Raw genomic sequence first — 67,993 nt, 5'->3', positions numbered from 1 at the left:
CCCAGGCTGGAGTGCAGTGGCCGGATCTCAGCTCACTGCAAGCTCCGCCTCCCGGGTTCACGCCATTCTCCTGCCTCAGCCTCCCGAGTAGCTGGGACTACAGGCGCCCGCCACCTCGCCCAGCTAGTTTTTTGAATTTTTTAGTAGAGACGGGGTTTCACCGGGTTAGCCAGGATGGTCTCGATCTCCTGACCTCGTGATCCGCCCGTCTCGGCCTCCCAAAGTGCTGGGATTACAGGCTTGAGCCACCGCGCCCGGCCAGGATCCTGATTTTCATGTCAGGGCCGGCCAGCTGTGCCTCACCTCTGAAAGGGAAGGTTGTGGCTGTAAACGGCTGTAAAGGTCTGGCTGTTCGCCGCTTAAAAAGAAGCCGCGATGACAAGGGTGGGGTGTGGCAGAAAGAGAGTGAGCTGCTGGGCATGGTGGCTCACACCTGTAATCCCAACACTTTGGGAGGCCAAGGAGGGTGGATCACGAGGTCAGGAGACTGAAACCATCCTGACTAACACGGTGAAACCCCATCTTTACTAAAAATACAAAAAATTAGCCAGGCGTGGTGGCGGGTGCCTGTAGTCCCAGCTACTCAGGAGGCTGAGGCAGGAGAATGATGTGAACCTAGGAGGCAGAGCGTGCAGTGAGCCAAGATCACGTCACTGCACTCCAGCTGGGGCGACAGAGCGAGACTCTGCCTCAAAAAAAAAAAAAAGAAAAAGAAAAAAGAAAGAGAGTGAGTTTTATTCTCCGTGCTAGCAAGGAGGAGATTGACCGGAATTCTTTCCAAAAATGGCCACTCTTCAATTTGTAGAGGGAAGCATAGAGGGGGTCTGGAATGCAGGAGAGGCAGGGGCTAGGAGGTGCCAGGTGACCTGCTCTGATGGCTTCTCTTGCGTTATTGTTCCATCTGTTACACGAGGCAGCTGGTCAGACGTGAGCAGGGCAGGAGAGGGCCCTCCCAACCAGGAATGTCAGGCGACCATCAGGGTTGGTCGGGTGGCTGTTAACTGTCTCTCTAAGATAATAATCAGTCACAGCCAATGCCAGGGAAAGGCAGTCTCCCAACAGACAGAAAAATCCTGAAACTGGTGATCAGCAGCTTCCCCATAAGACCTCCGGCACTGGGTGAGTGGGCTCAAGCATGTGTATTAAAAGGCAAAACTGTGGAGTGTAACTGGCCTATGGCCTCCTAGGGACATTGACAGGTAAGGGAACAACGCCTCAGGTGAGCAGGTGCACAGCTCCAGTAAACACACAGCGCATGCTCCTCCCGAGTGCTGGCAGCCGCCGCACGTGTGGACAGCCCAGCCCAAGGGAAGAATCAGGGGAGAAGGCATGTCAGACCCCGGACACGTGCCAACGTATACACCCAAGTCGAAGATCAAACCACACACTTGTCCTTCAAGTCACCTGCTCGGCCCCCTTCCAAGTGTCCTTTCCTTCCTTCCATTCCTGCTCTGAAGCTTTTTAATAAATGTCACTCCTGCTCTAAAACTTGCTCAGTCTTTCCTTCTGCCTTCTGCTCCTTGGTCGAATGAATTCTTTCTTCTGAGGAGGCAAGAGCTGCGGTTGCCGCAGACCTGTACGGATTTGCCACCGATCACACACTTCAGTGCCGTGTCACTTGGATAACTTCCACCACAAACACATCTGGGGAAGGGGCCGCGCCATCGCAGGTTGCCCCCAGATTACAGATCAATCGCAGTCAATCTTGCAGTGAATCTTTAGCCAGGAGTGAGTTCCAGCCTCGAAGTAACCGGCCTGCTGGGGAGGGAATTCCGGAGGTGCCTAGTTTGTGCCAGGATCTGGCCCCCGAAGCTTCTAAGGAAATAGATGACCAGATAGGTGAGCATGGTGTGCACTTAACCAGCATCCAGATAAACAAATGTGCACAGGGCCCGGGAGCTGCAGGTGGCAGAGGGAGGGCAGTGGGCTGACAGCTCGCTCCCAGGCTGGCTTTCAAGATGAAAGGAAGCACATCTGTAGTTTGCTCAAAGCTACGTCTTGAGACCGGGGAGAAAGGAGGAAAGAAAAGCAGTGTTAAAACGCAGCTCGAGGCTGAGCTGCTCGGGGACATAACGAGGCCTGTGTGGCCACCCGTGAGGTTTTCCAGGCTTCTCTGGGGTGAACATGGCCAAGTGGGGGTCACTTCAGTTGGCTGAGGACTTCGGGTCTTATTTTTGGTTTACACTGGCCTGGGATGGAACCGGGCAATTCTAACGTGACCTGGGTGTGTACTGGTGGCTTCACTCACCCAGGGCAGGCAGGTGCCTGGAACCGGGACTCAGAAAGTGGCAGGAAGGTGGAGTGAGAAGATGGGGCTATTAGGGGCGTGGCAGGGGCAGGTCATCACCCCGAGGCTTCGGGAGCTTCCCGGCCTCTGGAATGGCGGTGTGCTCGCCCTCCCCTGTGCACGGTGTTGATAACAGTGTTATCAGGAGCGGAGTGTCCACTGAGCTGCGGCTTCGCCATGCCATACGAACACTCACAGGCAGCACTGCTGTCAGGAGGATGGAGGCTGGGCTGGGAGGCTTGTTTTCAAGGCCGTGAGTGTCAAACCCACAAACCGCAGAGCAGAACAGACTTGGCCGAGCAGATGAGGAGGGCCTCATCCTCCATCTCCCACCTCCATCCTCTTCCCAACTGAAGTCAGAGGCGGGAGGTGGGAAGCCCTATCAGAGGTGGGAGGTGGGAAGCCCTGTCAGAGGCCGGGCGGGGTGGGGGAGGTGGGAAGCCCTGTCAGAGGCGGGGGGTGGGAAGCCCTGGGCCAGACAGATGATCCAAAGCCCTTGATTTTAGGTACCATCTCTTCAGTGTTTCTTGGCTGAGTAAACCAGCCCAATCTCTTTTTTATAAAGTGAGACCAGAGGTTGGCCTGAGAGTGGAGAGGAGTGAGGAATCTAGCTGTTCTAGGGCCCCGGGCTGTTCAGAATCCATTGCAAACCATTGGAAAGCAGGTTTGTGTATTTATTTAACTGCATCTTGTGGCTGGCCATTGTCTCTGTCTAAGCTGTCACCCAGCCCGGCTGCCTCCCCTGGGTCCCCACCTGACCTGCACACATGCTGAGGACAAAAGCCTGTGTCCCCGACATGCATGGGAGAGCAGTGTCTTCCCAGGCCCTAGAGTGCCCGGCTGTGTGGGCAGCCCCAGGACATAGTCCTCTAAAGAACCTCATTGAGGGTCGGGGGTTGGAGGGGGCAGGGAGGGTGGGGCTCCAGGGTCTACTCCCAACCTTACAGCTTTTACCTCCGGAATCCCCAGGGTTCTGTCAGGAGGGTCCCTGAATGGCTTACAACAAAAACTTTGCCTATCCCTTTACCATTTGGGATGGTGCAGAACACCATCCCAAAATCAAGCAATGTGGATTCCAAGTTTTGCCTTAGGCCACACGGGATGGGGTTGCCCCCGGCTGGTAGACAGGACCTTTATCCCCATTGCCACAGGAGGATTCCCCTCTGTGGCCTCCCCACCGGCTGTGCCCTAAAATGGGTGCCATGTGCACAGCCCAGCAGCGGAGTCCAGGAGAGACTCCAGCAGGCAGGGGGCTGCTGCCCCAGGAGCACATTTCAGCATCTGGAAACTCCTCCCACTGCAGCTGCAGGGGAAGCGCCTGGAAGAGAAGGAAAAGAAAGAGGAGGAGGAGGAAAAGGAGGAAGAGGAGGAGGGTCGTGCCCACGCTCATGGCAAGCGCCACCCTGGAGCTTTCTGTCTCAGTCCAAGCACATCTACCCGCCCTTCCTCACTGCATTCTCCCAGGGGCCCCTGGCCGCACACAGGCGCTACCTGCATTTGCATAGAGGGACTGGGCCCTTGGTGGAGGGCCTGGCCTGCCCCATCTTGGGTCCTGGCCCAGTGCTGTGACTGCCAACCTGCCCTCAGAGCTTCACGGGAACCGAAGGCCCAGGCTCTGAGCGGAGTCCGGGTGGGCCGGGGCAGCCCCTGCCAGAGAGGCTCCTTCCTGATGCGGCCCTGCAGGAGGAGAAAGTGTCAGTTCCTCTTTCAGGCCCTGTAGACAGGTGTCCAGGTAGACAGGAAGTTCCGGGGGTGATTTTAGCTCTAAGTCTGTTGCTTTTCTCCCAGCAGACTGGTTTTACTGTGGTTGTCCCTGTGGCCGTTGGCTGACATTGCTGAAATTCCAGGCCTCCGGAGTGTCCACACATCCACGGCGGGGAAAGCCTGTTGCAGACCAGCCACCACACCCTGCGGCTCAGGACCAAGCTCCTGAAGCCCAGAGGCCTGCCCTGGGAGCAGTCCTCAGCCAGGACTCACTCCTGAGAAGAATGAGAGGGGAAGCACCTCCAGGCCAGGATGCCAGCTAGCAGCGCCCTCCAGTAACGTCCTGGAGGAAGCATCTCATTCGTGCCAAACTCACTAATTCTAATTCGTCATCATGATTCTTCACAATGAAGAAAAACTCCAAGCTAGTGCCTTCCTGGGGCATGGCAGGCCTCCCTCTGGCCTGAGCGGGCAGCTGTGCCCAGACCTGAGCTCTTCCAAAGGCGTGTGACGGTCCTGCACACAGCTGGGTTGTGCTTGAGGCTTCATTTACGGTGGAGGCAGAGGGGTTCCTGGGGTTCCCCCATCATGGATACTCTCATCATCGCTAACTTCATCGTTGATACTTTTTTTTTTTTTGAGATGGAGTCTCGCTCTGTCGCCCAGGCTAGAGTGCAGTGGCCGGATCTCAGCTCACTGCAACCTCCGCTTCCTGGGTTCAAGTGATTCTCCTGCCTCAGCCTCCTGAGTGGCTGGGATTACAGGCACACACCACCATGTCTGGCTAATTTTGTACTTTTAGTAGAGATGGGGTTTCTCCATGTTGGTCAGGCTGGTCTCGAACTCCTGACCTCAGGTGATCTGCCCACCTCAGCCTCCCAAAGTTGGTCAGAGTTTGAAACGAGCCTGACCAACATGGTGAAACCCTGTCTCTACTAAAAATACAAAAATTAGCCGGGCGTGGTGGTGCACACCTGTAATCCCAGCTACTCGGGAGGCTGAGGCAGGAGAATTGCTTGAGCCCAGGAGGCGGAGGTTGCAGTGAGCAGAGATTGCGCTCCAGCCTGGGTGGCAGAGCGAGACTGGCTCAGAAAAACAAAATAATAAAATCTCTTGCCTTTGGAGTCAGGCATGAAATCTTCATCCGTGAGTTTTCCACCGGGGCAAGGCGGGCCACTGACCACCTTCAGCCTGGATGGAGGCTGGCCCCCTGAGGGTCACCAAGCTTTGCCAGTGCTCCCTGGCCTGTGTGGGGCCTGGCTGAGGGCGAGGGTGAGAAGAGTGCACTGTGTCTGGGGCTGAGCAGGACTTGCAGTGCCTGGGCCCTTTGAGCCTGGTGACTCCTGAGTCTGATGCCATCACCTGTGTGGGCCGACGCCAGCACCTTCCACGTTGTGCCCCTGTGTTTGCTGCTGGTTTCCAGGAGTGGCCGCTTCTCCATCAAAGAAAACTCCAGTCTTCAAGCCCATGGCTTCTCCCAGACCCCAGCCTGGCCAGAGAACAAAGGCTCCATTTCCCCTCCCTTGCAGCTGCGGTGGTTGCCACCACATGGAAGGCCCAGAGGAAAGAGATCTAGAGTGGCCTGGAGTTGCGGCCTCCCCAGGCTACGGCCAGGACCTCCAGGAGGAAGCCCCTTGCAGGCTCTAAGGTTAACACCGCCAAACCAAGTCCTGCTCCTGACAGGTTGGGTCAGGATGAGGAGGAGCGGTGGTGTCATGCATGGGCACCTGAGGTCCCTGGCTGCTGCAGCACAGAGAGGCCCCCACAGAAGGACGCCGCAGGTGCTGGAGCTCGCCCCCTGCATGGACAGCTGCAGCCTGGGCAGGGATGTAGGAGCAAAGCTGCAGGCCCGGCCCATCATGGAAACTCAGACCGGCAAGGCATGGAAGGACGTCACCAAGTCCATGTGGGGGATCCTGGGGACAGCATGGGGAGTGGGAGGGGGGACAGGGGGGAGGACGGAGAGCTNGGGGAGGGCGGAGAGCTGGGGGAGCCTGGGGACAGGATGGGGAGTTGCTGGGGGGAGGGGTAAGGTGGAGGGAGGGCAGTGCAGGGAGGACAGTGGAAGAGGGAGGCAGTGGTGACAGTGGAGAGGGAAGACAGTGGGGAGGTAGAAGGGAGGAGGGTAGGACAGTCCAGCCCCTATTTGGCAGGGGCAGCTGGGGAGAGCAGGCCCCGCCTTTGTGTGCCCCAGGGCCTGGGCCTGCCTGGTTAAGAGTCCGCACAATCCCAGAGCTGGAGCTTCTCAATGAGGCTCTTGCAAGGTGAGCCCACACTCCGCTGGGGGCAACGCAGGGGACCCAGTGGTCCCCCCCGGGAAAAGTGTGCTTTGCCCTGCCACAGAATTTGTGGCAGAAGCCCCTCCCTTGAGCTCAGGCCGCACCTCTGGCCACTGAACACAAGGAGATGCAGAGAGGTCTCTGGAGTCTTACCCCCCAATCCCGCACCCCTACAGCAGGGGCAGGGCTTGGCAGCCTTCTTCGAGGCGCCCAGGCCTGGACAGCTATTCCAAAGCCACAGCTGCCCTCCCCAGGGTAGGTCCCTTGGTCTTAGGAGCGTCCAAGCTGCAGAGCCCAGTAGACAGAACCTGGTTCTGGCTGGGCGCGGTGGCTCACGCCTGTAATCCCAGCACTTTGGGAGGCCGAGACGGGCAGATCAGGAGGTCAGGAGATCGAGACCATCCTGGCTAACATGGTGAAACCCCGTCTCTATTAAGAAATACAAAAAACTAGCCGGGCGAGGTGGCGGGCGCCTGTAGTCCCAGCTACTCGGGAGGCTGAGGCTGGAGAATGGCGTGAACCCGGGAGGCGGAGCTTGCAGTGAGCTGAGATCCGGCCACTGCACTCCAGCCTGGGCCACAGAGCGAGACTCCGTCTCAAAAAAAAAAAAAAAAAAAAAAGAACCTGGTTCTAGCGCCTCACTTTATAGGAGGGGAAACTGAGGCACAAGCACAGTGCTACCTGGCTCGGGGGCCAGCAGGCAGCCGTTTCCCTTCTGTCTCCTGCCCTAGGGACGGACCACCCCATCTGCCAGCCTTGACTGGGGCCTCCCTGGTGGCTGTTTACTGCACACCTACTATGTGCAGGGTGGTGCAGCTGGCAAGAGTCCCCTCTCCTCTTCCAGAGACCGGCAAGGTTCCCGAGCCCTGTGGCAGGCAGGACCTTTGGCTGGAGGTGGACGTGCAGGGCAGGGTCTCTGAGGGGAGACCTCAGACTGTGGACCTCCGGGTCGACGCTTCTCTGTGTTGGGGCCTCCTGTGTCCGGTAGGATGTTGAACAGCATCTGGGGCTTCCACCCACTGAAGCCAGGAACAGCCCCTAGCTGTGACAACCCAAAATGCCTCCAGACCTGGCCTCATGCCCCTCGTGGGGGGACAGAACAGCCTGGTGAGGGCAGGGCCCCCCGAGCAGGAGTGGCACCTGTTCCTGCTCAGACCACAGACAGCTGAGCTGGCGGTGCCCAAGACTCCCTGCACCCACCGAAGCCACAGGACACAGGCACCATTTGCATCTTACTCTCTCAAGTCAGGTTACTGGAGATGGCTGTCACAGCACTGGAATTCAGCCTATCTACAGCACAGGAGAACGAGGAAGCTGATGTCTTGGGCTGAGAGGGGCAGGCGTTACAGGGTGGGTCTTACAAATCCCACCATGCAGGGCTTCTGAGGGGGACTTCGGGGACCAGCAGGGAGGCGAGACTCAGGCACTCACCCGCAGAGGGCATGGCCCTGGACGCGCAGTGGTGACAGCAGCCTCCAAGTGTCCCCTGGGCCCCAGGCATGAGAGGTAGAAGCTTCTGGGGCTCCTGCATCTTTCCTGCCTGTCCCCTGGTGAAGGAAAATCACCTCCAATGGGAAAAGCTGGAGCTAGACTCCCTCTCCCTGCAAGGGTGTCACCATCCTGCCCGTGAGGTCCCTGGGCCCAGGGCACCTCCCGGGACACCCGAGTGGTGATGCACCACCCTCAGTCCTGGGGCTTAGGACCTCTGGGTGCTCCCGCAGCTCTGTCCTGGAGTCACTTCACAGTCACCGCAAATGGGCACCACACCCCGCTTTCCAACGCCCCAAATTTCCACACCCAAGCAGCTCCTTGTCCCTGCCAGTCAATGCCCGGTGATGACAACTGTACTTTTACAAACACCACACATCTTCTAATGCTTTCATGTTAAAAGCAGGAGTGGATTCACTTAAAGGCCCAGGTAGGGACTTTTTTCGTAGAAAACCAATTTCTTGTGACAAGTACTAGAACCTCATTGTAATCATGAGCCCTCACTCCTCATTTTGTTGTAGTCTGGGTCTGAGAAGTGCAGGCCTCACACAGCTGTCAGTTCCAAGTGACCAGGGCTGTAACAGGTCCTGGCTGCCCCCAAGAATGTCAGGAACTCTGGGAAGGAAGAAGGAGGGGCGTTTGCCCATAGCCCCGGGGTAGACACGTGTCCCCAGGGCCAGGCCAGGCCATCTACTCCATCTCCCTGGGGCAAGTGCACCCTGGGTCACCTGGTAGTGTCCTTTCCAGCCCTCCTGGAGACAGTCAGCAGCTGATTCATTCCAGGCACTAGCACGGTGCTGGGGCGTGTCAGGACCCAGGGCCACACCCCTCAGCAGTGGGCCACCCTGTCTCCTGCGCCCTTGGGACTGTTAAGCTCCAGGGAGCCTGGTGCTGGGGTCGGATGTCTTCATCAGGACCCTGGGGACCCTCATGGTTGAGTGGGGTGGGGCTGCTGAGGGCAGCGGAGGACGGGGGAGCCACCCCTCACTTTGGGGATCACTGCTGTGGTGACAAGGGGGACCGTGGTCACCAGGTGATGCCCTCTCAACTTCTGCTCAGGACTCTGGGGATCGTGTTGCCAGGCCTGCACCTACTGGACATGGGCATCTCCAGCCCTGCTGGGCTGTGCCCAGGGCTGTATCTTTCTCACTGCAGAGCCAAGAGCCCTGGCAGCCTCTACAGCTGGCCAAACACAGCTGTGGCACAACCTTTCTTCTGGCAAACTCCACCAGCATCTCTTCCAAAGGCAGCTCAGCTTTTCACCAGAACAGCCGAGGGCCACTGTTCCTCCCGGGGAATGTGGCAGAGGACAACGAAGCCCAGTGGGGCCTTCCAGGGGCTCCTTGGTGTGGACGGCTGCCTACACTTGTGGACACGCACATGTGTGGGTCCTGTGGCCTCCGGGCAGGAGGTAGGTTGGGAGCATCCAGGGCAGAAGAGCTCCTGGGACCGTGCCTCCTGCAAACAGCCTCGCACGACCCCAGCAGCACAGAGGCCGTCCTGGAAGAGTGGACACCCAGAGTCTTCTTTTGAAACCAAACACCCTTCAGTCTCAGGGCCCCGCATCCCACGGGAAGACCCACAGTAGGTCTGGGGTACTGGGAAGAGCCTGGCATTGAATCTCGCATGCTCCGGGTGGAAAGAGCCCATCACCAGTCCCTTCCTGTGAGTGACTGGTAGTGACAGTGGGGATTTGCCTTTGGTGTGGATGACGATTTTGAAAGGGCCTCATTCCAGGATCACAGCCAACGCCAGCAGTTTCTTCCTGGGATCCAGCAGTGGTCCTTCTGGGGGCGGCCCCAAGTGCTCCCCTGCAGTCTGGGAGGCACCTGTGCGAGTCCATTCTCAAGCTGCCACCTGGCCTCTCATGGTGGCGTCTCACGGAAGCCATGTCCACGCTCTGGGCGGTGAGCTCCGGTCAAACATGGCCTTGGAAGGGAAGTGAAGAAGAGAGAGGAACATGAAGCACCCCTTTCCATTCTGCAGGCAGATGTCGGTTTTCTCAGGACTCAGCTTGGTGGAAACAAAGGGTTTAGAGCTTCGGAAACAGCCACCTGCACAAGGCGCTTTGGCTCTGGTAGGAACAGGCCGGCCGTGTTTTCAGCAAGCTGTGTTCATGTGTCATCTGGACGGGCTGACCTGGACTTGGAAGTGAGTTTCTGCAGTCAGCCATCCGCTCGCCGGGGTCCACAGGTGACACCACAGCGTGGTGGCTGTGCACACCCTGAGCCCACTGTCCCCGGGGAACCCCTGCTCATGGATGGCAAACGGGGCTCAGAGGGGATCCCAGTCCATGGCGGGGAGCCCAGCTGGCCTGCCTGCGAAGCCAAACGCCCCTTGCAGCCAGAGGCACCTGCCAGGTAGGTGACTGTGTGTGGACATTTTTCCCAAATTGGACAGGAATCCACATCTGTGTTGCTCCTGGGACTGAGGGGCACACCTCCACTGGGAGACAGGGAGCCGCCCGAGAGCTGCAGGAGTGGCTGCTGCAGAGAGAAGCCGGCAGTGCCTGGACCCACTCTGGACATCCTGGTAGGGATGGGTGCAAGTGCCTGGACCCCCTCTGAACACCCCGTAGGGGCTGGGTACCAGTGCCTGGACCTGCTCTGAACATCCCGTGGGGGTGGGCGCCAGTGCCTGGACCTGCTCTGGACACCCCGGTGGGAGCTGGGCGCCAGTGCCTGGACCTGCTCTGGACACCCCGGTGGGGGCTGGGCGCCGGGGAACACAGGGGTCCAGCACTCATCTCTCTGCTTCTGTGCGTGTTGGGAAAATCCCATTGCAGTGTGAGAAAGTGCACACCAGGATGCCATCCCATGCCAAGGGGAGGCTGCAGGAAATGCCGTGTGTGCCATCGAGGGCTTCACTGCGTCTCTGGGAGCAACAGTTGTTCAAAGCAAAGGACTTTTGCCTTTTGAAAGTTTTTTGACAATCTGAAAGACAGCTGCCAGCCAAGCCTCCCTCAGGCAACCCAGAACCTGCTGCTTCCCATGGCAAACTCACCAGCGAGCTCTGGCTCCGGCCTCACAGCCCAGACACCTGGGGGACAAACGAAAATGGTCAGGGCAGCAGCGGTGGGGGTGTCCCTAAAGCCCCTGGTGCTCCTGAGCTCTCAGCAGCCCCCTAAACGCCCTGCTTGGAAGTCTCCCCGAGGCTCCCAACTCCAGGCGGGGAAAGCACTCATAGAGGAGGGGCTCCCCAGGCCGCACGGCTTTTCAGGAAGATCCTCTTAAAGGAGTAAGTGCCTGGGAAGCACTTAAAATGCTGCGGCCTGGCCAGCCAGCAGTGGCATCACGGCCACGGAAGATGTTTCTGGGATGACTGAGATTGGCCACAAATGGGAGAGCCAGGGGCAGCCCACAGGAGCTGCCCCTACTCCGTGGCCACTGTGCCTGCACCCCATTGACTGCCACCCTTGGGGGGTTCTGGGACGAGTCCCCCTGTCCCCGTCATCAGGACCATCACCGCAGCCAACGTTTGGGGTTTCCTGCACTACTGCGTTCTGCTGCTGTGTCTTACGTGGCTGAAACACAGACCTCCAGGCTCTGTCGCGGAGCTGGTCGGAGTCACAGACCCACAGCGCGGGTGTGCTCAAGGCAGCCTCAGCGGCTTCCCTGGAAATGACCACCGCCTGGCCTCTACATGCAGAAGCCGCCCTTCCCGCCCAACCTGCAAGGCAGAGTCCGCAGCGCCCTTCGGGCTTGGCAGTGTCAGGAACGTCAGAGATGCTGGGTTTCAAAACCACTCCGTGGGAGAGCTCGGGTTGCTAAGGCTCATGAGTGTTGATGCTACCACAACAGTTTCAAGCTAAATCAGTATCAGTGAGGGAAGTTAAAGCAGGCAAACGTTCACACCAACAGAACAAACATTAACATCCACAATATGGGGCTGTCTACCTGCATAGCTGCGGCGGAGCCATCGGTCCCTGCATACCCAGCCTGTGGCCACCGCCACGGCCACAAGCAGGCACAGGACAGCCAGGACGCTCCACGTGACCTCGGTCTTCTCGCGGGTACTGACTGGATTCTCTGTGATCTTGTCTCTCTCTCCGATGTTGTTTCCTATAAGAAAGAGGTAAATAACCCGACTTAAAGGATCTTAGAGGAAAGGGGTCTTTTTTTTCATCCTTGAGTAGAAAGTATTGCAGGGAAGTATTTATTCCAGAGAACTTTCCTGACATTATTTTGAGGTTTTAAAAACACCAGGCTGATGAGAGGAGGGTTTTCTCCTGCAGAGGGGCTTCATTTCCTGCAGGGATCTTGTTCCTCCCGTCCTACGTGGGAGAGGCGATAACCCCAACCACAGCCAGAGGACCACAGGGCTGGGTGTGACGGGAAGCACAGGTTCTTACTGGATTTTTAAAAATCAAGGTGAGGCCAGGCACAGTGGCTCACTCCTTGTAATCCCAGCACTTTGGGAGGCCAAGGCGGGCGGATCACCTGAGGTCAGGAGTTTGAGACACGCCTGGCCAACATGGAGAAACCCCATCTCTACTAAAAATACAAAATTAGCCAGGCATGGTGGCGAGCGCCTGTAGTCCCAGCTACTCTAGAGGCTGAGGCAGGGGAATCGCTTGAACCCGGGAGGTGGAGGTTGCCATGAGCCAAGATCGGGCCACTGCACTCTAGCCTGGGCTATAAGAGCAAAACTCCATCTCAAAAAAAAAAAAAGAAAAAAAAAGAAAAAATCAAGGTGAAAGTCACATAACATAAAATTAACCATTTCATTTTATTTATCTAGGTTTTGAGACAGGATCTTGCTCTGTTGCCCAGGCTGAAGTGCAGTGGTGTGATCATAAGTCACTGCAGCCTCGACCTCCTGGGCTCAGTCAGTCCTCCCACCTTGGCCTCCCAAGTAGCTAGGGCTACAGGCGTGCACCACCAGGCCTGGCTAATTTTTTTTTTTTTTTTTTTTCTGTAGAGATGAGTTCTCACTATATTGCCCTGGTTGGTCTCAGGGCTCAAGTAATCCTCTTGCCTCAGCCTCCTAAGTAGCTGTAACTACAGGTGTGCACCACCGTGCCCAGCCAAAATGAGCCACTTTAAGCTTTTTTTTTTTTAGACAGAGTCTTGCTCTGTCGCCCAGTCTGAAGTGCAGTGGCGCGGTCTTGGCTCACTGCAGCCTATGCCTCCCAGGTTCCAGCGATTTTCCTGTCTCAGCCCCCCGGGTAGCTGGGATTACAGGCACATGCCACCACATCTGGCTAATTTTTGTATTTTTATTAGAGCCAGGGTTTCACCATGCTGTCTAGGGTGGTCTCAAACTCCTGACCTCAGATGGTCCACCCACCTCGGCCTCCCAACGGGCTGGGATTAAGTGTGAGCCACTGCGCCCGGCCCAAAATGAACCATTTTAAAGTGAACAATTCAGGGTGCCAGTGCAATCATAACCGCTACCTAATTCCAGAACCTGTAACCCTCGAAAGGAAACCGTGTCCATGAGCAGTCACTCCTGCCTCTTTCCCGTCCTCTGCTATCCTGGGCAGTTCATTGGCGAGAATGTCCATTTCACGGACACGTGAGCCCCTGTGCCAGCAGCAAGAAGGACCAGATCCAAATGAGGGGGTCCCGGAACAGCCGGGGCCTCTAATTTTCCTCTTAAATTTTTTTTTTCATTTAGTGCTTTATAGCACTCCCTTAAAATTTCACTTTTAAAACTCTAGTTTGGGTGTGGAGGCTCACACCTGTAATCCCAGCACTTTGAGAGGCTTAGGCAGGAGCCTCGCTCGTGTCCAGCAGTTTGAATCCAGCCTGGGCAACAGAGTGAGGCCCCATCGCTACAAATAATCAAACATCAGCCAGACGAGGTGGCATGTGCCTGTAGTCCCAGATACCCAGGAGGCTGAGGCAGGAGAATTGCTGTCCTCCTGCCCCTGGAAGCCTCTAGTTTGCTTTCTGTCTCGGTGGCTCACCCTATTCTGGACACTTTGCATAAACAGAGTCCCACAGGCTTGTCCTCAGGTGTCTGGCTCCGTCACTTGCATAATGGCCTTGAGTTCTCCATGCCACAGCGTGCACCAGGACAGCTGCTTCCTTCCTTTTTCAGGCTAATTCTCCCCTGCACGCATGGATCACTTTTGGTGCATCGGTCCACCCACGAGGGACACTTGGGTGGTTCCTGCCTTCTGGCTGCCATGAACATTCACGGACAAGCATTTGTTTGAGTCCCTGTTTTGCATCCTCTTGGTGATAACCCTAGGAGAGAACTGCTGGGTCCTACAGTGTTTCCACGCTTAGCTTTTCGAGGAACTGCCACACGGTTCCCCACGGCAGCTGCACCCTTCTGCTCTTCCACCATGATGTACAAAGGCACCAATGCCTCTGTCTCTATGTGCAATGACTTTGCCCCTCTGAGAGCCGTCTGCACTGGCCAACAAGCAGCAGCATCCCCTGGGAGCGTGTTCTGAATGCCTGGCACGTCTCCAAACACACCTGGAGAAACCACCTGGACAGTGCTCAACCTTGAACTTCTGAAGCTTTTAGACACTGTCCTGATGCCAGGTGCCAGCCCAGAGCTTCAGGTCCAATGTGTCTGGGCATGGGGGTTTTCATAGGCTGCCCAGATGACCCCACTGTGTAGCCAGGGTTGAGACGACGGCCCTGGGAGAACCTTCTGCTGCCACCTGGGCTGTTCTGCGGGGAGTGTGCTGGCTGGAAGGCAGCGATCAGAGGCCGCTTTGGGAGCAGCCCCTCACCCTGCTGCACGCAGCTCACAGACTCTGAATGTTGACTCACAAGGGCTGAGCCCTGATTTCAAGGAGAACGTCCGGCTCTGCGGGATCCTGGCGGCCAGGCTGGGCTTCGAGGGTGTGCACCTGTGCAGGCTTCTGGGGTTGAGTTCAGAAAGGCCGGCAGGAGGTGCAATGCTTGTGGTCACTGTCTGGAATTCTTAATGCTTCCAAAACAAGGAGCCCTGCATTCTTGCTCTGTGCGGAACCACACGGTGAGTCCTGCTGGCAGCCGCTTTCCTGTAGCCAGCAGGACCCCAGGACCCCTCCTCGATCATCTCCTGTCTCCACCTTCTGCCTCTTATTCTGACACAGGAGATGGGGACACAAATGGGGAGGGCCTGTGGCCTCTAGGAAGGAGTCCCCGCAGAGGGCACCCCTTCCCCAGGGAGGGGCTGGGCCAGCAGTCATGCCCAGTGGGATTCCCGTGTGTGGGGGCTTCAGTCTTCTCAGGGGACACATGCCCAAGAGGCAGGGAGCTCGGGTGGGGGCTGCACAGGTGTGGGCTTCTGTCCTGGGCTGCGGCTGCCTAGTCCTGCGGCTTCTGAAGTGTTCCCCAGCCTCAGAGTTCAGCCCTCATCTGTAAAGTAGGTTTAACAAAACTGACTCCAGGTGAAGAAAATGGAGCAATGTGCTCCGGGCACGGCGCCCATTCCTGTTCCCGGAGACCGCGGTGGTTCTCACTGTGTGGCGTGTGCCTCCCGCCTCCTCTCCCTTCCAACCACCTTTCGGGTGCTGAGCCGGGTCGAAGGAACGTTTCGTCTCCTGCCTCAGAGGCTCTCCGAAGCCAGCCCTGGCCCCACTGTCTTGGGCTGGGCTCAGCTCAGCACGCAGGCACCGGGACCTTACCTGTTTGGCTGCCGACAGTCAGGTTCTGCCGCAGAAGCACATTCTCTATGCAGCAGCCGATGTTCAAGCTGGGGGTCCACGCGATCCGCAGCACACTGACCACGTCGTACAAGCCCCGCGTGTTCAAGAAGACAGTGTCATTCTGCAGAGCCTGGTCCAGCAGGCTGTTGTCCGTCTTGTTGATCCAGTACACGTTGGGCCTGGGGTAGCCGTTTATGGATGTACACGTGAAGGTGAGCTCATCCTGGGAGGGGCTGTGGGGGGCGCTGACAACAGGCACGCTGAAGTTTGCTGCAGGGGAGGGAAACAGGTCGTGAGAAATGCCAGGTCCTGCTGGTCAAGAAACAGAGGGTACACAGTGCCAAGGCTGGGTCAGAGGGTAGGCGGCCCATTGTGCTCCAACATGGGTGACAGGCCAGGACCAGGGCTGTGGTCTGAGCAGCAGGCTCGGCCCAGTCCTGCCCAAGAGTCATCCCCCAAGCCAGTCCCAGTAGCCAGGGACCGCTGAGCCTGGCAGGCAGTGACTGGCACCCACAGACCCCCCACTCCACGGCCGCTGGCTGTGCCAGGACCCCCTCATTTGCATCTGGTCTTTCTCACTGCTGACGCGAGGGCTCGCAGTCCATCTGAAATGGACACAGCTCTTCTCCCCGATGAACTGCCCAGAGCTCCTTGGTTGCCTCTAATTTTTCTCTTAAATTTCGTTCTCATTTAGTGCTTTATAGCACTCCCTTCAAATTTCACTTTTAAAACTCTAGTTTGGGCGTGGTGGCTCATGTTTGTAATCCCAGCACTTTAGGAGGGTGAGGCAGGAGGATCACTTGTGTCCAGGAATTTGAGACCAGCCTGGGCAACATAGTGAGACCCCATTTCTACAAATAATCGAAAATTAGCCAGGCGAGGTGGCATGTGCCTGTAGTCCCAGACACTCAGGAGGCTGAGGCAGGAGAATTGCTTGAGCTCAGGAAGTCAAGGCTGCAGCATGATCGTGCTACTGCACTCCAGCCTGGGCAACAGTGAGACCCTGTCTCAGAAAACAAACTAACTGGCCAGGCGCGGTGGTTCATGTCTGTAATCCCAGCACTTTGGGAGGCCGAGGCGGGCAGATCACGAGGCCAGGCGTTTGAGACCAGCTTGGCCAACATGGTGAAACCCTGTCTCTACTAAAAATACAAAAATTAGCTGGGTGTGGTGGCGGGCGCCTGTAGTCCCAGCTACTCAGGAGGCTGTGGAGGAGAATTGCTTGAACCCAGGAGGCGGAGGTTGAGGTGAGCCAAGATCGCGCCACTGCACTGCAGCCTGGGTGACAGAGCGCGATTCCATCTCTAAATAAATAAATAAATAAATAAATAAATAAATAAATAAATAAAAATAAAAACAAAAACTAACTCAAAAGAGGCAAAGACAGCCAGGGTAGGAGCTCTTCCGGGAAACCAAGCAGCCGCAGGTCACGCACTAAGGATTTTTCAGCTGTTTAGCTTCCCTCGAAGTTAGACAGAAGCCTAATAACACAGAGGAGAATTTTCTTCACTGGAAGAAACAGTGAATGAGCCAGGGAGGGAGTTTCATGAATACTTTTCCACGATGCAAGGCTGGGATGGACCCAGCTCTCTTCCCCTCGATGGTCCTACCTGCCACATGCAGTGTGACCACAACGCTCAGCACCTCCTGGAATCCCAGGGATTGGCTCAACACCAGGCAGTGAAACTTCTGCTCATCCTGGGGGGTGACGTTGAACAAGCGCAGGGAGAAGTCACCCCGCTGCATGCCGGCCGGTGACATCAGGGCCCGGTTCCGGTAGTGGCTGTCCACGTTGTCCAAGGAGCTGTTCTGCGGGATGTGGTAAGTCACCACGGTTTTCGACTCGCTGGTTTGCCAGTATACGTAAACGTCATTTAAATCAAAACGGCTTCCTTCGGGGCACGCGCAGCTGAGCTCCACGTCGCTGCCCACCATCGCTCTGACTTCCTTCTCCTGAGTATCTGCAATGACCCAACAGGTGTAAAATCTGTTTTTTGAGGCTGATGCCCAGGCCATGAAGCTACTCTATGGGGCAGGCTTTGGGTTTCAAGCCTCAAACACCAACTGTGGCTCAGAATTTATTAACAAGGCACATGTAGGAATGCAGTCAAACTTGAAAAATGCGGACATTTCATGGTGAGGTCCATGTCAGCCTTTGGCTTTGATGACACACTCCCGTTATGTAAGGAGCTGCCTTGGGGAGCAGCGGCTGGATGCAACCCGGCCGCTCAGTGTTATTTGTGTTACTCAGCACAATTTTTACTACTTCTTGGGAGTCTATAATTAATGTAAAATAAAAAGCTCTTTAAAAATCAGGCATTTAAGGGAAAACAATTTCTCAGCAATTACATTATCATGCTGCTCATTCTTGCATCAGGAAAGGTCTCATAAATGTAACAGACACAGGGTGGCTTTACTGTTTGTGCAACCGCGTAAATGCCTGTGGGAAAATCTTTTTTTTTGAGACGGAATTTTGCTCTTGTTGCCCAGGCTGGAGTGCAATGGCACGATTTTGGCTCACTTCAACCCCCAACTCTGGGGTTCAAGCGATTCTCCTGCCTCAGCCTCCCAAGTAGCTGGGATTACAGGTGCCCACCACCACGCCCAGCTAATTTTTTGTATTTTTAGTAGAGATGGGGCTTCACTACGTTGGCCAGGCTGGTCTCGAACTCCTGACCTCAGGCAATCCACCCGCCTCGGCCTCCCAAGGTGCTGGGATTATAGGAATGAGCCACTGCGCCCAGCACCTGCAGGGAAATCTGTGTGTGTCCCCTGCCCCCAAAGCCCTCTGAGCTGGAAGGCCCGGCAAGGTTTCGGGTTTGTGCTGCGGTGCCTCGTCCCTATTCCTGGCTCTTCCAGAGGCTGGTGGCCCTTAGGGCTCAGCAGGGCTGCTGCCTGGGACACGGAGACCAGGGGACCCAGGAAGCTCTGGCTCAGAGGAACTGCATTCTGCCCGCAATAAACACAAAATCAAAAGATAACTCCGGAGTTTGCAGAAGTGTTTCTCTTTAAGGAAACGCTTCTATCCTGTGCAGCAACCTAGGTTTAGGGCCCACCTTTCTCCAAAGGGCCACTTGAGAAGCAAGAAGGAGCCTGGTGAGGCTGCTCCCAGCACCCTGTAGCTGGCAGTCCACACAGTCGGACAGCCTATCTCTGAGCTGGGCGCTCACACCCATGGCAAAGCACCCCCTGAACTTACCGGCTCGAAGGCTGCTGAAGAGCAGGAGGAGCAGTCCAGGACTGGAAAAAACAACCAGAAAGGCAGGTGAGGCGGGGCCGCTGGTGAGTTACCTACATCTTCCAAACAGGAGCAAGCTGGTTCCCACGGGCAGGAGGCAGTTACGCCCATCACAGAAATGTGAAGGCAGAGCCAGGAGCCTGCCTGCTTCTGCTCTCCATGGGAATTCGGGGTCCGGGGCCAGGACCACCACCCCTCGGCTGAAGGCAAAGCCAGGAGCCTGCCTGCCTCTGCTCTCCATGGGAATTCAGGGTCCAGGGCCAGGACCACCATCCCCCTGCCCAGCACAGCAAGTCTGAGGGGCTGGCAGCCTCTCGCCACTGTCTAGTTCTTGTGGTAACAAATCCCCGGAAACACAGTGATGCCGGCGTGAGGATGAAGGGGAGCGAGGGACGCCACCGAGGCTGGTCTAACCTTCCTGGGGACAGATGGCAAGAAATTATAGGAAATCAGAGAGAGAGAAAAAAAAAAGGCTTTCAGGGCACATATAGCATGAGCGTCACTTAAAATGCTGGGGAGACTAAGAACATTGGGCATGCCTGTGACAGGGTCAGGTGAGTGACGGGACAGCCCTGTGGGGAACGCAGATCATTTTGAAACCAAACCTGAGCTCCTCCTGTTTCAGATCCTGCTGCGGCTGGTGCCCCTGCCTTGGGCAGCAAATTCCCCTCAAGACTCCAATGCTCCTGGCCATCTTGGGTCTGGGAGCCTTTGCACCGTGCACACCATAGGCTCACCACCTCCACCTGCCAGCCCCCAGCCCCAGGTGGAGGCCCTTAGTGGTTGGGTTCACTTTGGTAGCCGTGCTTACCCCAGCCCCCAAAACCATCAGTTTCTGTGACCAGTTCCCCACAAAGTGGGAGTCCCCGGAGCAGGGATATCTCCTTCTCTGATGTCCCTGCACCTCCAAGTCTGGGAGACACATGCCTCTTCTCTGTGGCCTCTGCCTGGGAAATCTTGGGGGCTTTGTAAGCCAAAGGCTGGTCTTGTGGGAACCTCCCAGTGGGCTGTCCCTGAGCCCTGGAGCCACAGAAACCCCTGCCCCACCCACGATGACCGTCATCTGAGTCCGCATGGAGGTGTGCCTGTGCCAAGTGAGCACACATGCACCAAAGCCAGCCGCAGGTCACCAGGGGCTCTTGAAGCCTGCAAGCGGCCCTTCCTCTCTCTCCCACTCCTCCTGTGGGGGCCACCATTCTGGCTTGCAAGATGGCTGTGATGGCCTCCAGCAAGCCCCCTGAATCCACCTGGACCTCCCTGCCTCCAACCTCAGCCCCTTCAGTCATCTCCCCAGAGCCACCATCTAAACGACAGCTGTGAGAACCCCTCTGTGCCCCCATTTGTCTCCCACAGGGCCTACGTTCATCACCGGCGCACAAGGCCCATCCTGTCTATGGAGGCCTCCTCAGGACACCTGGGGGCTTCCTGGGCCGGGTGTGCCTGCTCCAGGCTCCTTCTGGCTTGTCCCCTCCCTGGGTGCCGCCTACCCAGCGGCCTCTGTGTCCTCTCCTTGGACCCTCAGCACCCCTGCATCTAACCTACCCCCCACCCCGAGTTTTCATCAAGACCCAGCACAGACAGGGTAGCCTACTTGAAGGTGTGGGTGGCGGAGGGCTAAGACATTTGGGAGGGTTATGACATTCCGGGGATTTTAAATTCTTTATCTCTAGGGCAGGATCATAACTGCATACATTTCTAACGGTGAGGGGTACTGGGGAGTGTGACACCGGTGTGGCCAGGCTCCGGGCTATACGGGAGGCATCCCTGAGGTCAGGGGCCTCACAGGTTCACCCAGGAGAGCCCGGGCTGCGGACCCTACAACGTGGGTTGCCAAGAGCATATTTTCGCAAAAATTCAGGAGGAAGCTGTCACTCCTGGTTCAGGCAGCCCTGCTTTCCTCAGTGCAGATCGGCTGCCGGGCTGCGGGGAATCCCACGTGTGTGGGGGAGGGCGTGTCGCCAGACCGTGGGCACCGGCAGGCCTTGGAGAGAGCTCGGCCGGTCACCTCCCTCCTTCTCCCTTCTAAGAAATCAGCGGTGCCAGGGAGTGGAAGGGGCAGCGCCCGTACCCAGGCGTGCAGGGTGCGCCCGCCTTCCCTCCCTCGTTTCAGCGTTCGCGGTCCCCCTTCCCTGGCAGGGACCCCGCCCCCAAGACCGCCCCCGCACGGCTGCGCGTCCTCCAGTGGATGCCGGTGCCGGGCCCCGCCGCCCGCTGCCGTCCACACCCCGCCGGCAGCCCCGGAGCCTCCGCCGCCCGCTCCTCGGACCCGCACTGCCCGCCCGGCGCCTCCAGGCGAGCCCCGCAGGCCCCGCGTCCGAGCCCAGCTGGGGACGCGCGGGCCGAGCCACCCCGCCCCTGACCGCTGTGCCTCCGCTCCTTCCCCGGCTCACCTGCCCAGCCGCATGGTGCGGGCGGAGACCTCTGGCCGCGGAGACCTCGGGGCGCAGAGAACTTGGGCCGCGGGAGACCTCGGAGAGGAGCAACCTCGGGGCGCGGGAGATCGGCTTTAACTGCGCTCCCGCCGCGCCCGAGACTCTGAGCGCCCAGCGCGCGGCGGGCGGGAGGCAGCCGTGTCCCCGCCCCGTCCCCGCCCCGCCCCCGGCCTGGTTCCTCTGGCGATCGAGACCGCCCCGGGACGCAGGAGGAGGGGTGGGGCGGCTCCGGAAAGTTCAGCTCTGCCCAGGCGAGTGTGCCCGTGGGCCGGAGGAGGGACAGAGGCAGGTCGGCCTGTCTGCCTGGACGCGGACCTGGGCGCCGTAGGTGCCCCGGGAAGCGCAGGGTTGCGGGGTACCCGGGGGGGAGGTGGCCAGGGGTGCTGCGGGGGCCGGTGGCGGGGGAGGGGACCGTGGGAGGCAAGGGCCGTTCCCCGCGCGGCGCAGAATGCGCAGGTCCTGCGGCCCTCCCGAAGGAGTCGTCTGGGGATCCAGGCCCCCACGCTGGGAGAGCGCCGGGACCCTGACCTGCTCCGCTCGGATGATCTTCAGGACTTAGGCGAGAGAGCTCAGCGACTGCTGAGGAATGAATGATTGAAGGAATGAATGCGTGAATGGAAGGAGGGAGGGAAAGTGGGCGGGCTCTACCCTCTGGGCCAGCCCTAGCCCTCCCTGACCTGGCCTAGCTCCCCTAGCCTTCGAGGGGTCTGAAGGGCGCTGGCGCAGCCTATTTGCCTAATACTGGCTCTGAGGAGTCCCCGCCGAGAAACCGAGGCAGCCTTGCGGCCCAGGGCTGGTCAGCCTTGGCAGTGGCGTCTGACCTGGAGTCTCGGGCAGCTGGTCTGGGAAAGGCTGCGCCACGCAACCGAGGGTTGGACCCAGAGCCTCTGCTCCCTTCCCACCGCGCCCTCCCTCCCTGATCCCCGCAAGTCAGGTGGGGCCCAGAGGGGACGTGACTCCGTTTCTGCAGAGGCAGCCCCGGAAGGGCCTGGGTGAGGCTGCTGGACAGGGCAGCGGGGCACTCTCCTCCCGGAGTCCACGCTTCTGGTCTGAGGCTCGGATCCCCACTGCCTCCTGCGCGCGGAGGAGGCGAGAAGCGCCCGGAGACGGGGGCCACAGACGGCACCCCGCAGGCTGCCATTCCTTCAACCAACATGTAGAGAACGCCGTGGACAAAAGCTTTTAAAAAAATTCTGAAACCTCTGCCCGTGGAAGTCAACATTTTTGCGGAGCAGAGAGCCCAGGCACAAAATAAGAAGGCGGAAGAGACGGACTGGGGGGGTAGGGGGACTGCGGCGGGGAAGAGCAGGGAGGGCGGCGGGAGGGCAGGTAGTGCGGCGGCGAGGGCGCAGGAAGCCCTGAAGCCGGGGGGCTTCCCCCTCCCAGGTCAAGCTGAGAGATGGGAGTTGGGGGGATTTAAAATCGCGCGCCTGGCAGGGGCGGGACGGGGGCCACCTGCCCTCCGGCGGGAAGGGCTGGGCAGGGCCCGCGGCGCGCAGGGTGGAGGCACCAACGGTCAGCACACAGGTGAGGTGGGGCGCGTAATCCCATCTGAGCCGGCCTCTTTAGGACAAGTCCCGTCCCTGGAGCCAGAAAACCCGGTCCAGCGCCTGCGTGGACGTGCGCTTCCCGGAACGCGCTCAGGGACGCCTGCTAGGACCGGCGAGGCTGGAGGGGTCGCGATGTTGGGGGCTGAGGTTCCTCTCCACCGGGCGGGCAGCTGCTGGTAGGGGACCGCATCGCCCGGCAGGTGAGGAGGGCGCAGGTGAGCCGGGCGGGCGGGCTGCGGGCAGCGCCACCTCCTTCCGGAGGCCCTCCCTGATGGACCGGCCGGGCTCCGTGCGCCTCTGGACCTGCGGCTGAGCTCCGGGGCTGCGCCGCGCTGATTAGCTGACGCCGGGCCAAGCGCTGCACCCCCGGGCCGGACGCACCTGAATGCCGCCGGACTGCGGGGAGGGGAACGGCCCCCGGATACCGCGTGGAGGCTGTGGGAGGATGGGAATGGGTCCTGGAGGAGCAGAGCCTCCCAAATTAAGGTCTCCCAAGAGCGCGGCCGGTCATCCGCGGCGGCGAAGGGAAGGTGCCCCGTCGGTGGGTCCAGACCCGGCAGCCCCCCAGTGCCGCCCGGGGGCGGTGGGAGAGGGGCCGACACCGCAGGGCCCGCCGTGCTGTGGCCGAGGGGGCAGGTCCAGGCTCTGCTTCCCGGGCAGACGCCAGAGACCCCCAGCAAGCCAAGTGCTGCGGGCAGGTCCCCCGAGAGAGGGGACTCCGCGTGGAGGGCACAGCCAGGCAGGGGGCAGGAATGCAGCTGGGCCAGAAGGGGTGGCCGCGGGGGAGGGCGCCAGGACCAGCCCAGGAACCTCGGAGACAACGGGAGACAACGGTAAGCGGTGGCTGATTCAGATCCCAGCCCCGGAGCTGTGTGACCTCAGCAAGTTCCTTAGCCCCTTGGTACCTGCATCCCCTGACCTGTAACACATACGTGAATGCGGGGTGGTTGTGAGTGAACACACACAGCACACCGGCACATGGGTCACGACACTCAGAGGGGTTTAGATGAAGAAACAGAAAAACCCTTGGGAAGTTTCCTGTAGTCGAAGGAAGGTTTCATTTTCCTCAACCGTGACTTTCTTGGACTGGCAGGATACGCTTTTGTTCTAGGGGTGTGGAGAGAAGGCCCCTTGGCAGTGTCCAGGGCCAACTGGGAACCAAGCAGGAATCGTATTTGTGCAGCCTGGGGTTTGAGGCTCCGGGTACAAGTCATAGTGCTTAAGCAGGAAGTAGCTGCCGGATGCCCCTAGCCCCAGGCCGCCCTGCTCTGCCGTTTGGAGGGCGCGGGGATCTTCTGATCTCTGCCTTGATGCACCTCCAGGCCCCGGTCCCTTTGGGGTCTGGCACAGCAACCTGCGTTTGACAGCATGGGCATCGGCTGATGCTGAGAGCTCCACTCTTGGTCCGAGGAAGATCTTTTCTCTTCGGACAGTCATACGTTCATACGTTTGGTACAGTCATATGTATCAAAAGGATACATTCCTTCTGAGAAATGCGTCCTTAGGTGATTTTGTCCTTGTGTGAACAGAGTGCCTGGTGGCCCAGCCCGCTACACGCTGAGGCTGTATGTCACAGCCTGCTGCTCCCGGGCCACAAGCCTACATGGCAGGTGACTGCGCTGAACAGCGTAGGCAGCTGTGACTCACTGGTATTTGTGTATCTAAAGCCATCTAAACATAGAACAGGTGCAGTAAAAATACCGCGTTGTGATATGGGAGCACTGTGGCATTGCTTGTTGACCAAAAGGTTGTTATGTGGTGCATGACAGTAGGTTCGTTTCCTGTGGGCGCTGGGAGCTAATGACCTCACACTTGCTGGCTCAAAACAACAGCAATCTATTCTCTCGCAGCCCTGGAGGGTGGAAGCCTGCCTGGTGGAGGCGCTAGGGGAGCATCTGACCTGCCTCTCCCAGCTCCGGGTGGCCCAGGCATCCCTGTGCTTTGCTCCAGTCTTTGCCTCAGTGGCCATGTGGCTTCTCTGTGTGGTCAAGCCTCACTTTGCCCCTCTATTATGAGGACCTTTGGGATGACAGATAGAACCCACCTGGATGATCCAGGGAGGCCTCCCACCTCAATTTAATCCCATCAGCAAAGTCCTTTCTTTGCCACATGAGGTAATATTCACAGTATCCGGGAATGGGGACATGGGCATCTTTTGGAGGGTTGTTCAGCTGAGCACGGGATCATGTTGCAGGTCCTGTGTGTAAAATTAAAATACCTGGAGGACCAGGCACAGTGGCTCACATCTTTAATTCCAACACTTAGGGAGGCCAAGGTGGGAGGATCACTTGAGCCCAGGAGTTTGAGACCAGTCTGGGCAACAGAGCAAGACCCCATCTCTACAAATAATTTTTTAAAATTAGCAGGGCATGGTGGCATGCACCTGTAGTCCCAGCTACTCCAGACGCTGATGCTGGAGGATCTCTTGAGACCAGGAGATGGAGGCTGCAGTGAGCTATGGTTTTGCCACTGCACTCCAGCCTGGGAGACGAGCTAGACCCTGTCTCAAAATGTAAAAACTTAAAATAAAATACACAGAGAATCTCAAGGTGGTGTGGACAGTTCTGAGTGTTGGGGAGAGAACAAAAGAAGGAAAGTGCATTTTGGGTGGCAGAAAGGCCCTCCCAGCACCGTGGGCCCCTGCTTTGAAGCAACCCTCACAGAAACTGAGCATGAGTTATGCTGGACCCATGACACTGGTTCCCTGGGTGCACGCAGCCTGAGCCCAGCCCACCCTGTCTGGAGCTCTCACCACCTGCCTGGCCTGTGCTCATGGGCTCACGATGGCTTCAGCTGGAGCTCATGTCAGCTCGAGCACGGCCTCCCCAGAGGGCTCATTTGCACTTGGATGCCCTCACCTGTTCTCCCTCTGTGGCTTCAGGAACCCCGGGGTCATTACAGAGCTGGCTAAATTCATCCCTGGATGTGAGACCTGTGTCGTAGGCATCCAGGACTGTCCCAAGATGGGAGAGGCATCCAGTCATGTTAATTGAAGTAAAAGCTTCTGTTTACTTCCAGATACACATTCTTAACCTTCCTGGGGCCCCATTTTGACCTTTCTTCCACAACGCATTTTACCTACCACTAATAGCCCCAGTGCAGACCCCAAAGTTCCCCTGTAGGATTCATTTCCTGTGATTTGAGCCCAGCCTGAGGCAGAGCTTTCTGCTGGGTTGATCCTCACTCAGACTCAAACTGCAGAGGGCCAGGAGGAGCCCTGCTTTTTGCAATCAATACCACCTGGGGTAGGACCCAAATGTGACATCCTTTGTGTGTGGATCTGGGCTTGGCCTCCGCACTGTCTGTTCAGCAGGTCCCTCCTTTGCCTGCCAAGGCTGAGGTCCTGTACTTTGCAAAGGACCAGGCCGTTTGGTGCAGCTACAATCAGGGTGCGTGGTTTTCTCTATGAAAGCAACAGCGATCTCGTGGGGAAGGCCCCGGCAGAAAGTGCATCATGCAGGACACGACGCAGGCGCTCCAAAGACGCCTCCTGCTCACTTCTGGCCTCCACCCCATGCCCTGCAGGATGACAGGTGGCTGTGCCTATACATAAAACACCAGATGTGACCAATAACTATCTTATAATAAATATACTTGAACTTCTCAACTAGAACACAGAAATGCTTTCGGAAAGTACAACGCGTACCACCATGTGTGGTCCTGTGCACAGCGGCGGGAGCCTCTGCCCCGGGAGCCATCGTGGTGGCGGGGAGAGACCCCGAGTCTCCAGAACCCAACGGAACGTGGGTCTGCAGTGACGACGCAAAAACCGAAGACGAGCAATAAAATAATAATCCGAACAGGAAAGAGATAATGTGAAGAAAGCTGCCTTTGTTCTAGGAAAAGTCTTTTTTTCCTTTTCACAGTATAGTGACTCATTTATAAAGAGGAAGTGAGTTCGGTTGAAAAATACTTGAAATATTCTCTTAGGGGGAGAAAGCAGTTCTTCACCAGCTTGGTGGGCCACTTGGCCGCGAGCTTCGAGCTCTGCCTGTTCTGAGTCAGCAAGGACAATTCTTCTTCCGAAACCAGAGCCCACTGCCTGCTGCTGAGAGGAGGGAGGGAAGGCTGTGAGCAAGTGCAGCACCCACCAGGCGGGCCTGGACATGGGGCTGGGAAGGAATCGCTTCGAGGGGGTGAGGGGAACAGCCTGCCTCTCAGTTGTCCCAGGCGCCTAAGACGCCCTGGAACCCCCACCCGATTCTGGGAGTTTTTCTCACGGAGGTGTACTGAGCAGCAGGAGACCAGACAACTCCCCTGCCTCCGCCTCCCCCCGGCAGGGGGCTGGTCCCCTGGGAAGCAGGCTGGGGGTGACTCTGTGTCAACAGCGAGCTCCAGGGCCATCGCTAGAGGATGTCACCATCCCGGGCAGCACCCCGCAGAGGAAAGGACAGGACTCCAGGCAAAAGTTAGCCAAACCCTTGCAGAGTCAGCAACCATTCCCAGGGAATTGTATCACAAAGGCTGTCCCCTGGGCTCCTGGGGCTGCCTGTGCCGGGAGCCTGAGCCCTGAGCGCAGGAGGGCAGGTGGGGAGAGGAAAAGGTCCTCTGCCAGCCTGCGGTGTGAGGAGCCCTTGGGGAAGATGGGCTTTGCAGACTTGGCACCGACACCCCCTCTCGTGCTCCCAGCCACCCCCCTGGAGGCCAGGAACATTTCTCAGTTTCTTTCAGGGTGAAGGCTGCGAGTGAAGTGCCAGATACAGTGTCCCCCTCCTCCTCGGGCACCGTCCCTAGGGCAGTGGGGACTGTCCTTAACCATCCTGGGGGTGATGGTGGCCACCTCTGTAAAATGATTTCTCTTTCAGTGAGTGGGTGTCTCACGTCACTGTTGAGACACCCGAGACCCTCGGAGGGAAATCTGTGGGAAGGAGCTGCCAGCCTCCTTCTAGGAACCAGGTGACCCCAGGATCACGGCTCAGGTGCATCCCGCCGTGGAAACCCTGTGAGGAGCTCTGTGGGGCCTCGCTCAGAAAGGGGGCCTGGGAAGAAGCAGCTGCCAGCCCATGGCCCAAGCCTACAGGGGCCACAGGTGTGGCCACTGGAGTGGAGGGAGGTGCCTTTGGTGGAGGAGCCTTGCAACCCTGGGTCTGGCTGCACCTGCCACATAAGAACCCTGCTGGGGTGCTGTTCTCTCACTGCTGCGTGGATGCATGGAGCCTCTGGGAACAGGCAGCAGGTGAGGCATGGCCTGTAATGCACACAGGTGTTGCTGGGTCTGCCCCCACCTTCAGCCCCGCTCACCCAGCCCCACAGAGCCTGGTACGGCCTCCAGGGAAGTGACACGGGGGGAGCAGGCTTAGGGTGAGGGGGAGGTTGTGGGAAGTCTGGCATGCAGGTGAGAGGGCTTCTGAAGAGAAAGCATCTGGCAAAGTGCTTCAGCTCAGCCCCTCCCAAACTCAAATCCAGGGGAGGCCAGGCCAGCAGGACCTGCGGGCACCACGCCTTGGCAGGTGCCAGGCAACAGGATCGTGCCATGGCGGTGACATGGGAGAATGCAGGAACCTGAGAGGTGAGAGGGAATAAGTTTCCAGAACTCACTCTCAGGCAGGAGACATGACTCAGCTGAGCCAGAAAGCGCTCGTTCCACTCGAATGCACGTATGAGCAAAGCACGCCAGGTGAGTGTGGGAGTGAGGGGATGGGCAGGCGGTCGGCTGGAGGGTGAGGTCTGGGCTGCCTGGGAAGGCTGTCGAGGGGCGGGGGCAGCTGGGAGAGGCCGTGGGGGCAGCAGGAGGGGGTGCTCAGCCGCAGAGGGCACGTGGGGCGGGGCCGTGTGTTCAAGGCCCCAAAAGGTGGGGAGGGCAGCCCAGGAGTGCACCATGGGGGTGCAAGCATGTGGGTGGGTGTGAGACTGATGCGTGTGTGCCTGTGATTGTGAGCACATGTGACATGCACATGCTAGTCATGAGTGTGCTTGTGTGAGCATGTGACTGACGGTGCATGCGGGCATGTGGATGAGCGTGGCCTTGGGAATGACTGTGTGTGTGCACATGAGTACACAGGCGTGTGGATGAGTGTGACCGTGGGAATGACTGTGTGTGTGCACATGAGTACACAGGCGTGTGGATGAGCGTGGCTGTGGGAATGACTGTGTGTGTGCACATGAATACACAGGCGTGTGGATGAGTGTGACCGTGGGAACGACTGTGTGTGGATGAGTGTGACCGCGGGACTGACTGTATGTGTGCGCACATGAGCACACAGGTGTGTGGATGAGCGTGCAAGTGAGTCATGTGAGAGTGGCTGAGTGTGAGCACACATGAGCTTATGGGTGTGCAAGGGAAGTGGGGAGACCACATGGAGTGAAAGCCTGGGGGCTGCAGCCAGTCCAGGGCGCCGTGGCGCATATGGGTGTCCAGGGGCTGGACCCCGAGAAGCTGAGAGCCAGTGCTGGAGAAGGTCCCCAAGGGGAAAGGGGCGTCCTTGGGCTTCGGTGCCTTCAGGGTCTCAGGGTGGCCCTGGAGGCCGACCGCAGTCCCACTGGGGCACAGAGGCTGCTCTGGGTTTGGCTCTGCTAGGCAGACCCCATTTCCTCAGTGAACTCCGCTCTGGGTCCACGTCCCCCTTGACCCTGAACGCTTTTGGCTGCCCGGGAAATACCTCCTTATGGCCGGAATGTTGCTCCACACGCGGACAGCATTCTGTAGGGATCCGCCGCGGACATCTGGGATGGTGGTGGGCTCCATCTGGGGGTGGGAGGGTCGGCCGTGGGTCAGGGGTAAGCACCCCCCATGGGCCCCCTGGCCTCAGCTGCCAATGGCCCTGAGTGGTCAACGGACTTTCTAGCCCGACTCTGTTCCCTGTGTCCCTTTTTCTTATAACTCACCTTTGGAGAAAAAGCTGACGAATTATTTTAAACCGACAGACTCTGTGGCAATAAGATATCAAATTACAAACAGGCCCTCAGGCCACAGCAGGCAAGGGTCGAGCCACGTACCCTACACTGAGAGGACGGACTCTGCCCTCACGCCACAGCTGCTTTTTCTCCAGCAGCGAAACACACACTGGCCCGGCCATGAGCAAGATTCAAATGACTGCAGCTCATCCACCCGCAGACGCCAACTGACCACGTTCCACAGCCATGACCACAGCTCTGACTGGGCAGAAGCCTGACTTCAGGAACCTCCTCCTGATAAGGGACCCCCGACCGTGGACCGGCTCCGGCCGATTTACAGAGGCTCCGCCTTGAGTGCCTTTGTGTTCGAGACGACCTCTGAGGTTTAGGGCCTCATTGCGACACTGACGTGTTAGACTCCACCCCAGAGTGAACACAGGTCGTATGTTACATGCATGTTTGTTCAGTACGTGTGCAGCAGGACCCCCTTCATGAATAACCTGCCGCACAGGTTTAGCCAACCTGGTCAGCACAGAGCTCCTGCCCCGGCCACCCCTCCCCTTCGAAGTGCCTCCTCCTGGCTCCTCTGGTCTTGGCAGAGGCCGTGCTTCCCAGCCTGGGGGACAGGGCCTTGCAGGCTGTGTCCCTTTACAGAAACAAAGTCTCCTGTTCTAAAAGCACAGATCTTGTGATTTTCAGTTCATGGCATTTGCTCCCCTTCCCAATGGCTGGGTTTGCATTCCAGCCACTCCACGAGATTCCAGCACCAAGGGAACCTCGACCCCGCCTGGACCCCCAGCAAAGGCTCCAGCCCACAGGTGCTGCCCACTCGGTGGGTGGGGCCCCCGCTGGCTGTGGCCCCTCCATGGAACCTGAGAGCATGAGGAACCTCCCCTTCCCGAACCTCTCCCGCCTGTCTCCTGTGGCTGAGGTGTGGCCGTCCCTCCCCAACCCTGACCCGGCCCGTCAGACCCAGAGGGGACCCGTCAACTGAGCCCAAAAGTGGCTGCTCTGACAATCAGGATTCAGACGTGTGGAGAGAAGGCTGTGTGTGCGTGTGTGGGGGGAGTATGCGTGCACGTAGCGTGCCTGCGTGTGGTAAGTGTGTCCCTGTGTGTGGCGCATGTGTACAGTGACTGTGTGCACATGTGCACTGTGGTGGGTGTTTCACCTGTGTGTGTGATGTGCACGTGTGTGTGTGTGTGGAGACTGAGGGGGCGGCGGCAGGAGGTGAGCCCCCAAGGCCGTGTTCTGTGAGCACAGGAGTAGTGTGAGGTGGGACTGCCCTCTAAGGCTGTCCTCGAAGGGGCTTCATGTCCCAGGCACCACAGTCCCTGCCTGGACTGCACAGCAGCTCTCCTGGGCCCTGTGCACACCTGGAAACCAGGGACCACAGGGTTCCAGGCCTGGAGCCTGGGGTGTAGACTGAGTGCCACCCGAAGAGCCCCTCCCTCACGTGGGCAGGGGTAGAGGGAGGCCCATGTGGCCCCGCACACACCTCCAGGAAGCGAGACGCGACGTCCTGGTCTTCTTTGTTCAGTACCAGATTGTCCACGAACATCCAGAAGAAGGGTCTGGGGCTGCCTGGCCCGGGCCGCGCATACTGCAGGAGCCGGTGGAACTGGAACAGGTACCAGCCTGGAGCGCGTGAGGGGGCAGGGCTGAGGGGGGTCCGGAGGCAAGGGCTGGTAGTGGCGGGGTGCTGTTCAGGTGCATCTAGGCAGGGGCCCAAGGAAACTGTGGCATGAGAGCAGCACCGAGGGGGTCTATGGGATGCACCAGCCTGGGTCTGAGGGGTCCCCTGCCCCTGTTCCTCCAGCAGCAATGGAGCCCTGCCCAGTGCCGGGGCCACAGAGGTGCGAGGACCCCTCCTCCCCCAGGCAGGCCCAGAGTTGGGAAGAGACAGACAGGCAGCCCCGAGGGAGGCGTGGACGCAGAGCGCGTGCCGTGGCACAAATACCGCCTTTTAGAGGAAGCTCCAGAGGATACGTGAGCTGCAGTGACGTGGGCACACTAGGGACTGCACGGGGTCAGGGAAGCCTAAGTGACGGGGACACTTACTCTGTTGCTCATGATGAGGCGTGCATGGGTGTGGAGCTAGCTCAGTGCCTCCTCCTTTATTGAGGCACCACTGACACACAGTAAGTTGCACACATTCAGTTGGACACACTGTGTGTCAGTGGAGCCTCGATAAAGCTGCTTTTGAAAAATGCTGACAATTTGCAGTTTCTGCCCTGGCATGGAGGGGTGGGGAGAGAGGAGAGGAGACAGGGGTGGTGGGGACAGGGTGTCAGGACTGAAGCGTCACTCACTGGGAGGATGGTCGCAGGTGTGGCCCAGGGGAGGTGTGGCGCCGTACAGGAGATCGAAGGGCCCCCACTCCTCCACCTGCAGGACAGACGGGCGTGGGCACCGAGAGGCAGCAGCAGTGGGCAAGGTCATGTACGGTAGCACGAGATGTCCCCAGGGCCGACCCTGCTCAGCTCGCAGGGCCCACAGGCCAGGGCAAGCTGAGATGTGGAGCCCACTAGGGCAGAGCCATCCCCAGCCACCACCAGCCTCAGGGGCTGCCTGCCTGGAGCCCAGAGGAGAACGCTCCGAATCTGAGGTGAAGACTCTGTGCCACGCGTTTGGGGACTGAACTCTGCCTTTATCTTTTCTTGCTCAAATTCCTTTCTAAGGAGCGTGGGGGAATCACGGCTTACAAACCACAAAAGCTTGTGGAATGGGTGTTTTTGAGCCGGTATATTATGGCTCTGCCATGGCGTCACACGACAGACAGCAGACCTTATTTTAACTCAAGCATTCCTTTCTACTGACTCCGAGTTTTCAGGCAAAGCTTAACTCTTTCATCCAAATCCCTAATGTAAGCTTCAAGATATCCCGCCTTCTGGGGCTGAACCAATGCACACCTATGTATTGATTGATTGAATTTTTTGAGATGGGGTCTCACTCTGTCACCCAGGCTGTAGTGCAATGGTGAGATCTCGGCTCACTGCAACCTCCACCTCCTGGGCTCAAAGTGCTGGGATTACAGGCGTGAGCCACCATGCCTGGCCCGTGTACTGATTTCTGATTCTACCTGCAGTTCCCATCTCCCTGAAATGTATAAAACCAAAACTGTTACTGACCGCCTTGGGTGCACTTCCTCGGGACCTCTTAAGACTGTGTTTCCCAGGCCATGGTCACTCTTACTGACTCAGAATAAACCTATTTAAATACTTTGGCAGAATTTGGTTTTTCTGTCTGTCATCCCATTGCCCTTGGAGAACCAGTCCTGGGAGGCCCAACCCAATGCACAGACTGTCATCCGTGAACACGGCAGGCGCCGTCCACAGCCCTCCAGGAGCTAATGTCAAGGGCAGAGCCTTCCCTGCTGAACAGAAACAGCCCCGCAGAGCACCAGTGACCAGGCTGCTCCATGGCCAAGCTGGAAGAAGACAAAACACAGCCACCCAACAATCTTGCCTGAACACAGACACGGCAAGGGTGCCCCTTAGTCCCAAAAAGTGACCAAGGGGAGGCTGTGAGCAATGCTGGCTTCATTAACAGTGATGGCCCTCACTCTGTCATTCTTCTTAAATAAAAATTAATGGCTAGGCACGGTGGCTAATGCCTATAATCCCAGCACTTTAGGAGGCCAAGGCGGGTGGATCATCTGACGTCAGGAGTTCAAGACCAGCCTGACCAACATGGTGAAACCCCGGCTCTACTAAAAAATACAAAAAATTAGCTGGGCGTGGTGGCGGGTGCCTGTAATCCCAGCCGAGAGGCCCCCGTGTGTTCGGGACTCCTCCCAGCGCCTGCCGCCGCCTCCTTGCCCACCTCATCCTTGACATTTCCTCTGAGGAAGCTCGCACCCCTGCTCCCAGTGCAGCGTCTGAGAGTGCGCCGCGGTACTCACATCCTTCCTCACTGTGTCTGTGACATCATCCAGATGCTTCAGCTGTCCCGGGTCAGAACCGCTTTCCAAAAAGCCCAAACTCGTCAGCTCTGGATGGGGAGAGACCAGAAGGGCCCAGAGTGTGAGCGTGGATTGTGCCTCTACAGGGACTTGAAAAGGCTGACGGCTGATCGAAGGACCCTCCTACCATTAAGGAGCCAACTCTATATTTTTGTTGTTGTTTTTGAGGTGGAGCCTCACTCTGTCGCCCAGGCTGGAGTGCAATGGTGCAATCTTGGCTCACTGCAACCTTCGCCTCCCAGGTTCAAGCGATTCCCCTGCCTCAGCCTCCTGAGTAGCTGGGACTACAGGTGTGCGCCACCACGCCCAGCTAATTTTTTTGTATTTTTAGTAGAGACGGGTTTTCACCATTTTGGCCAGGCTGGTCTCCAACTCCTGACCTCAAATGATCCACCCACCTCAGCCTCCCAAAGTGTTGGGATTACAGGCGTGAGCCACTGCACCCCACCCAACTTTATCTTTTTAATGACGTGGCAGGAGGATTAAGGATGGAGGTTTTTGTCTCGTAACAAGCTAAACAAGCAAACATCGCCACGTATTGATTTAGGAACGTCAAGCACGGCCAGGCACAGAGGCTCAAGCCTGTAATTCCAGCATTTTGGGATTCCAAGGCGGATGGATTAGCTGAGGTCAAGAGTTCTAGACCAGCGTGGCCAACATAGTGAAACCCCATCTCTACTAAAAATACAAAAATTAGCTGGGCGTGGTGGCAGGCACCTGTCATCCCAGCTACTCGGGAGGCTGAGGCAGGAGAATCACTTGAACCCGAGGGGTGGAGGCTGCAGTGAGCAGATCGTGCCATTGCACTCCAGCCTGAGCAACAGAGTGAGACTTTGTCTCAAACAAAACAAAACAAAAAGGATGTCAAGCACTGTGTTACAGCGCCAGGCATTTCTGGGATGCGACGTCACCTCTGGCTAGGAAATCCACAGAGCGGTGGAGTCCACTCCACTCTGCAGCTGGTGTGAGCTGCAGAGCCCTGGAACGGCCTTGGAGGAGGCTCCGGCTTCCTCAGCCCCGCCCGGGCAGCAAGGCCTTGGGCAGGCTGTGCGGGCGCTGTGGGATCAGGCTGCTGGTCAGCTGCCCAGGGCAGATACGTGCTCCTGCACAAGGCTGCTCTGAGACACTGTGGGCATTAGTGGGTGTCCCGGGGGGACCCATCCCTTACGGACACGGCCAGAGGAGAGAGAGTGTCTTCATGGATTCGGCTGTGCCTGCGAGGCCCAGAAGACAGTGGGATTTCCAAAGGCCCCAGTGCGGGGTCAGCATGGGCCCAGCGTGGGGAGGGGTGCAGGACACCAGCAGCTGGCCGGCCTCGGGGAGGGTGTGGGGAGCCCAGGGGGGTGGCCTGAGGGGCAGTCAGGTGTGTGGAGGCATCCTTCCATGTGTGTCTTTGGGAGATCCCTGACTTACCTTTCTTGATGTCTTCAAAAAGAGACAGCACCCGGACCGGCTCTCTCCTCCACACAGGCACGGTTTCAAACATCTCAAGGGGACTCTCCTATTTATTAGAAAACCCCCAGCTACTTGGTTACAGAGCCCTCGAGATGCAATGAAAATTCTTCCCTGGATGGACACTCAACGTGAGACTCACCAGAGACACACCTAAGATGCACCTGCCGAGGCCTGACTGGGCCTGTCCTGACCAGCACTGCCCCCGAAGAAGGCCAGCTCCACCCCCTGCCCCAGCCTTGGTCTCCCGCTCTGACCTCCAGCTGTCTCCAGCCAACACACAGTAGGTGTGGAGGGGTTTGCTGATTTATTTTTATTTATTTTTATTTTTATTTTTGAGATGGAGTCTTGCTGTGTCACCCAGGCTGGAGTAAGGTGGTGCAATCTCAGCTCACTGAAACCTCCACCTCCCGGGTTCAAGCGATTCCCCTGCCTCAGCCTCCCAAGTAGCTGGGACTACAGGCACACGCCACCACGCCCAGCTAATTTTTGTATTTTTAGTAGAGATGGGGTTTCACCATGTTGGCCAGGATGGTCTTGCTCGCCCAGGCAGCTTCCAGAACGTCGGAGAAGAGAGCCCCAAGGCCAGAGATACCGGGGAGAGGTGAGCCTCGGGGACAGGTGAGGCCCTGTGGGTTGCCCTGCACTTGCCAACCTGATGGACCAGGCGGGCAGCCAACTCTGGCCTCACGTGCTCCCTGTTAAAGGGCCAGCCCCCCAGGGCCCAAAACTCAGGGACCTCAGCCTTCAGAGCGCTAGGCTCTGTTCCTAGAAAACACCATCCCATCTGACCCTTTCCTTCGAATCGGAGCAGGCTGAAGCTTGCTAGGCAGGGAGAGATGACTTGGTTCAACCTTAACAAATGTGAGCTGGAGGCCAGTGCGGTTTCATGCTCAGCTCAGGGGTCCCTTGCTCCACGCTGGCTGCCTCACCGGGGGCCACACCCCTTCCGTAGGAGCTTCCCATGGCTGGCCTGCAAATTGAAATAGACTGGAGGGGCTGGACCCCGTGGCTTATGCCTGTCATCCCAGCACTTTGGAGGCCGAGGTAGGTGGATCACTTGAGGCCAGGAGTCGGAGACCAGCCTGGCCAACATGGTGAAACCCCATCTCTACTAAAAGTACAGAATTAGCCAGGTATGGTGGCGGGTGCCTGTAATCCCAGGTACTTGGGAAGCAGGAAGGAGAATCGCTTGAACCCGGGAGGCTGAGGTTGCAGTGAGCCAAGATGGTGCTACTGCACTCCAGGCTGGGTAACAAGAGCGAAACACTATCTCAAAAATAAAAAAATAAAAAACAGACCAGGGGACTTAGCACAGCAGAAATTATTCTCTCACAGCTCAGGAGGCCAGAGGTTTTGAAGTGAAGGTGTGCCGGCAGGCATGCCTCCCTCAGAAGGTGCCAGGCGAGGACATGCCAGGCCTTTCCCTCAGCTCCTGGGGCTGCTGGCACCCGTGGCTGGTGGATGCCTCACTCCAGTCTCTGCTTCCATCATCACGTGGCTGTCTTCCCTGTCTCCATTTCCTAAATCTCTTACAGGGACACTAGCCGCTGCACTGAGGGCCCACCCTAGACCTGGAATGATCTCATCTCGCGACTCTTAACATCTGCAAAAACCCTATTTCCCAATAAGATCACATTCACAGGTACGGGGCTGGGGACTTGGGTGTACCTCTCAGAGGGACACAATTCCACCTTCTCCGCCTTTGTCTGCGGTTCCTGCCAGGCCCCCCCTGGCTTCTCAGCTGGACTCCCAAAAGGGCCCACCCCTGGCCAGCATAGGCCCAGGCGTTTGCTCCTGAGGACTGGACTTTGAGACGTGCTGAGGACTTGCCAGCCACCCTCTCCTGGCCCCTCTCCTACTGCTACCAGGGCCTCGTTCCTAGGCTTGGAAGCAACAAAACTGCCATGTCAGAGCAGTTTACCCAAAGCCACCATCGAGTGGAAGCCGCTATCGGAGAGGAAGCCAGGAAAAAGTGTTTGCTCCCAAGCCTGCAGCTGTGGTGCCCATCGGCGTGCCTGCATTCTGCAGCAGGAACCAAGGGAAGGCCGTAAGCCAGGGCCTGCTGCCGCCGGGTCCTGCCCCTCCACGGGCTCCTTACCGACTCTCGGTCGTAGAAGGCCTTGAGCTGACTGCGCCACTTCCTCCGGCGTTGCAGCAGCCCGCTTCGGGAGAAGGGCAGGCACAGGAAGCACACCCAGTTGCTCATGGCATGCACCTTCCCCGAGGTCCCGGGGCCGACCAGGCTATCCACACACTCAAAGCAGTAGCATCTAGGGTCGAACAGAAAACCACAGCAGCGGACATGACAGCCCGCCTATGCCGAGGATGGCGGAGGTAGGGCTGAGCCCTGTTTTGGAGGGAAAAGTCACACTGGAGCTCCCTTTGGGAAGACCAGGTGGTGGACTGGGAAGAGGAACACGGTCCTTCCTAGGGACACAGAGTGACAGGAGCCTAGCCAGGTGCAAAACACAGGGAGGTGGATTCGCAGGCAATGACAGATCCAAGGAAGCCCCTAAGGCACCTGTCTGCCCCCAAACTCGAGCCTGCAGAAACAGGGTGGGACTCCCAGCAAAACCAAATGTAGTAACACCAGCTGGAGGAGAGAACTTGAGGCGGGGGGAGCTGTAAATACGAGGATGGCCCAGAAGGACTGAGGGGAGGAGCCCACGGAGGGAGTCGAGGCAGAGGAGTAACGAATGAGGGGTGAACATGCCCCTTGTCACCCCGGTCATGACTGGCAGCCTGGGGTGTGGGGTTTCCATCACTCCCCTGCATAGTGATGTGGCAATACCAATACTGAAAACAAAAATCACAATTGCCAACCGCAGACACCCGCCTCCCATTGCTGAGGGCTCTATGCCAAATGACACATTTGAGACAGAAATCAGAAGCTCTCAGGGAAATCATCCATTTGGGAGGAAAATCCACCCACACTCCAGAATGAGTAGTTGAAAGGACGGGTGTGTCCTCAGCCCCTTCACCGCCCTGGGCAGGCCCCTCGCCTCACCGGGTGCAATCGGGGTTTCCGCAGATGAGCAGCGTCTCTCCGGAGCAGCAGATGGAGCAGTAGGATTGGTACCCGTCATCGTCGTACAGGAAGAGGGCATCCAGGAACTTGTCCTTGGAAGGAGCAAAGCAAGGCTGGCTTGTGTCATCCCTGCTCTGAGGCCACGAGGGAGTCACACCCATTCCCCTTGCCTACCTTACACGGGGCGCATATCCCTCCCTCAAACAGAGGGTGCTTCGTGTGAACCTGGAGACTTCCGCAGCAGAGACAGATGTCTAAAGGAAACATTCAAAACACGTGTTTTCCCAGTGCTGTCAAATGCAGCGGATGACTTAGGAATAAATTCAGCCAAACAAGTATGAGGCTTACACACTGCAAACTGCAAAGCATTGTTGAAAGAGGTTAAGGAAGATGGAACAAAATGGAAAGATATCCCATGTTCATGGATCAGAAGACTTAATATTGGCTGGGTATGGTGGCTCATGCTTGTAATCCCACCACTTTGGGAGGCTGAGGCAGGCAGATCACCTGAGGTCAGGAGTTCAAGACCAGCCTGGCCAACATGGTGAAACCCCGTCTCTACTGAAAACACAAAAGTTAGCTGGGCATGGTGATGGGTGCCTGTATTCCCAGCTACTTGGGAGGCTGAGGCAGGAGAATTGCTTGAACCTGGTAGATAGAGGTTGCTATGAGCCAAGATCATGCCTCTGCACTCCAGCCTGGGGGACAGAGTGAGACTCTGTCTCAAAAAAAAAAAACAAACTAATATTGCTAACATAGCATGAGTCCCCAAATGGATCTGCAGACCCTTCTCAAAATCCCAGCTGGCTTTTTGGCAGGAGTTGACCGGCTGATCCTAATTCATATGGAAATGCAAGGGATCCAGAAAAGGCAAACCCATGTTGAAAGAAAGTCGAGGAGTGGTTGCCTAGAGTTAAAAGAAGGGAAGCAAGAAGGGGGAATTCAGAGTGACTGTTACTAGATATGGGTTTTCTTTTAGGGGTGATGAAAATCTTCTAAAATTAGATGGTGATGATGGTTGCTGACTCTGTAAATAAAATACATTGAACTGTATGCTTTAAACAAAGCTACAGGGGCCTTGGGAGGGGGAGAAGGGATACATGTGGCACAGTGGCGTCCACTGCCTTCTTCCAGGATCTCACTGTCACCCAGGCTGGAGTGCGTGGTGTTATCATAGCTCATTGCAGCCTCGACCTCCCCAGCTCAAGCAATCCTCCCACCTCAGCCTCCTGAGTAGCTGGGACTACAGGTGCACACCACCATGCCTGGTTAATTTTAATTTTTATTTTTTTGTAGAGACAGAGTCTCACTATGCTGCCTAGGCTGGTCTCAAACTCCTGGGCTCTAATGCTCCTCCCACCTTGTTCTCCCAAAGTGCTGGGATTATAGGTGTGAACCACTGTGCCCCACCTCTTTTGCCTGGTGGGGGCAAGCATGCAAATACTCACCTTCTATATTTCGCTGGTTAACCTTGACTTCATATGCAATCAGATCTGGAAAAGAAGATAAGAAGTAGCCCCTTTCTTCTTCCTCTGATCTCTTCATTTAAAATCGGCCCAGAAGTGAGCATCACACATTCATTTTCCAAAGTCACAGGAGCCTGAGGTCCCCTGCCATCCCGCCCTCCCACCTGATCTTGGTGTGTTTAAATGACTATGCCTGGGGAAGGCTGTGGTGGGGAATCTCCTGCCCCAGTCTGGGTGTCTGAATAATGCATGAATACTACAGAAGCCTGGGACTCCAGACCCCGTCCAGGCCTGGGGTCATCATCCTAAGTGACTGGTCCAATAAGCAGATATGCCCTCACCTCTGCCTTCCCCGGGTGAAACGGGGCTTGAGAGCTCACTGGATCCCACCAAGATCACGTCCATGCTGGGCTCGGCCTCCGGGTCCAGGGCTGGGATGGCCGCCATGGGGATGTCGCATCAGGACACAGGACACGCGGACACAGGTGTGAGAAACCCGTCAGCCCCTGCTCAGATCCCCGACGCACCCCAGCACGGGAAGCAGCTTGCTGAGCAGACCCTGCCTAGCTCAGGCCACCTGCACCCCTACAGTGACACCCACCTGCCCAACCCAGGGATGACGGGCAGGACAGCCAAAGCCAGTACCAGCCCTGAGAGGGGCTCGAGGGTCCCCTGAGGCGTGCCCCCAACCTGCCTGGCCCTGCTGCAACATGGAAGACAGGTGGTTCAATTCACCCCAGAAAGGGGAGGGCAGGGGCCTCATGAGGACGGGGGGCCAATGGCCGCTGCAGCCCCTGCTTGCCTCTGGGCCCAGTGTTCGACCCCCTCAGAGATCCCCATGCTCCAGCCACCCACAGTGTCCCCCAGGCTCAGCAGGGACCCCTGGGGATGGTCTTGGCCAGCCGCACCCTTGAAGGCAGGACGATCAGGGAGTGGAAGAGAGACTCACAGGTTTCACAGGGCTGCTGCCACGGCTCCGGGTACAGGCAGCTGGTGGGCTCGAGGTTCCAGCGGTCCAGGGCCTCCAGGCTCAGGGTCCCCGGGGAGGACTGGGCCATGGAACAAGGGACAGCACAGGCAAAGAATGAGCTGGAAGGATCCAGGCCCACCTGGGACAGCGGGAGGCCAGAGGGCACCAGGCCGTGGGGGCGAAGAATCTGGGCGTGTCCCGCGGGGGCGGGAGGGGTGGGGGCGGGGCAGCCCTTTAGTGCCGGTGTGCAGTGGGAGGGGCGAGGAGCTGCTGGGGGTCACTTGGGGTGGCGAGCTAGGAAGCTGGGGGAGGGGCAGGGAAAGGGAATCCTCAGGTGGGGTGGGTTAAGAGCTCAGTGGGGCTGGGGGATTGGGGTGCAGAGGATGGGGCCCTCAGGGTGGAGTGAGGGGTGGGGTTTAGGGACCTCAGTGGGGACGGGGTTCAGGGGAGGGGTGGAGATGGGAGGACTGGGGATGGAGCGGATGAGGGGGGTTTCAGTAGAGGGGGGCCCTTGGGGTGGGGTGGAGGATAGGGGTGGCTGTGGGGTTGGGGCAGGGCGCTCAGAGGTAGGGCTTAGGAAGGTCATGGGGTGGGCTTCGGGGCAGGGGTGGGGAAAGGGATGAGGGTGGAGGGGTGGAGGGGTGGAGTAGGGCAGGGCTGGGGGTTGGGTGGAGTTCGCCCCCTGGGGGGAGGTGGATGAGGATCAAGTGGAGGTGGCCCTCAGGGCAGGGTGGGTGGGTGGAGGGCGGGGCTTAGGGAGATCGGTTGGGGGATTAGGAAGGGAGTGGGGGTGGGGGTAGATGGTGAGTTGGAGATGGGGGCATTCAGGGGAGGTGGTCCTCTGGCGGGATGGGGGTGATGATAGGGTGGGGGTGGGCACTCAGGGGCAGGGCTGGGGGCGGGGGCGGGGTTCAGGGCAAGGGTAGGGACTGAGTGAAAGTAGGAATGGGGATATGAGGCCGAGGATGGGGATTTCAGTGGAAGTGGCCTTTAGGGCAGGATAGGGGTGGAGAATGGGGTGGGGATGGGCCTTCGGGAGCTCAGGGTGGGGCGGGATGTGAGTGGCGGTGGAGGTAGATGGTGAGGAGATGGGGGTGTTCAGGGGAGGTGGCCCTCTTGGCGGGATAGAGGGAGGGACGTTCAGGAGACGGGCTTGGGAGCTCAGTCTGGAGCCCCAGGTTTGGGGGGCAGCTGTGGGGGAGAGAAGGAAACCTGAGGGGTGGGGTAAGGGGTGTTGGGTGGGGAATGTCAGGGCAGGTCGGGGGCTGGGGATCTGGGTGGGGGTGGAAGGTGGGAGCAGGAAGATGGGGAGGGCAGAGAGGCACTGTGGGAGGTACAGGGTGGGTTGGGAAGGGGGACTTTGTTGGGGGGACGCTGGGGGCTTCAGAGCAGGGGGCGGAGGGCCGTCGGGCAGGGCTGGAGCCACAGGACAATCATGGTGGTGCTAGAAAGTGGGAGAAGACCCTTGCGGGAGGTAACCCCCTGAAGTGTGGGCTGGGCCTGGTGACTTCCTCTTGCAGGTACCACATGAGGGGTCACCACACAGGGGCAGCCTGATGGCCCCTTGGCCCCTGGCCCAGGTTGGCATCTCAGGGAGGATTTGCCTGGGTGGGTGCCCCACACCGGGGCTTTCTCCCCCCGCCCACAGCCCAGCCTCTCCAGGAGTGAACTGCTGGGTCCCAGCGGAGGCTGCCCAGTGCCTGAGCCTTCCTCCCTGGAGCTGTCAGGCCGCCCTACAGGGGGGTCTGAGAAACTCGCAGCCAGGAGGACCCTGAGGCACTGCGACCATGAAGTGTCACGTGGGACCCCGGTGGATCCCGGGACAGAGAGGGGCGGTAGCGAAAGGAAAATCTGAATAAAATCTGGCTCGTTGGCTGTAACTCTGCGTGTCTGCAGGTTTGTTCGCATAACCACGGTGTCCATGGCGGCCTGAGGGCTGGGTGGGGTTGTGGCGGTTCTGGACTAGCGCCTCAAGGTTTGTGTAACTTTAAAGCTGTTCCAACATAGTTTCTTTTTTTAATGAAAAAAGTGAAGGGAGAGAATATTGATGATGACAATGAGATCACTTCCCTGTGTTTGAGTAAAATGATCTTCATTGTTTCCTCCTCCTCTTATTCCAAAGAGCTTTGATTTTTAAGGAGCTCACTGGATTGAAAGTGATTAGAAGGAGCCAGCGGGTACAGGCCCATCCGTCCCCTTACCCCAGCCCCACACCCAGCCTCCGCTGCCCTGTAGTGCTGTTCCCACCAGCACACGTGCAAAGACGGGAATTCCTGGGGACTGGTTTTGTCTCCAAGGAAGGGCAGTTTTCTTTTTTCTTTCTTTCTTTTTTTTTTGAGACGGAGTCTCACTGGTCGCCCAGGCTGGAGTGCAGTGGCGTGATCTCGGCTCACTGCAAGCTTCACCTCCTGGGTTGACGCCATTTTCCTCTCAAGTTGCTGGGACTACAGGCGCCCGCCACCACTCCCGACTAATTTTTTGTAGTTTTCATGTTAGCCAGGATGGTCTCCATCTCCTGACCTCATGATCTGCCTGCCTCGGCCTCCCAAAGTGCTGGAATTACAGGTGTGAGCCACCGTGCCTGGCCTCTTTTTTCTTTTTCTTTTTTCTTTTTTTTTTTTTTTTTGAGATGGAGTCTCGCTCTGTCGCACAGGCTGGAGTGCAGTGGCACGATCTCGGCTCCCTGCAAGCTCCACCTCCCGGGTTCACGCCATTCTCCTGCCTCAGTCTCCCGAGTAGCTGTGACTACAGGCGCCTGCTACCACGCCCGGCTTGTTTTTTGTATTTTTTTTTTTTTTAGTAGCGACGGGGTTTCACCGTGTTAGCCAGGATGGTCTTGATCTCCCGACCTCATGATTCACCTGCCTCGGCTTCCCAAAATGCTGGGACTACAGGTGTGAGCCACCGTGCCCAGCTTCCAGAAGGGCAGTTTTCTAACTTCACACTCCAGAACCTCCTGCAGTAAAGGAAGGTTCTGTCCAGGCAGGGTGCTCTGGCGTAGGCCACAGGACAGGAAGCCCCTCGCGTCCGTCAGAGCCCCCAGTCCCTGCGCACCCCACTGCAGCTCAGCAGAGACCAGAGCGGTCCCAGCAGGAGAGAGGCCGGGTGCTCTGCAATGGGCCCCAGAAGAGCCAGCCTCTCATGGGAAGCTCTCTGGGAGCTCAGTCCCTGAGGCCCCCACTGGCACCAGCCCTGTGATATAGCCACCAGCACGCCGACCTCAGGTGCTGGGCACTGGGGGAACTCTGGCCTCACTCTCTGATGCCCCAGGAAGCCCCAAGGCCACAAACATGGCAGGGTGCATCTTAAAGCTCCCCAGGCAGGGCTACAGGGGCTGGTGGAACACAGTCCCCGCTGTGTGGCTGTCCTTCCCTGGCACTCATGGGTGCATCTGGCGCCTTCCTTCTGCTTGAGCTCCCATGCCCTCACCCAGCCTGGAAGCCACCTGTGTGCTGGCTTGATGGGGTGACCCACAGCTCACTACACATTGATTTCTGGTGCTGTTGACCTAGGGGTCTGGAAAGGCCCTGTGACTCAACCTGGCCTTGGCCCGGGCCCAGCTGGACTCGCAGTGGCCACATACAGCCAGGGCCATGAGGGTCAGGGAGAAAGGACAGGACGGCAGCCTCCGCTGTGGAAGCCCCAGGGGCCTGGGTGTGGTCACTGAAGCCTCACCCAGACCTGCTGACCGATGCACCGACCCCAGCAGGAAGAGATTGTCTCACCTCTGCCTGATCAATCTACAGACAGCAGGAGCCAAAGCCCAGCATCTGGGGACACGCTTATGTCCTTGGGCCTCTGAGGGGCAGACTGAGGTGGTGATCACGGCAGGAGAAGGACGCGTGGTGACCCCTCCACATTCAGTGGCCACATTGAGTCACATGACCCACCCAGCTGTAGTGGGGTGGGAGATGGTGATGCTTCGTGTTTGTGGAGTGAATGAACGAATGAGCAAACATTCATTCTTCTCCTGAAGACGAACTGCCGAACTGCCGCTGGACTTAGAGGTGACATGAGCCCTTGTGTCCTTTGACCTAGAGAGAACTGCAAGAGCCCCAGGGCCCACAGTCCGCAGACTGCTCTCCAGTGCCACACCCAGGCCTGCGGCTCTCTGAACAATGGACGAAGCTGATGCTTTGATATTGAGAAAGACAAGCCTGGGAGTGAACCCAGCACCCATAGCGAGGGCCTGGTTCTCTTTTGCAGACGTCAGCAGCCTCGCAGAGCAGATGTCAGACAAGGCTGTTCGAGACAAAAATAAGGCAAGTGAAAAAATAAGGCCACTTCCAAATCGTGGCTCCCACAAAAACAAGGTCCCGGGGCCACCTATAAAAATGACCAAGCATCCCCCTCTTCTGGCTGAAAGGGGTGCGTGCAGTCTCTTCCCGGACGCTAGTTGGGGTTCACCGAGGCTCCCCATTGAAGAACCGCAGCCCTCCTAGCGGAGCCCGGTCCAGAGTTGCCACGGTGAGCACAGTCAGATCGTCAGGGATACGCCGCGGTCACAGTTTGCATCTTTGTATTAGAGTCTCTGAGAATCCCGAAATACTATGTCTGCTTCACCCGTTAAATTATCCACCATTTCCCCTAAACGTACGAAGTAAAGGAAATTTCCCTTATGGTACCTTTGTAAAAGCCGTGTACGAAATTGTGTTCTGGAAAACACGAGTTTTATTATTTGTGCATGCGTCACATATTTTCGTAGCTCAATATTAAAAAGCTGCAAAGTGGGAACAGTGAAGTGGTGCCAGACTGTGTAGCCCCAATACTACTGAGCTGTGACATAAAATCTCTGGCAAAGCTTAAGTCTCTCTTCTCTGTCCCTTTCATTTTTTTTTGTAATCTTTGGTTGTTTTTTCTTATTAATTTGAAAGCCTCTTTGTGTGTAAAAGATATTGACTCATATAATCCTTGATATATGTCACAAATATTTTCTTCATTTTGTTGTTTAATGGTATTATTCCATGCAAGCATATTACATTATCATTTAGTCAGGTCTATGAGTCTTTTTTTTTTTTTGAGGAGTCTCACTCTGTTGCCCAGGCTGGAGTACAATGGTGTGATCTTCACTCACGGCAACATCTGCCTTCTAGGTTCAAGCAATTCTCTGCTCAGCCTCCCGAGTAGCTGGGATTACAGGCATGTACCACCACACCCAGCTATTTTTAGTGGAGACGGGGTTTCACCATGTTGGTCAGGCTGGTCTTGAACTCCTGACCTCATGATCTGCCTGCCTTGGCCTCCCAAAGTGCTGGGATTACAGGCGTGAGCCACTGTGGCCTGCCTTGTCTATGAGTCTTGTTTTAGATTTCCATTCTTCCTAACACATTTAAAAAGTTCCTCTTCACCCCAAGATGGTAGAAGCATGCACCTTTATTTTCTTTGGGTATTTTATTTCATTTTTTCCATTTCATCTTTTCATGTCTTCATTTAAGTCATTTTATATATTAATTCTAATTGGAATAGTTTTTTGTTTTTTTTTTTTTTGTTTTTTTTTTTTTTTGAGACGGAGTCTGGCTCTGTCGCCCAGGCTGGAGTGCTGTGGCCGGATCTCAGCTCACTGCAAGCTCCGCCTCCCGGGTTTACGCCATTCTCCTGCCTCAGCCTCCGGAGTAGCTGGGACTACAGGAGCCCGCCACCTCGCCCGGCTAGTTTTTTGTATTTTTTAGTAGAGACGGGGTTTCACCGTGTTAGCCAGGATGGTCTCGATCTCCCGACCTCGTGATCCGCCCGTCTCGGCCTCCCAAAGTGCTGGGATTACAAGCTTGAGCCACCGCGCCCGGCCTGGAATAGTTTTAATGTTTGCCATGGCTTTTGCAAATTACTATCCAGTTCTGTCAAGACCACTTATTGAATACACCCTTCATTCTCTGATGCATTCAAAACCATGTGTCAGTCACCTGCGTCTCTGAACGCCTGGGTCTCAGGCTTTGCATTTCCCTCCAGGGGTGTGTCAGTGTCTGCCTCGGCACTCCTGCCGCACTGGCTGTAGCTTTATACATTTAAACACCCTGTGCCATGTGACAGTCTTAGAAGTGTCTCGTCTCCTGTTCACTCACCTTCCAAAAAAACATTAAATCAAGTTCTTTGAAAAATCCCATTGGTAATTTGATTGGAATGGTATTAGATTTACACACTAATTAAGGAGTTAAATCCAGGCCGGGCACGGTGGCTCACGCATGTAATCTCAGCATTTTGGGAAGCCGAGGCAGATGGATCACCTGAGGTCAGGAGTTCAAGACCAGCCTGGCCAAAATGGTGAAACCCCATCTGTACTAAAAATACAAAAATTAGGCCGGGCGCGGTGGCTCAAGCCTGTAATCCCAGCACTTTGGGAGGCCGAGGCGGGCGGATCACGAGGTCAGGAGATCGAGACCATCCTGGCTAACATGGTGAAACCCCGTCTCTACTAAAAATACAAAAAACTAGCCGGGCGTGGTGGCGGGCGCCTGTAGTCCCAGCTACTCGGAGGCTGAGGCAGGAGAATGGCCTGAACCTGGGAGGCGGAGCTTGCAGTGAGCCGAGATCGAACCACTGCACTCCAGCCTGGATGACACAGCCCGAGACTCCGTCTCAAAAAAAAAAAAAATACAAAAAAAGATAAAATAAAATACAAAAATTAGCCGGGCGTGGTTGTGGGCACCTGTAGTCGCAGTTACGTGGGAGGCTGAAGCAGAAGAATCGTTTGAACCTGGGAGGCGGAGGTTGCAGTGAGCCAAGATTGTGCCATTGCACTACAGCCTGGGCAACAAGAGCAAAACTCTGTCACACAAAAAAACAAACAATAAACAAACAAAAAGTTAAATCCAGCCAGGCACAGGGGCTCACACCTGTAATCCCAGAACTTTAGGAGGCTGAGCTGGAAGGATTTCTTGAGGCCAAGAGTTGGAGACCAGCTTGGGCAACATAACGAGACCCCACCTCTGCCCAGAATGAGGCGGGAGGATCACTGAGCCCAGGAGTCACTGCTCCCAGCCCAGAATCCCAGCAAGATTTTTTTAATAGATAGAAACAAAATTATTCTAAAATTTATATGAAAAGACCAAAGAAACTAGAATAGCTAAAACAATTCTGAAAGATAAGAATGGGCTGGGTATGGTAGTTCACGTTTGTAATCCCAGCACTCTGGGAGGGCCAGGCAGGCTGATCTCCTGAGGTCGGGAGTTCAAGACCAGCCTGACCAATATGGTGAAATCCCGTCTCTACTAAAAATACAAAAATTAGCCGGGTGTGGTGGTGTGCACCTGTAGTCCCAGCTACTTGGGAGGCCGAGACAGGAGAATAGCTTGAACCTGGGAGGCGGAGGTTGCAGTGAGCCGAGATTGCACCACTGCACTCCAGCCTGGGTGACAGAGAGAGACTCAAATAAAAAAAAAAAGAAAAGAAAAAGAAGAATGAAGTGAAGAATCAGTTTACTAGGTCTCAAGATGTATTATATAGCTACAGTAATCAAGACTATGTGATATTGGTAAACAGACACATAGATCAATAGAACCAAAGCAGAGAACCCAGAAATAGATCCTTACAAATATGCCCAAATGCTTTTTAATTAATTAATTTGTATTACAAATTCACATAACATGAAATTTACCATTTTAACCATTCAAAAGTTTAAAATTCTGTGGGAATTAGTACATCATGATCTTGTACAACAGTCATCACTGTCTTAGTTCCAGAACTTTTTCATCCACTGTAAGAGAAAACCCCATACTCATTAAACAGTCACTCCTCGTTTCCCTTTCTCTCCAGCCCCTGGAAACCACCAATCTGTTTTCTGTCTCTACAGATCTGCCTATTCTGTGTATGTCATATAAATAAATCATACAACGTGTGGCTCTTTCGTGTCTGCTTACTTAGCATAGTGTTTTTGAGGTTCATCCACATTGCGGTAAGCATCAGTACTTCATTCCTATTTACAGCTGAGTGATATTCCATCATATGGCTATACCACATTCTACGTATCCATTCTTCTGTTGATGGACTTTTGGCTTGCTTCTACCCTTTAGCTGTTGCCAGTGGTGCTGCTGTGAACATTTGTGTACAAGTTTTGCTTGAATACCTGCTTTCAGTTCTTTTTGGTGTATCCCCAGAAGTGAAATTGCTAGTTCATAAAATGATGCTATATTTAATTTTTTGAGGGACTGCCAAACTGTTTTCTGCGGTGGCTGCACCACTTTCTGTTTCCATCAGCAACTGTGGGGATTCCAATTTTTCTACATTCTCACCAACACGTGTTATTTTCTGTTCTTTGATAATAGCCATCCTAGTGGGGGTAAAGTGGTATCTCATTTTATTAAATCGGCATTTCCCTAACGATTGATGATGTTGAGCATCTTTTCATGTGCTTGTTGGCCATTTGCCTATCTTCTTTGGAGAAATGTCTATTTTAGTCCTTTGCCTAGTTTTCAATTGGATTGTGTAAGAGTTTTCCATATGCTCTGGATGTTAGACCCTGATCAGATATGTGATTTTTCAAATATTCGCCGGGGGGATTTTCACTCTCCTGACAGTGTGCTTTATTGTATAAATTTTTTTTTTTTTTTTTTTTTTTTTGAGACAGAGTCTCGCTCTGTCGCCCAGACTGGAGTGCAGTGGCCGGATCTCAGCTCACTGCAAGCTCCGCCTCCCGGGTTTTACGCTATTCTCCTGCCTCAGCCTCCCGAGTAGCTGGGACTACAGGCGCCAGCCACCTCGCCCGGCTAGTTTTTTGTATTTTTTAGTAGAGACGGGGTTTCACCGTGTTAGCCAGGATGGTCTCGATCTCCTGACCTCGTGATCCGCCCGTCTCGGCCTCCCAAAGTGCTAGGATTACAGGCTTGAGCCACCGCGCCCGGCCTGTATAAATATTTTATTATACTGCATTTTATTCTGAGACGGAGTTTCACCCTTGTTGCCCAGGCTGGAGCGCAATGGCAAGATCCTGGCTCACTGCAACATCTGCCTCTTGGGTTCAGGCGAATCTCCTGCCTCAGCCTCCCGGGTAGCTGGGATTACAGGTGCCTACCACCACGTCTGGCTGATTTCTTGTAGTTTTAGTAGAGATGGGGTTTCATCATGTTGGCCAGGCTGGTCTCCAACTCCTGACCTCAGGTGATCCACCTGCCTTGGCCTCCCAAAGTGCTGGGATGACAAGTATGAGCCACTGCGCCTGGCCTATAGAAACATTTTAATTTTGATGAAGTCCAGTTTATTTATCTGATGTTTTTGGCATCATATCTAAGAAAATACTAACAAATCCATGTCATGAAGATTTCTCTCAATGTTTCCTTCTAAGAGTTCTGTAGCTTTTGCTTTTCTATGCAGGTCTTGGATCCATTTGATTTACTGCCTAACTAACTTTTGACAAAGATACAAAAGAAATGTAATGGAAGAAAGACGATCTTTCAACAAACTGGACACCCACGGAGTGGAGTCAAAGAGCCTCAGCCTAGATCTCACATCTTCTATAAATTTAACTTGGAAGGGATCACAAAGATTTAAATGTAAACGTAAAATTATAAAACATTTAGAAAAAAACATAGGAGAAAATCTTCAGGATCTAGGGCCAGGCAAAGAATTCTTAGAGTTGACTCCAAAAGCACAAGAAAATAAATGTAAAAGGAAAAGTTGATAAATTGGATTTCTTCCAAATTGAAGGCCGGCCTCGTAACTGAAGCATATGGTCCTGCTACACCCAACACTGGGCTGGTGGGCTAACCGGATGGAAAAATATGTTTATCCAAGTATGGCCTGAGGTCTCCAACGGCCATTCTGTGCCCTGCTGCAGTCAGCACCTGTTGTCATCCCTTCCTCCTAATTTTAGGCTTCCTGCTATTTACAATCCCTGGACGATGGGCTGTTGACTCTGGGATCAAAACAGAAAAGCAGGTGGGCCCCATGGTGGGCTGTGCAGTTCCAGATGGGTGTCCTGCCCAACCCCAGAGCACTGCACTCTCCAGGGCATTTGACCTAGTGCCCCTGGTGACTTCATGTCCTGCTGCCAACAGCGCACCGACCCCCAAAGTCACTCTTTGCATTTCTAGGAGCTTTGGTCCGTTCAGCATGACCAGACTGGAGAGGGAGGAGAGAGGCACGGAGGGCAGCAAAACCAGAGTGACTCAGAGTGTGTGACACTCAGCGTGAGAGGTGTCTCAGTCCACTGTGCTGCTGCAGGAGAATCCTTAGACCAGGCAATTATAAACAGTAGAAATTGGCCAGGTGCGGTGGCTCACGCCTGTAATCCCAGCACCTTGGGAGGCCGAGGTGGACAGATCACGAGGGAGGCTGAGGCAGGAGAATCACTTGAACCCGGGATGCGGAGGTTGCAGTGAGCCGAGATCGCGCCACTGCACTCCAGCCTGGGCAACAGGGTGAGACTCCATCTCAAAAAGAAAAAAAAAAAAAAAAAATTGAAATTTATCATTCACAGTTCTGGAAGCTGGGAAGTTCAAGATCAAGGCACCATGTCTGTTGAGGGCCTGTTGCCTTTTTCCTGGTTCCTAGATGGTACCTTCTACATATCCTCACATGGAGGAAGGGGCACAGGGGCTGCCTCAGGCCCCCTCCATTTTTTTGAGACAGAGTCTGCTCTTTCGCCCAGGCTGGAGTGCAGTGGCGTGATCTCAGCTCACTGCAACTTCCCCTCCCAGGTTCAAGTGATTCTCCTGCCTCAGCCTCCTGAGTAGCTGCGATTACAAGCATGCCACCATGCCCAGCTAATTTTTGTATTTTTACTAGAGATGGGGTTTCACCATGTTGGCCAGGCTGGTCTCGAACTCCTAACCTCAGGTGATTCACCAGCCTCGGCCTCCCAAAGTGCTGGGCTCAGAGGCATGAGCCACTGTGCCCAGCCATCAGGCCCCTTTTATACAGTCAGTCATTCGTTCCTGAGGGCAGAGTCCTCGCGACCTAATGACCTCCCAAAGGTCCCACCCCCTACTACTATCACCTTGGGAGTGAGACGATAACGTAAGAATGCTGGGGGGAGACCAACATTCAGTACATAGCTGGTGGGCTTCGGGGAGGGCAGAGGGCAGGGCTCTGTTCTCCCAGGGCCTGTCCACTGAGAGGGCCCCGGCCCACCCACTGGGCTATTTGGTAAGACTGCAAGGCAGATAGTCAATTCTGCAAAAAAAGAAGAAAAAATCTGGCACCACAGCCCACTAGTTCACTGAGAAAAGCGACCCTGTCTGGACACATACCCACAGTGGGATGCAGGGGAGAGGCCAGACCAGGGAACCTGAGGCCCAACCAGCAGGGCAGGTTTGAGACAAGACTAGTAGGAGGGGAGGGGGCAGGAGGTTCCACCCCACCCAACGCCCTTGGCTGAGCAGGGGTGCTTCTTAGCTCACCGGTGCTCGGAGCTGCCTCCTCGGCTTGGACACCTGTGTAGAACGGCCGTCCCGCCCAACAAGCAGAGGCAACTTCCTCTCTACCGTGAGGAAATCGAGGCCTGGTGAGAAAGCTGGTGGCCAGGAGGGTGCTAGGGTCCTCGCAAAGTGTCCTGAGGACACCCACACCTCCCTTGATGCCAGACCACCTGGCCAGGCTGCAGGAGCAGGGTCCGGGTCCTCCAGGAACCAAGGCCTGGCCCGGGCTCCACATCCCCCGAGGCCATCCTGACTCAGACTCCTGGCCTCCGGGAGCCTGGCTCTTCCAGGGAGCTACAGGGGACGGAACCTCCAGCTAGAGCAGGAGAGAAGGCATGGAGTCCAGGCTTGTCTGAGGGGCCAAGGCCAAGCCCCCTCCAGCCCCTTCCTTGCTCTGCCATTAGGACCTGGCTCCTCCCGACTTCCGTACACATCACATAGGCAGCGTCCCCCCTTTTTGCAGGCTGAGAACATCTGACGTGACCTGGGCACCTGAGGGGCACCCAGCACAGCCGGAGCATGGACCTGGAAAGCCTCCGTTCTTCCGTGCATCAAGGTCTGAGTCATGGTTCTTAGCAGCTGCGTGACTCTGGCCAAGCTCCTCCCTGCAATGGGCCTCAGTTTCCACATCGTGATGGCACTAATCACGATGAAACAACCTGAGGAGACCGTTCTGCTGATGGAGTGAGCAGAATTACGAAGCTCTCAAGGCCTAGCCCAGGGCGTGGCAGGCCCGCAGGCGCCCAAGGGAAAAGCATGGATGTGGGAGAAAGGGCTGCCGGGCCCTCCCCGCTCCAGTGAGGACATGGGGCTCAGGGATAGAGCCCAATACTGTCCCAGAGCTCTGCCCAGGCGTCTCTTGGGGAAAGTGAGACTCAGTCTCACAAAGGCATCAGCCCCACTGAAGACAGGGCCAACCCCCCAGCTCCTCACTCCACTCCAGGGGTCTGTGTCACCAGGGCCTCCTCCAGGGAGCCTTGGCAGCTCCAGATCACCCGCGGGCAAGGGGCTGGGATGGAAAGCCCCACGGCATGGTGGAAAGTCCAGAATTCTACAGGGGCCTCTTTGTTAACCTCCATGCAAGAGGCTGGGTGACGCCTGCCCACAGGGGTCAGGCCCCAGCCCGATGACACAGGTGCACCCGCAAAGATTTCAGGTCTTTTTAAAAAAGTGAAGTGCAGACTTGGATCCTGCTTTGCAGTTTTTAATTGCCCTTTAACTATCTCTCGGCTAAGGCATCCATTGACTCACTTAACCATCTGGGGAGAGAAAAGCCACCAGGGAGTGACTTCAGGGCAGGATGGCCTCAAAGGAGAGAAGAAAGCCCCCCGAGTTGCCGGCAGCAACAGTTACTGGTCATCCCAGAGCTGCGTGCACTGGTTCCCTGGCACCCCAGGGACTTTTATGCATGAACGGTGGAGCCCGTGGGCCCGAGGGTTGCCATTGAACTTGATGTTAGTGAGCTCTCCCCACGTGAGAGCCTGCCCGTGGATGAGCAAGGAAAATGGGGGTGTTGCAGGAGCAGACAGGGATCCCGTGCAGAGCTGGGCTTCTGTACGACTTCCACTTGCGCTTACTTAAATATTTTTGCTGTAAATACAGAACTACAGGGGAGAGGGCAGGAAACCCAGCGAGCAGCAGCCTGGTCTGGCTGGGGACAGGATGTGCCTGTTGGAGCGGGGACCGGCAAGGCAGGCAGGCAGGCGGGGGGGCTCCCCTCCTGGGGTCTTCGGAAGGCGCAGTGCAGGGAGTGAGAGCACACTCCACACGCCCAGGCATGGGCAGCGAGAGGGCCCTGCTCCCAGCTCAGAGCTCCCAGGACATTCCACACAGGAGCCAGCCTGTTCCCCCCCCCTGCACTGCCTGATACTCCACAGCCACCACTGGCTTTCTGAGATGGATCCCCTCCCCCACAGCTCCCCACGACGTCCCCAGCACCTGACCCCAGGCTGACCACCTCAGTCACCACCTCTGGCCCCACCTTCCTCCCCAGGTTTGTTCCCAAACACCCCCAGAGTCTTTTCCAGACGTGCAGAACGTTCAGGGGGACCTTGGGCCTGGAGGCGGTAGGAGAAACTGAGACCGACCTCCGGTCTGGAGAAGAGGTGCCCGCCGCTCCCCATCCTGGACTCTGGCTGCCCAACAGCAAACGGCACGCCTGCACACATGGGACTCTTGGTGACATCTCTCACTGCATCAGTTATCCCCTCATCCCAGTGCTGCCCGGATTCAGCCTTCCTGGTACCTTCGTCCACCCTTCAGCCCTAAGCCTGCTGGCCAGGTCATTCCCTTCTCCCACTCAGTGGGAACACTCGTGCCCAGAGTCCTCTCATGGTTCTCTGCAGCCTGCACACAGGGCCTGCCTCCCTGGCTTGACTGCAAAGACTAGGGAACTGTGTTACCAAGGCCTCCCACTGAGGCCACCCTACTCCAGGCCATGCCTGCGTGGCTGCCACAGCCTCGGCACCATTGCAGGCCCCGGGCCTTTGCACCTGCTCCTGCTTTACTGGGGGCACTGTCCCCACCCATGTCCACCTGGGACCTTTGGCTCCTGCCCACTGCAGCTCCCCTCCAGGACACCTTCCCAGATGCCCCTGGAAGTTCCTGTCCAGGCCACAGCATCCCTCAGCCTCTGTCACTGGTCCTAGGAAGATCCCTAGGGAGCCCTCCCTCAGGGCCACACTCAGGGGCCCTGTTGTGGGGCCGGCCATCTTCCTTCTAAAGCACCTGGAGGAAGGAAGTAGGGGGTCAATGCGAGCCTCAGTCTCCAGGCGAATGCGCCCTTTTTAAAGATCAGGGAACTGAGGCTCAGAGAAGGAAAGGGCTTGCCGGCATCACACAGCCAGCCTGAGATGGTGAAGTCAGGAGCCACCCCGGGGACGCCCAGGGCTGCGGTACCGTCTCCTCCATCAGACTGGGCCTCCACCCGGCTCCTCCCACAGCCCCAGGCGGGCCCCTGAGTAGGGGCTTTCAGCTTGTGTGGAGGTCCCCCAGGGACACCACCCCGATCCAGCCTCCATGGAGGCTCTTGCCGGCCACTGGGAGGGGCCATTGCACCCCGGGCAGCCCCTGCCAGGCCCTGAGGCCTGTCCCGGCTTTGCCCCATTCGAGCAGGGCCCTGGGGGAGGCAGGACGGGGCCACACTGGGAGGTGAGAGGCCTCTGAGTCCCGCGCAGAGCAAGTCTCCGTCCCCAGCCCCCAAAGCAGCTGCCCTGGTGGGTGAGTCAGGAGGGTGCGGAGACTTCCCAGGAGCGAGGGAGGGAGCGCAGCGCCTCCATCACAGGGAAGCGTCCCCGCGGGAGGCTCTGGCCCTGATTGGGCGCCGGGGCGGAGCGGCCTTTGCTCTTTGCGTGGTCGCGGGGGTATAACAGCGGCGCGCGTGGCTCGAAGACCCAGGGAGACGGGCGGGCGCACAGCCGGCGCGGACGCCCCTCAGCCCCGCCCGGACCCGAGGCCAGGCGAGGGGCTGCCAGTGTCCCGGGACCCACCGCGCCCGCCCCAGCCCCGGGTCCCCGCGCTGACCCCATGGCGGCGGACGCAGCCCTGCGCCGGCTTCTGAGGCTGCACCGCACGGAGATCGCGGTGGCCGTGGACAGCGCCTTCCCACTGCTGCACGCGCTGGCCGACCACGACGTGGTCCCCGAGGACAAGTTCCAGGTGGGCCCCCCGCCCGCCATCCACGGCCCCCAGGCCCTGCGAGCCAGGGATAGTCCCCAGGGAAGTTCCAGGAGGACCCCGCCCCATGCCTCCCGGCCCCTCCAGATCCCCAGGCCCCTCCAGCCTTCCCCAACTCCCTCCCGGCAAGGAGCCAGGGCCTCCCTGAGGACAAGTTAGAAGTTGGTCCCCTTCCCCCAGCCGTCCCTACACCTCACCCCCAAGCCAAGGGAGTGGCCTCCAGGTTCCCCCAGTCCCACCCTCAACAGCCTACACCACCACCTGACCCCACCACAAGCCAAGGAGATGGGCGCGGAGCTGCCCAGGTCGCCAGCACCTCTGCCTGGGAGCTCCACCCTCTAGTCATGGTGGAGATGGGCAGGCCGCAGGGTGTGGGGGACCACGGCAGGGACCCTCATGCCACCCCACTGCAGGAGACGCTTCATCTGAAGGAAAAGGAGGGCTGCCCCCAGGCCTTCCATGCCCTCCTGTCCTGGCTGCTGACCCAGGACTCCACAGTCATCCTGGACTTCTGGAGGGTTCTGTTCAAGGACTACAACCTGGAGCGCTATGGCCGGCTGCAGCCCATCCTGGACAGCTTCCCCAAAGGTGGGTCCTGGTGGGCTCGGCCATGCTGGGGGCCTGGGGCAGCTGCTGTCACCTGCTCAGCCCAGCTGGACTGGAACCAGAGTGGTGTTTGAGGAGCCCGTGGGTGATGTCCCAGGACCATCTTGGATCCTAAGAGGCAAAGGGGCCAGGCCTCACCCACCTGGCCAGGGTGTCCAGTTTCTGGGGCCCATCCTCCGCCTGGAGAAAACCCTGAGGTTGGGACCCTGCTCCTGCCCCTGAGCTGCAGATGTGGACCTCAGCCAATCCCGGAAGGGGAGGAAGCCCCCAACCATCCCCAAGGCTTTGGTACCACCACCCAGACACCCCACCAAGAGGAAGGCCTCAGAAGAACCTCGAGCTGCCGCGCCAGCAGCCCTGACTCCAAGGGGCACCCCCAGCCCAGGTACCCCACAGGGGAAGCCAGCCGGGGTCTCCAGTCTTCCCCGGGAGCCCATGCCCCCTCCCCACCCGGGTTCCTACCCACTGGGCGTGCAGCCAGCCTGCCTGGGGCTGTGGGGGTCTCCTCTGGGTACTAGACCAACACACTGGACCAGCCTCTCAGCTCCCTCCTGCCTGAAGGGTGACCTCCCCAGGCTGGCAAAGTAGGCAGGCGAGTTTCCTTTTACTGATGAGAAACCAGAGCCTGGCAAAGGGAATACCCAGCACTGGGCCCCCTCCACCCCTCCCTCCTCTGGCCCCTGCCCACCAGCACTCACCCCCACTGAGAGGGGAGGCCAGGCTGCCCCCAGCTCCCCCGTTCAGGCTCTCAACTGAAGGCCAAGCCCCCCAAGAAGGCGGAGAGCAGCGCAGAGCAGCAGCGTCTTCCACTTGGGAACGGTGAGTGGGGCCCAGTGGGAGCGCCTCCCTTCTGTCTGGCCAGGGGCAAGGGGTCAGGGGTCAGAGCAGGGCCTGCCCTCTGAGACCCTGTCCTAGGGGCTGCGGACATGCTGGCCTGGCGTGTCATTCCAAGGGCCTAAGCTGCACCACCAGACCCAGGAAAGGGACACCTTGGGTCCATGCACGATCTTGCCAGTCGCCCCTGCCCCCACCGCACCCTGGTTCTGGGACCCCCTTCTCAGGCACTTCTCTGCCCATCCACTCCCTGTCCTTCAGGACCAGTCCAGACATGGCTTCCTCCAGAAAATCATCCCCGGCCCCCAGCTGCATGCAAGCTGGACTCTTCCTGTCCCCTTCTCCTTCCTTCCCAGGGCTCTGGACTCCAGAGACCCCCTATGCCCACTGCTGCCCGCCCTGAGGGCAGAGCCTAGGAACTCTGTGTCCCTCCCAGCACAACACAGGGCCCATGTCATGGTGGGGGCTGGTCATTGGGCATTCCTTCCTCTCCATTGTGCCAGCTCTGCTGACACTGCCACCCCCAGCACACGCACACATGGGTGCACACACAAACACACACGTTCTCATGTCTCTGCCCTTACCTGTGGGCTGTCTGCACAAGGCGGGGCTGGGCTCCCTCCTCGGCCTGCCCTGGCTGGAAGGAAAGGGCTCTGCAGCCCCGTACTGCCTGCTCCTGGCACAGAGTTTGTGCTCGGGAACTGTCTTCCCCATGGGTGACCCCAATGGGTGCTCCCTTTCCCAGGGATTCAGACCATGTCAGCTTCAGTCCAGAGAGCTGTGGCCATGTCCTCTGGGGACGTCCCGGGAGCCCGAGGGGCCGTGGAGGGGATTCTCATCCAGCAGGTGTTTGAGTCAGGTAGATGCTGTGGCGGGGAGATGGGACTGACGGGGAGACCCAAGCTCCAAGATGGAAGGAGGATCGCGCCCCTGTGTGCCCCTCCGTGCCCCTCTCCACGCCCCTCCACGTCCCTCCGCGCCCCTTTGCACCCTGGTGGTCCCACAGCAGGCAGGGCTGTCGCTCATGTAGCCAGAGTTTCTGCCTGTGGTTCTGATGACTTTGGAGGAGGAGAGTGGGCACTGAAGTCTCCCTGTCGGGGGACCTTCTTCAAGGCCGGTGGTCTAGGCCCACATCCCAGCCCGGGATGCGCTGCACCCCCAGTCACCTCCATCCATGTGCCTGGGCCCTGCTGGGCCATGGGGCTGCATCCTTAGAAAGTTCTGTCTGTGCTGCCAAGACCCTCCAGGGTGTCTGCACTCTTCAACCAGGACAGCCTGCAGGGTCCTCACCCCCCATTTCCTGGCCGGCCTGCAGCGTCCTCGCCCCCCATTCCCTGGCCAGCCACTGACCCCATGCAATCACCAGTGCCATCTGACCAGGGCACAGCAGGGCTGCTGGTGGCAGACCCACCGTGCCATCGGGCATTCCATCTACAGTCCCTGCCACAGCGTCTCCTCAGTGCTGGGCATGGGCTGGGAACACCAGGCACAGCCAGGGCCCTGGTCTTGCACTTCTGGGTGGTCCCAAGACCCACTGTGTTACTTCCTAAGGCTGTTGGATCAAATGGCACAAACTGGGAAGCTTGAAATGACAGAAATGCCAACATCAAGGTGTCTCGGGGCCACACTCCCTCTGCAGGTTGCAGGGAAGAATCCTTCCTTGTCCCTCCCAGCTGCTGGTCGTTATGCGGGTGTCCCTGTGCCCCTTGTTCCTGGGCTCGGGGTCCCACCACTCCAGTCTCTGACTCTGCAGTCTCACAGCCGTCTCCCATGTATCCTCTTTACAAGGGCACCAGTCATTGAACTTATGGTCCAGTGTGACCTCATCTTAACTAATCACATCTATAATGACCCCAATTCCAAGTAAGGACACACTCTGAGGTTCTAGGTGGACGTGAACTTTGGGGGACACTATTGAACACCCTGGTGTAGACCTGGGACAATCCCCGGGCCCCAGACTCGACTGGGGTGGGGGCGGGCTGGAGGAACGCAGGCTGTGGGAACTCCACCTGTCTCTGCTAGACCCCAGTCCGGGGCCTACACGACTGCCAAGGCAGGTCCTGCTGGGTAGGTGAGCCAGGACCAGCCAGCATCTCCTCCCAGGGGGCTCCAAGAAGTGCATCCAGGTCGGCGGGGAGTTCTACACTCCTAGCAAGTTCGAAGACCCCAGTGGGGGGAAGAACAAGGCCCGCAGCGGCGGTGGCCTGAAGCCTCTGGTTCGAGCCAAGGGAGCCCAGGGCGCTGCCCCCGTAAGCACCTGACCCTCCCTGGGGAGCCCGGCTCTTGATGCACCCCCACCCCAGGAACAGCATTGCCTCTGGGGCAGTGGCTCTGCTGGGGGGCTGGCGGCTGCTGCCGAGAGACGCCTGGTGCCACAGCCGTGTGCACCCTCGCTGCTCAGGCTGCCCCCATTGCTGATGCCCCTCTTCCTTGCAGGGTGGAGGTGAGGCTAGGCTGGGCCAACAGGGCAGGGCTCCCGCCCCTCCAGCCCTCCCCAGTGACCCCCAGCTCCACCAGGTAATGCCCTAGACCATAGGAGGGCCCCTGTTTGTCCTCGCTCCCCTCGGGTGGGTCCTGCCGCCTCTGCCTTGACCTGGGCACTCAGGGATGAGCACTGGGGCCTGAGCCCCTCCCACAGGGCAGAGCTCTTTTTCTTTAACAGACGTATTTTCTCCTGATAATATATAATTGTAATATTTAAATAAGTCAGAGAAAGTGAGGTCCTCTCAGGCTCTTAAAAGCACAGCGTTTGGTCCAGGCTGTACGCACTGCTCTCAGCTGGGCCCATGGGTGGGCCGGGCGCCCCTGCTACAGCCAGGAGCTTGAGGGTCCACTGGGAATGCCAGGCTCGTCCTTGGTCCCCAGCATGGTTTCCTAATGGGGTGGAAGCAGTGTGGGGGGTGCCTGCCGTGGTGGGTTACAGAACTTGACCACTTGGCACCAGGGGCTCTGTGGGGCCCTGGCACTTAGGAGTGACAGGGCCCAGTCCTGCCCTGCAGGGGCACCCAGGCTGGCAGGCGTCTGGCGGATTGTTAGAATAAGTAAGGTCATTGCTGTGCAGGACCAGCCTCGTCTGGCTGTCTGGAGGGATTCTGGAGGAGCTGGTATCTGGGAGACCCCTGAAGGCACAGCAGGCACCATCCAGGCAGGGCACAAGGAGGGTGGGGCCTGCGGATGGAGGGTTCAGCAGGTGCTGAGGTCAGGAGAGACCTCCTTGGGCCTGGCCCCACTGCCCTGTGAGGAAGGGCGCATGTGGTGGGCGTACAGTTCCAGCCCCTGGAACACAGCAGCCCGTGAGAAACTGGGTTTTCTTCCCAATAGGGATGGCCCCGAGGGGTGTCCGTTAGAGACCAGATGGATGGGGAACAGGTGGTCAGGGTGGAATTTCAGGCCCTGGCAGCATGGGAGCAGGGCAGAGACCGGGGAGTTCAGGTACCCAGAGATGCCGGGGGAGCCGTTTTGGGAAGGAGGTGGCTCTCGGGAGGGTGCTGCACCCCAGCCCAGTCTGCATGGGCGTCTCTTGCCTGTGCCAGAAGAACGAGGACGAGTGTGCTGTGTGCCGGGACGGCGGGGAGCTCATCTGCTGTGATGGCTGCCCTCGGGCTTTCCACCTGGCCTGCCTGTCCCCTCCACTCCGGGAGATCCCCAGGTGAGCCTGCACCTCTGCCAGCGCAACCAGGTCACCCCAGTTCACAGCCACCTCCACCCACTGACCCTGAAGGGAAGCCCCCCCAGGCTTTCCCATCCCTGATGGAAGGGGGCTCTGAGTCAGGTCACTGGGCCATGGGGCCAGGGCCTGGGGTTTTCCCACCCTGCCACCTGCCTCCCGGCCTGGCCACACCGGCTGCCCAGCTGGGCCCCTGAGGGCAGCAAAGCAGAACAGAGGCCCCAGGTGAAGATGCCACCCTGTCCAAGCTCATCCCAGGCTGCAGCCCACACCCCCAAGCCCCACCCCAGAGTCCCACCCCAGACAGGGCTGGGGAGCACAGAGGCCACAGAGCTGCACCCCCAAGGGCAGGTGGGAGCTTGTCCACCAATGCACAGGACCCCGGGCTTAGTGGGGGTGGGAGGCCTCCTCTGTGTTCATATCCCAGCACTCCCTCCCCACAGCCCACCGAGCCCTGCCCTCACTCCAACCCCACAGGATGTGGCAGTCTGTGGGAGGAAGAGCTCTGGGAGGAGTGGGGACCCACGTTCAGGCGAGGCTCTGTCCCAGCCCCTAAGTGGCCTTCACCAGGCCCCCTCTCAGCCTCTTGCATCATCACTAGAATAAGAGGCGCAGCCAGGGGCCTCACTCGGCTCCTTCTGAAGCCATCCTCCTTGCTGTCTCTTCCTGCCCTTGATCACCTCCCATTCTGCTGGGTGCCATTCCCCTTAAGGAAACAGGATGGGTCCCGGGACATAAACAGTCAGCTTAGGGGGGCCCCCAGCAGGGCCTAGCCCTGAAAGGCAGGCAAAGCCACTGTGGGCTCACAGGTGTTGGGGATTCCTGGGGTTCATCAGGGAGCACGCCAAGGGGACCCTGATCGTGCTGGCCAGGGCCACCCCACTAAGGGTAAATGTCTCCCTGGGGGCTCTCCCTTCCTGTGTCTCTGCCCATCTCCCTGCTGTGCCTCGGTTTCCCCTCCGTGAAAGGACATGGTGTGGCGGAGCCCTCGAGCCCCACCCGTGGGTTTGGGGATCTGTCACCCGCTGTCTTGTTCTGCATGTCTCTGACTGGTGGACGCATGAGCAGTGGGACCTGGAGGTGCTCCGGCTGCCTGCAGGTGACAGTCCAGGAGACGCAGCCCCGGGCAGAGGAGCCCCGGCCCCAGCAGCCACCCGTGGAGACCCCGGTATGGCCACGCCCACTTCTAGGCCGGGCCACCCCTCCTGTCTGTCTGTCCCCTGGAGTCCTGTGGGACAGGCCTACCCCAGCCACAGCGCTGTGCCTCTCATGCACACGCCTGGTCCTTGTGGTCCCCTGTGGTGGGGCCCCCATCATGGTTCCTATGGGTGGAAACCCAGCTCTCCTGGCTGCGGATCCACCCTGGGGAGGCACTATGAGCATTGATAATGGCCCTAGAAGATGTGCTCATCGTTCTGCTGCTGTGAACACAGGAGGGCTACTGTGCACAGGCCCAGTGTTCCCTCTGACAGCCCTGAGGGCCAGGGGGCCCCTCGTGTGTAGACGGGGGAGGAAGGAGGACCACAGAGCCAGGAACTGCCACAGGCCTTTCCCACTCAGTGTGGACGCCTTCCACCACACCGGCCCTCCGCCGGCACCCTGCTGCCCCGGGTTTCAGGGTCCCAGCAGTCACTGACTCCCGGGTGGTGCGCGGCAGGTGCCCACGGCCCCTCTGATGCTGACCCTTGGGTTCCAGCTCCCTCCGGGGCTTCGGTCGGCGGGAGAGGAGGTGAGAGGTCCACCTGGGGAGCCCCTAACTGGCATGGACACGGCTCTTGTGTACAAGCACCTGCCGGCCCCGCCTTCTGCAGCCCCCCTGCCAGGGCTGGACTCCTCGGCCCTGCACCCCCTACTGTGTGTGGGTCCTGAGGGGCAGCAGGTGAGCGGGGAGTGCAGGCCAGGGTGGGCTCTTCAGGGAGCCCAGGACCTACATGGCGGATGAATTCACCTGAAACAGGAGGAGAGGGAGGCCAGGCGAGACAGGGTCTGGGAGGCACAGGGCCTGGGGCTGTGGGGGAGCGTGGGGGGCTTCAGCGAAGAGGGGAGGCTCCTAGACCTCCACTCCAGCTCCTGGCCCTGGGCATTACTGCTCCCCCCACAAGGCAGGACAATGAAGGGGGGGATGGCCCAGCGCACATGGGAGCCCGCTCCGCCCTGCCTCAATTCCCCTCACTGCAGTCCTGTGGGCACTGCCCTTCAGGAGACTCCTGCACTCAGCCCCAAAGGAGGCCGGGCCGGCCAAGCGGGAGAGAGGTGTGGGCACCAGGCTTGCCTGAGGGTGCTTGGGTCTCCCCTGCATCCTGGGGATGGGACTGGTCCCGCTGTCCTGCAGCCTCGGCCACACCGTGAGGCTTCCCACTGGGAGCTGACAGCTCCCAGACCCGCTGTCCAGCCCTGGGTGGTCCCAGGGGAGAGCACGGAGGCCTTGGGTTCAGCTACGTTTCCCCCCGGCCCCCTGTGTCACCCCACGGGGTCGCCTCCCACAGAGTCCAGCTCCTGGCGCACGGTGCGGGGTGTGCGGAGATGGTACGGACGTGCTGCGGTGTGCTCACTGCGCTGCCGCCTTCCACTGGCGCTGCCACTTCCCGGCGGGCACCTCCCGGCCTGGGTGAGTGTGGTTGGCATGGAGGCCCAAATCCACACCCACACCATACAGCTCAGACCACACCCCATCCACACCCTACACCCTATACTCATCCCCCACACCCCCCACCCACCCCACACCCTACAGCCCACCCCATAACCTGCACCCCACTCCCACCCACACCCCCCACCACACCCTACACCCCATTCCCACCCACACGCCCCACCCACACCCTGCACCCCACCTTACACCCTACACCCCACCCTATAACCTGCACCCCACTCCCACCCACACCCCCTACCCACACCCTGCACCCCACCCACAACCCCCACCCTGCACCCACACCCGACACCCACATCCCACACTTCAAACCCACATCCTATACCCCACACCCACATCCTACACCCCACACACCATACCCACACCCTACACTCCACAGTCACACGCCACTACACTCCCACTCACACCCTACACCCCACCTCATATCCTGCACCTCACCCACACCCCACAGCCACACCCCACCCCATACCCCACACCTCCCACTCCCACCCCATAGGCCCCCCGACAGCCTGCACCCCACTCCCACCCCACACTCCCATCCACACCCTACACCCACCCCGCACCCTACACCCCACCCAAACCCACCACTCCCACTCTCCACCCATACCCCTTCCTCACACCCCACACCCCATCCCCCACTCACCACCCATGCCCACACCCCACACCCAACACCACCTCCCAGCACCCCACACTCCATACCCCGGAGGTGGCACTCCTGCTACCCCCAACCTGGCAGCCCCTCATCCTCTGCTGCAGGACGGGCCTGCGCTGCAGATCCTGCTCAGGAGACATGACCCTGGCCCCTGTGGAGGGGGTGCTGGCCCCCAGCCCCGCCCACCTGGCACCCGGGCCTGCCAAGGTCAGTGCCACAGGAACCCTCCATGAGTGCTGGTGGTGGGGGTGGGGGACCCCTTGGGTTGGGGTTTGGGGAGCACGTCTCAGGACAAACCCTGGGTGCCAGCTTCGAGGGTTTGCACCATACACACTGACCATGTGGTCATTATCTGTAGACAATAATTTCCCTTTAAACCTAATTCTTTTTGGCAACTTAAATATAGTTAAAAGGAAGCTGCCTCCAGGGTTGGTGACTGACATCACGGTTGGTTGTGTGGCCGCCTCACAGCAGAGGCCTGAGAGTCTCACCAGGGTGCCCTGGTGGGGTGAGGGGAGAGCAGGAGTGCCAGGCCTGCAAGAGTAAGCCCCAACCCCGTCTGACCCCTCCAGGCAGTCTCACCCGCAGTCCTCCCTGGGGCCAGGATCCACCCCATTGTGTGGCCGGAGCCTCTCAGAGAGGCAAAGCAACCCTGGGTCCAGCCAGTAGCTCTTCCTTTCCTCCTGCTCTACTGTCAGAGAGGACCCGGGTGGTGGGGGGACCCCTGACTGCTGGGGCGGCCTGGCTTGCCCTGGAGCTGGCTGTGGGGGCGGCCTGAGTCACTGCTGCAGGAGCCTCAGGGGTGGTGGCCTCTTGCCCTGACTGTCCCCAGCAGAGGCCTCCTGAGCACATCCCAGCCACGGAGGAGCCTTTAGGGATCCTGGGGTGATTACATGTCCCACCTGCTCCACTGGCCCACACACTTTCCCAGCTCTGCCTCCACCCCATATACACCGTGTGGTGACAGGCCATCCCGGCATGGTACTCCCTGGGCAGGTGACAGGCCACCCCGGCATGGTACTCCCGGGCAGGTGATGGGCCACCCCGGCATGGTACTCCCGGGCAGGTGATGGGCCACCCCGGCATGGTACTCCCTGGGCAGGTGACGGGCCACCCCGGCATGGTACTCCCTGGGCAGGTGACAGCCCGCCCCAGCATGGTCCTCCCCAGGCATGTGACAGGCTGCCCCGCCATGCAGGCTCTGGCCTGGCATGGCACAAGCCTCAGACCAAGCCCTGCCCTTGGGGCTTTTGTGGAACAGTGGCTTGGCCCGCAGCTGTCGCTGTCCCCTTCCTTCTAGAAGCCTCCCTCCTCACACCACCCACCTGGAGTCCGTGCCCTATGCAGATGCCCCTCCCCAACCCCAGGCAGCTTTCTTGCAGCTGCTCCTGCAGCGGGTACCTCGTCATTAACCTACTGGGTTCTGTCTTTGAACAGCAGAGACCTCTGTGTTTTCATTGCGGTGTGAAATGTAACGCCATGTTAGAGGAAAAGTTCTGGCTGGCCTTGGCCCCTCCCCAGCCTGCCCCCCTCCCCCAGGGTGGTTGGGTGTGTCCCCAGCCTGCCCCCTTCCCCCAGGGTGGTTGGGTGTGCCCCCACACCCCGTCCTGAGCAGGTCTCCCACCCACTGGAAGCATCCGTAGGACCAGGGGAGCATCCAGGGGCTTTCCCCTCCAGACTGAACAGCCCCTCCCTCAGCCACGCAGGGCTGCAGGGCCTTGCAGCGCCAGTGTTCGCCCGAGTGGAGGAGCTGGGATGTGGCTGTTTGGGGCTACAAATGGGCAGTTCCACAGGGTTCAATTTAATATGGTCTCCTCTTTGCTGGGGGTGCCCGCCTGGGGACCTTCCCCCACTCTGGCCGCTCACCCATGGCGTGGGCTGGCCCTGGTGGTGCTTGTCGGGGGCGGGGGTGGCATGGACCAGATACTTTCCTCTCTGGGCCTCAGACTTCCCCTCTCAGAGTGGGGCTTCCTTGCTGGTTCCCTGAGCCCCCTCGTTTTCCCCAGGAGGCCACACAGTGTGGAAGCTGTCTGGGGGCCGTGGGCAGCTGGCCGTGGGCAGTGAGCAGGACCCTCGGCAGGCAGCCCCAGCCCCATCATGCCCACGTAGCCCTGTGCCCTCACCCCCAATGGGGCTGGGTGTAAGAATTCCCATCTCAGTGTGGAGGGGAAATACCCCCGTGGCCCGTAGGCCCTGTGGCCTCTGTGTCCCCACCAGGGCTGTGGGAGTTGGGTTGACCTCTTCTCTTTCCTGGGTTCCAGGATGACACTGCCAGTCACGAGCCCACTCTGCACAGGGAGGACCTGGAGTCCCTTCTGAGCGAGGTAATGCCTCCCCTGGCCTCGGCTGCACCTGCTGCTCCTCCACTCCCCCTCCCCTGCCTCAGCCGGCACCCAGGCCCCCCACTCTGGGCACACTGAGGACTGCCAGCCCCCGCTGCTCTTGAGCCATGGAAACTCAGGCTGTCCCTGCACCACCAACCAGGAGCCCCAGTGCTGCTGAGCCCCTGGCATCCCCCCACAGGAGCCCCCCAGCCCCCCACAGGAGCCTAAACGCTGCTGGGCCCCTGGCACTCCCCAACAGGAGCCCCCCTGGCCCCTGCCCCGGCAGGAGTCCAGTGCTGCTGAGCACCCCCAGCCCCTCCCGGACAAGAGCTCCCACACGGCCCCTTGCCCAAGGGCCTGGACCCTGGCAGGCAAGGCTCGAGCACCAGGCCCAAGATCCACTTTCCCAGGGAGGGTGGGGTGTGGGAGTGGGGGGGTCTCGGGCCCCATCCCTCTGAGAGTTGCTTGCCCCTCCCAACTCAGGCCTTTCTATGCTAAGATGGGCAAGTAGAATCTGTGGGCAAAATGTGACTTTTAAAGCCTCATCTGTTTTTGGCAAGAGGATAAGCTCCTCCAGCCTCCACAGGTTCTCCTGTGTCCGGCGTGGCACCTGGGGGTCCCAGCTGACCATGGGGCAGGGGTCCTGCCCTGTGCAGTGGCCATGCCCCACACACCGTGACTGTGCAGATGTCTGTAGAACCCCAGGGCCGGAGAGTGGGCCAGGGGACCCAGCGCTGGGTAATGGAGCTGCTTCTTTGGACGGGGTCCCCGGATATAGCTGGAGAAATAAGGGTCAGGCTTACAGCCTCTCCAGGGTGGCGGCCTTATTCTGCTGGCATTGTGGGGCCTGTGGGAACATCAGGCTCCTGAACAGAATGAGAAGCAGCCGGCCCTGACCCCCAACCCCGAAGGAGCCACCCGAGGAGGCAGAACTGCCATGAACTGCCATGGGGCTGTGCCCTGGGCTTACAGGATGCGGTGAAATGTACAGGACGGGGTCCTCCTCTGACTGGCCTGTGCCGTGGGGCCTCGGGCCTCAGTTTCCCCTCCTTTGAATTAGAGGGAAGGTTGGACGATCCTGTGGCCATGGCGGGGCACCCCTGGAGGTTCTCACAGTTGCTCTGTCCCGCAGCACACCTTTGACGGCATCCTGCAGTGGGCCATCCAGAGCATGGCCCGCCCACTGGCCGAGGCGGCCCCCTTCCCCTCCTGACCCTGGACGGCCGGGACACGCAGCTCTGATGGGAGGGCGCCGAGAAAGACACCTCCTCCCTCAGCCCTGGAAGCCGGCCGGCTGGGACCCAGAAGGGGACAGTGCCACATCTTGTCAGTCCTCAGCTGTAAACACAGCCCTGTGTTTGTGGGGACACCAGCCATCATGTGCCTGGAAATTAAAACCTGTGGTTTCGAGATGCTTGTCAGTGGGGGCATTTGTTTGGGGCATTCGTGTGCCTGGTGCCTGAAGTGTTGGCCAAGCTGGCTGGAAGGGAGCTCGCCGTAAGGGAATGGGGTGCCTGTAGGCAGGAGATCACCAACAAAACCACGAGGCTGTGTTCCATGCCTCCCACTGCCCCCCAGCAAAACCCAAGCCCTTGCTGTACACCCCGCAAGACCCTGCATGGTCCGGTCCCCAACCCCGGCCTCCACCCCTTACTGTGCTCTTGGCCTCCCTCCGTTCCCCCAGCAGCCAAGCTTGTTCCTACCTGCTGGCCTTTGCTAGGCGTTCCCTCTGCCTGGACGCTCCCTCCCCTGGGGCTCTGAGTCTGGCTCCCCATCATTGACATCTCAGCTCCAATGTCACCTCCTCATTCATTCATTCACTCATTCATTCATTCAAGAAACCTTTATCATACATCTTCCATATGCTGAGTATTTTCCTGGGACTTAGGGGGGCCCCAAGGAACATTTTGGTGGGAGGGGTGGATCATGTAAAGAAGAAGGGTGGCCCTGG

General features: G+C 58.1%; 3 protein-coding genes across 6 annotated transcripts; 1 reads left to right on the top strand and 2 right to left on the bottom strand.

Annotated features, from left to right (window-relative positions):
- Window positions 1-7,484: 7,484 nt before the first annotated feature.
- On the bottom strand, window positions 7,485-21,168 carry ICOSLG (inducible T cell costimulator ligand). Of its 3 annotated transcripts, none has more exons than XM_025380992.1 (7): window positions 20,984-21,168; window positions 18,555-18,595; window positions 16,966-17,316; window positions 15,335-15,625; window positions 11,655-11,819; window positions 10,762-10,797; window positions 7,485-9,687 (listed from the first exon to the last, which is right to left on the bottom strand). In XM_025380992.1, the coding sequence occupies exons 1-7, from the start codon at window positions 20,995-20,997 to the stop codon at window positions 9,677-9,679; spliced, it is 909 nt and encodes a 302-aa protein (XP_025236777.1). In that variant the 5' UTR covers window positions 20,998-21,168; the 3' UTR covers window positions 7,485-9,676. The 3 variants fall into 3 exon arrangements, with proteins under 3 accessions (XP_025236777.1, XP_025236778.1, XP_025236779.1); XM_025380993.1 differs by having other exon boundaries at window positions 16,966-17,164; window positions 20,984-21,162; XM_025380994.1 differs by lacking the exon at window positions 16,966-17,316.
- Window positions 21,169-26,392: 5,224 nt separating this feature from the next.
- DNMT3L (DNA methyltransferase 3 like) lies at window positions 26,393-39,769 on the bottom strand. Of its 2 annotated transcripts, none has more exons than XM_025380581.1 (11): window positions 39,664-39,769; window positions 39,305-39,349; window positions 38,031-38,110; window positions 37,836-37,948; window positions 36,927-37,098; window positions 34,787-34,874; window positions 33,314-33,402; window positions 31,722-31,797; window positions 30,908-31,047; window positions 29,175-29,260; window positions 26,393-26,620 (listed from the first exon to the last, which is right to left on the bottom strand). In XM_025380581.1, the coding sequence occupies exons 1-11, from the start codon at window positions 39,767-39,769 to the stop codon at window positions 26,455-26,457; spliced, it is 1,161 nt and encodes a 386-aa protein (XP_025236366.1). In that variant the 3' UTR covers window positions 26,393-26,454. The 2 variants fall into 2 exon arrangements, with proteins under 2 accessions (XP_025236366.1, XP_025236365.1); XM_025380580.1 differs by having other exon boundaries at window positions 26,396-26,623.
- A 15,240-nt stretch (window positions 39,770-55,009) lies between these two features.
- Window positions 55,010-67,443, top strand: AIRE (autoimmune regulator). Its single transcript, XM_025380750.1, has 14 exons — window positions 55,010-55,297; window positions 55,729-55,903; window positions 56,151-56,306; window positions 56,666-56,740; window positions 57,501-57,614; window positions 58,859-59,004; window positions 59,192-59,272; window positions 60,289-60,404; window positions 61,491-61,590; window positions 62,119-62,301; window positions 62,909-63,030; window positions 63,823-63,925; window positions 65,980-66,042; window positions 67,175-67,443. Exons 1-14 carry the CDS (start codon window positions 55,166-55,168, stop codon window positions 67,253-67,255), a joined length of 1,647 nt encoding a protein of 548 aa, XP_025236535.1. The 5' UTR covers window positions 55,010-55,165; the 3' UTR covers window positions 67,256-67,443.
- The last annotated feature ends 550 nt before the right edge of the window (window positions 67,444-67,993 follow it).

The sequence above is a fragment of the Theropithecus gelada genome, chromosome 3 (genome assembly GCF_003255815.1).
Source record: "Theropithecus gelada isolate Dixy chromosome 3, Tgel_1.0, whole genome shotgun sequence".
NCBI lineage: Eukaryota > Metazoa > Chordata > Mammalia > Primates > Cercopithecidae > Theropithecus > Theropithecus gelada.
This window is presented reverse-complemented; position numbering and strand designations above follow the sequence as displayed.

Excerpts from the sequence above, each read along its gene's own strand:
- ICOSLG (XM_025380992.1), bottom strand. Across the intron at positions 11,820-15,334 it reads GACTGTCGGCAGCCAAACAG|GAAACAACATCGGAGAGAGA; the intron begins GTAAGGTCCCGG and ends TCTTTCTTATAG. Across the intron at positions 10,798-11,654 it reads GCTCCGCCGCAGCTATGCAG|GTGTCTGGGCTGTGAGGCCG; the intron begins GTAGACAGCCCC and ends TTTGTCCCCCAG.
- DNMT3L (XM_025380580.1), bottom strand. The coding sequence starts at position 39,769 with ATGGCGGCCATCCCAGCCCTGGACCCGGAGGCCGAGCCCAGCATGGAC. Across the intron at positions 38,111-39,304 it reads TAACCAGCGAAATATAGAAG|ACATCTGTCTCTGCTGCGGA; the intron begins GTGAGTATTTGC and ends TGTTTCCTTTAG. Across the intron at positions 37,949-38,030 it reads GGATATGCGCCCCGTGTAAG|GACAAGTTCCTGGATGCCCT; the intron begins GTAGGCAAGGGG and ends GCTCCTTCCAAG.
- AIRE (XM_025380750.1), top strand. The coding sequence starts at position 55,166 with ATGGCGGCGGACGCAGCCCTGCGCCGGCTTCTGAGGCTGCACCGCACG. Across the intron at positions 57,615-58,858 it reads CCAGCAGGTGTTTGAGTCAG|GGGGCTCCAAGAAGTGCATC; the intron begins GTAGATGCTGTG and ends ATCTCCTCCCAG. Across the intron at positions 60,405-61,490 it reads CCACTCCGGGAGATCCCCAG|TGGGACCTGGAGGTGCTCCG; the intron begins GTGAGCCTGCAC and ends ACGCATGAGCAG.